Here is a 71,355-nt window from a genome sequence, read left to right as displayed (position 1 = left end):
CACTGGTGAGTAAGTTTTTTCTTCTTCTTTCGACATTTATAGATGCCACACAGAGTTGTTTCTGCCTAACTGCCTAACATGGGTGTGTGGGGACATAACCATAAATGTAGAAGTGAGTCTGTCAGAAAATCTCTCACTCAGACATTCAGTTTAATAGCAATGAGGTGATGATACTGTGTGATAAAGGGCAAAGGGCGTTTAGTACTAACTAAACCAAAAGTATTTGGACTCCTGACCATTAGCTTGTTGGATCTATGTGATCTATTCATCTATAACAGCAGTCACTCTATGAAGCATTCTATGAATGCTTCTCACAAGATTTTAAAGTATGTCTGTGGGAATTTGTGCTCATTCAGTCAAAAGAACATTTGTATGACTGGGCACTAATGTTGGTCAAGAAAGCTTGCATTGATGTTCCAGCTCTGTGCAGACCACTTTTCTTTAAGTCTTTATATAGACCTTGTTTTGTGCACAAGGGCGCAAGAGCACAGTCATGCTGGAACAAAAAAAAGGCCTTCCCTAAACTGTTGCTGCAAAGTTGGAAGCACATGCAATTGATGTATTACGCCTGTTAATTGTGGCTGAAACGCATGAACTAAATAATTAGAAGGGGCCTCCCAATACTTTTGTCCATATAGTGTAGCTTATTGTTTCATTGTTGGATTCACTTTATAGCAACATTCAAACAAGCTAAACTGCTCAAGTTAGTTCTCAACAGGTATTCCCAATTAAGTGGCTTTGTAGTGCTTCTTTTATAGCTACTTTCTCACATAGTGGGTTTGTATTTGTATCAGTGCTGTCATAAATATATATTTTTTTTTTTACCGTAAATGACAATTTTGTATAATATATTAAGTTTTTTATTTGTATTTGGAATTTTTCTGGTGCTTATGTGAATGATTAGGAAAGAAGTCATGAAATAATTGTCTCTTATCTCTGCTGTTCTGATTACAGTACGACACACTTGCTTCTTGACCCATCATGGCTAGTACTGAAGCCCCCGGTGTCTCCCCTACACCCACCGCTGGGGAATCAACGCAGAAAAGTACCTTGCATGCTGCTGATATTGTGGTGCTGGTTGTGTATTTTATTTTAATTATGGCAGTAGGATTATGGGTATGTTTCTACATTTATTATGCTATACTTTATACTATATACAGTGGAGGCCAAAAGTAAGAATTACTTGTGAATTCTTCTGTTTATGTACTGCAAATTTTCTTGAATATACCACTGATTTATGTGATTCATATTTACATTTACATTTTCAGCATTTAGCAGACGCTTTTATCCAAAGCGACTTACAGTACTGTGACAGTATATTATCTAAGCAATTGAGGGTTAAGGGCCTTGCTCAAGGGCTCAACAGTGGCAACCTGGCAGTGGTGGGGCTTGAACCAGCGACCTTTGGATTACTAGTCCTGTACCTTAACCGCTAGGCTACAACTGCCCATATTATATGATATATGTTGGAAAACATTGTTATAAATGTAAGAAAAGTCTCCAACTTATGTCCCCCACTGTTTATTTGAGTTCTGTACATAATCTGTGTTATTAAAACTGTTGCTCTGTAGCTGACTGCACTTGCTCTGTAATGCATTTTGGAACCAATAATTTCCATCCTGATTTCCATCCTGAACACTATATGTATCTTTTATATTTCAAGTCCATGTGCAAAACCAAAAGGAGCACAGTGAATGGATACTTCTTAGCAGGCAAAAACATGACTTGGTGGCCGGTGAGTTTTTACATCTAACATAATCTAATTTAAAAAGCTTAACATGTGAACCTTGTATTGGTTTGTTTCTTTATTGGTTTAGTCATGATCTGTTGTTATTTCTCTAGGTCGGCGCTTCTCTTTTTGCCAGTAACGTGGGCAGTGGCCACTTTATTGGACTGGCTGGATCAGGAGCCGCAGCTGGAATCGGCCCTACTGCATATGAGTGGAATGTGAGTGACTTGTTTACTGATATAGAAATGGGGACCAAGTGAGTGTATGTGTAATTAAAATCCTGTGTTTTTTCTCTCTGGTAGGGTATGCTTGTGGTTTTACTCCTCGGTTGGCTCTTCCTACCTATCTATATTGCTTCGGGGGTAAGAGGGCTATTTACAGTACACACTAAAACTTTACACACACTATATGGCCAAATGTATAGTATGTAATAATATAAAGTAAACCATTTTGCAAAGGCTCTATTCTGTTCAAGCACAAACTGAGGCCCATAAAGACATATATAAGAATACCTATACATATGCATATCTGAATACAATGGTATATATAATGTTATATCTATCAAACAAGGCTCTTATAGATGCAGCTTTAACAAGCTCATGGTCAGGTGTCAGCATACTTCTGACCATACAATGCATACACCATGCCTTATTTCAAACATAAATGTACTATTTATTAATTTCAAATGATTGTAATGTTCTTCTAGGTGACAACTATGCCAGAATATCTTCAGAAAAGATTTGGGGGTAAAAGGATACAGATATTTATTGCTGTCTTGTATTTATTTATATATATCTTCACCAAAATATCGGTAAGTGTATTTACATTTTAATTTTGTAGTTTTATAATGAACAATGACTATTTATTATTCTTGTGTAATGAAACAGCAACAAGCAGAAACTTTATTTTACTGTCGGTGGTATTTGGTCAAATTTTTTAAAGCTTACAATCCTAAACTAGATTTCTCATACTTTTCTTCTAAAGATTCTGCTTAGTCAAAAATATCTTGCTCACGTAATATTTGGGTATACTGTTTGTCCTGTAACTGTTTTATATACTTGACAGGAACTTTTATAGCAATTAAAAAGCTTCTGGGAATGTTCTGGTTGTACCTTTAAAGTTTTTGCACATTTTTGTCGTGGTTGAGGTCAGAATGTTAGCATGTCAGTTTAAAGTCCAGTTTTAGTCAGATTTAGCCAAACTCTACCCAGGAATTTACATTCCCATTTTCCATTCCAAAACAAAACAGCCTTAGAGCAAATGTTACATTGATCAGACTCTTTTACCCAAAGTGACTTACAGTTGAGACAAGATACAGTCTAAGCAACTGAGTATTAGAAGCCAATCAGACAGATTAGCATTAGTGGGGTTTAAACCCTCAATTTTCCCATCAATAGTCCAGTATCTTTACCACTAAACCACCACTGCTACCTACATGCATGTCAGTAGATACAATGTGGTTGGCTTTGAATTCTCACCTCTCTTCCTTCAAACATAATTCAGTTCACTGTGGCCAAATAACTCAATGTTTGACCTCTTCTCATGGGCACAGAGAAGTCACCAGCAATAATTATGACCACTAACAGAGAATTGACAGGCCATTATGAAATGTCATGCCATATTTTCATAAAACTGACTATATAAAAAAAACATTAAAATCCCAAGACTGCCTTGAAAAAATGTATGTTGGATTCAAATGAATGTAAATTTTAAAAGTGAACTGTTTGCTTAATGCTTTTCTGATCTTTACTCAAGCACTAGATGTTTGAATGTTTGTTTTTGTACTACATTAGTTGAATTCGTTGAGTGAATAAAGAGTATAAGAATAATGCGCTGACATTGTTTCTGCAGGTGGATATGTACGCCGGTGCTGTCTTCATTCAACAGGCTCTGGGCTGGAATATTTATCTAGCTGTAATCCTTCTCCTTGTTATTACAGCTGTCTACACAGTAGCAGGTGAAAATACAAGCATTTCTAATGTGCAGACGTGAAATCATTTACAAAAAGAAATAAAAATAGGTTAAACTGAGTACTTATATTTTTAAGCGTGCCATTCTAGGTGGCCTTGCGGCAGTCATCTACACTGATGCGGCTCAGACTGTTGTCATGCTGGCCGGGGCCCTGACCCTCATGGGCTTTAGTATGTTCAGCTTGTTTTGTTTTCCAAGCCATTATCTTTTTCAATAAAACAATTATTATTTTCTTACATTTTCCTCTTGTTATTGCTTCTTTTGAGGTTTTGCGGAGGTCGGAGGTTGGCAGGCCATCTTTAATGAGTATCCTAATGCCATTCCCTCTGTTAGAGTCCCAAACACTACGTGTGGGATCCCACGCGAGGATGCCTTTCACATTTTCCGTGACCCCGTGACGTCAGATTTGCCCTGGCCGGGTGTGTTGCTGGGCATGTCCATTCCTTCTATATGGTACTGGTGTTCGGATCAGGTGAGAGGGAGAAATGAGTTATAACTTGTATTCTTTTGGTACTCATCAGGTAGTAGATGCAATTATGATGGTTTTCAGAGCAGTCATTAATCGATTAAATCACTAATCCTTGTGCACTAAACAGTTTACAATTTAAACACTTTCTTATCATTGTACTTACAGGTTATAGTGCAGCGTTCTCTGGCTGCTAAAAACCTTCTCCATGCTAAAGGAGGCTCTCTGCTGGCTTCGTACCTCAAAGTCTTACCTTTTTTCATGATGGTGCTGCCTGGCATGATCAGTCGAATCTTATTTCCAGGTACTCCTGTCATAAACCTGCATGTTTTATTTACCAGAACAATGTATTTGGCTATTTGACAGTGTATTTGTTGGTGTTGCACATTGTTTTAGGTTAATGTAGCTAATTAGTAACAGAGGTGCATTCTCTTATATATTTTTTTTTATTGATTCATCTTTTATAACCACTTCATTTTGATTGGTGTCTAAGTCTGGTGCTACTCAGAAACTCAGGAGTAGAAAACATCTGGAACATAAGGAAGTCGATCTATTTAGGACACAGCATGTTTTCGGGAGTCCCTAAAAGAAACCAGTTCAAATATAGGGAGAACATAATCAATAAGGTTAGGTAAGTAAGGTTTGAACAGTAAGGTTTAAACCCAGTATTCCCAGGATCCTGGTGCAGTGCAGAACCCACAATACTTGCTGATCTATTTATATGAAAATGAAAAAAGACTCTACATTTGCTCTCGATACATCGACACGTGATCATAAACTTGTTGGACATCCCGATCCAAAACCATGGGCATCTATATGGGGATTGTGCCCTATTTTGTCACTGTAACAGTAATCACTCCTCTGTTAAAGCTTTCAACAAGATTTTGGATCGTGAGTTTCATTAGGGTGCTCTGGTTTCCTCCCACAAGTCCAAAATCATGCAGTCAGGCTAACTGGAGCTGCTAAAACACACGATGAATGAATGAATGAACTGTTCTTGATTGTGAGATCATATGTATGTAGATGAAGTGGGCTGTGCAGATCCTGAGGTGTGTGAGCAGGTGTGTGGGAACACTGTGGGCTGTTCGGATATTGCCTATGCCAAACTGGTCATGGAACTCCTTCCTTCAGGTGCCTTAGCTTTCCATTACTCTAAAATTATTTTCCTTGTTGAGGTTCTGACTATTAAAAAATTGGTGTGTTTGTGTGTGTGTGTGTGTGTGTGTGTGTAGGACTTCGAGGTCTGATGATGGCTGTAATGCTAGCTGCTCTTATGTCCTCCCTGACCTCCATATTTAACAGTTCCAGCACTCTCTTTACCATGGACCTGTGGAGACATTTTCGCCATGCTGCCTCTGAGTGGGAGCTCATGATAGTTGGCAGGTGGGATACCTGTTAATCTGTATTACTCATTTATAACATAACCAACTCCTACCATCCCTTCCTTGCGTTCTTGCGACTATAACAGTTTCCTTGCCTGAAAGAGGCTTTCCACAATATATAGGAGTATTTATAAGATTTTTCAAGAAAGTAAAAATAAATAAATAAGAGTTATTTATTGGATTTTTATTTTAAAATATAATTTTGTGAGTGCAGGCCACACCTTGAGACAGTAACAATAGCAAAAAGAAGGGGGAGACTCTGATAATGTTGGGCTGAAGTACAGGGAGGCTCCCTATTTGTGCCAGGCATGCAAACCCCCTTTTCCAACCCCTTGCTTATTTAGGAAAACAAGATCATATTAAGCTGTGGGAGGAATGGGGGAGGAAGAGGGTTGCGAAGATCAATCATGGAGGGAAGAAGGGGATGATGGGTAATATATATGGGCCATCAGTTAGGAGCTGGGAGAAGTTTTAGCCATGTCCTTTCTCCCAAACCTTAAATATTCCTTAATTCAATTTAAAAGAGGAGTGCTCAAGTGGCACAGTGGTCTGGGTTCAAATCTCAGATCTGGGTTCAAATCTCAGCCAGCCGGGTGTCTACACAGACATGATTGGCTACATCTGGGGGGTTTGGGGAACCCTGTGATGGACTGGCACCCTGTCCAGGGTATTTTCTGTCAATTGTTTCCCCGTAAAATTAGACCTGTTACGATTCTGAACAGGATAAAATGGTTGAAGAAAATACATTAAAAAAAATAAAAGTATTTCTTAGTATTTAAAAAAATTTTTTTAAATCACTTCAGTTTTTCAAGATTGTTGTTTGGGTTGTTGTTCAGTTTAATAACCCTGAGCATTGTGTATTCAGAGTGTTTGTCCTGGTGTTGGTGGTGGTCTCTGTGTTATGGATTCCCCTGGTTCAGGCTAGTCAGGGTGGCCAGCTCTTCATCTACATCCAGTCTATCAGCATGTACCTGCAGCCACCGGTTACTATAGTCTTCATGGCCGGCTGCTTCTGGAGGAGAGCAAACGAGAAGGTGCAGAGAAGACACAGTGTAAAGTGAAACCAAGACCTCACAGGTGGATTTTTCTTTCATTTAATAAGCTCTTTTTTTTTTAACTGTGTGTGATCCAGGGAGCATTCTGGGGTTTGGTTCTGGGCTTGCTGATCGGACTGGTGAGGATGATCCTGGATTTTGTTTTTCCCGTACCACAATGTTACGAGACAGACAGCAGACCTGTTATTGTTAAATACGTGCACTACCTGTATTTTTCAATCATCCTTTCCCTGATCACACTGGCTGTGGTGGTTTGTGTCAGCCTGGCTACAGAGAAACCCACAGAAGAGCAGGTAAGACACAACATTAAGCAAGTAGATCTCGCAATATGACATAGTCGTTGTAGGAACATTAAATCCAATTTTAAAATACCATTATGTATGTGTCCCTGTATAACCAGAATCATTCACTGGACAGTGGTAGTTTAACATGTAATATTCTTGAAATTGAGTAATTAATAATATATTTTATGTGTGTTCTTATCACAGATAAGTCGACTGACTTGGTTCACGAGGTTTAATCCTGTGCAGAATAATGAGGTGGACAAAGAAGCTGGAATCTTTACAGTCGACAACGGACAACAATATGAAAAACAAAAGTGCGGTGGAAATGATGAAGAGAAAACATCCGGTGTGTTTTATTCCTATTATTAAATTCAAAACTATTTAAAACAATTGTTTTCAATTGTTTAAATGTATTGGGAGGCAGGGCTTATATGTGAGTGTGCATCATACAGAACAAGCTAATACCCAGTTTACTGAGTACAGTGTTATTAGTGTTATACTGATAAACATACATGTACAGTACACACAATATTTAGGGTGGGGGGGGGCAAAAACTTATACACACTTTATTGAATGTTATCTATAAGTTTTTTTGCATTCTTGAATTCTTTTAAAGGTGTCAAAATGTCTTACCAGATCCTTCCTTTGTCAACATCATTTTTGGAGAATTTATTATAATTGTGTTAATGACAGTCGCACCAGCAGGAAAGGAAAACCCTCCAAAATAATGAGCATAATGATTTCATATAATTTATGTATAATAATTTATTTATGTATCCTTTTCTATTATGATCATTATATGAACTATTTCTTTTGTCAGACTGGAGTACAGCCCATACTGAAAGGACTCCAACTCCATCTAAACTAAAGTCCATTCTGCTCTGGTTGTGCGGGATGGAGCAGAACTCTGGTGACGAGCGACCACCTCCACCCCTGCCTGAAGCAGTAGGATGTTCCCTGGAAGAAGATCCGTGTATGAGGCATGTGGTAAATGCCAACCTCATTGTTTGCCTGTCTATGGCAGTGTTTCTGTTTGCCTACTGGGCATAAAGCCCTGATATATCTACATGTTATTGATTTTAAAATACTCTTTTAATTTAATTTAATTTAACTTATGTATACAGTCACAATACCCCAAATTCATTGTTCGTCTGATCTGATTTCAACTGTCACACTTCCATTGAAATGAATTTCAATCAATGACTGAGTTTTTTCAGTTTGCAGTGCATAACACTGGAGTACAGGGGTTACTTTTGTTTATTTTATTTATTTTTAATGAATTTGTACATATTTTACAAGCAACTAGGACCTTGTTGGAAATTTCATACATGTTCAGATTCTGTTCAGATAAGTTATTAATTTTTAATTATTATTTTTTATTTTCAATGTAATTAGGTGTTTATTTTCCTGACAGTGTGACTAGCAAATCCATTCTGAACGGTTAAATGTGTTACTTGTTAGTATTTATCATAATTCTTGCTTATTATAAGTTATTAACATAAAATTACATGAGTTAATGTTTTCATGACTTTCAGGTGTTAAAAAGTAGCCCAAATTATTTTTCATGCTTGTATATTAAAGCAGATTTTTATGTAAACAAATCTCTTGATTCTGCTGAACATTTCCCTTCTTTCCATTGAGTAGTTTGCACAATTTTATGGAGCACATTTAATTCTGTGAAATCTACTGTCAATTAAGATCTAATACAAACAAACTCTCTCCCAGTTTCTGCATCCAGAGAGGTGCAGTCAGGCCAATTGAAGCTACTGAAATTGCCCCAAGTGTGTGGATGTCTACCCTGTACTGGACTGGCGACCTGTCCTTTCTCCCAGTTAATCGACCAGAATAAAGCGGTGGTAAATCAGACAATGAATAATTTATTTGTGCCATCTAGTGGCGTAGCAGCGTAATTACATAACATAGGTCATAATCTGAAGACTCCTGATCTGCGGTTTAAAAAGACATAATTCCGAGACATTTATGAAACAGATAAAACATTTCAATTTACACGAAGTATTATTGATACTTAGAACGTGTAGATATATTTAGGGCATGATTGCCAGTAATCATGTTCCAATATTCCAAGAATACTGCTACAATGGAATTACTGGAGAGTGGTGTACGGGAAAAGAAGTGCGTCAATTGCATTATATGATGTCCAAAACCCAGTTCTAGTTGGTTTTGACCAGTTTCTATGTTCTACCTAAGAAATCTCTGTTAATGGTGGAATCTTCCACTGTCCTACAAGGTCACTGATGGGAGTATAAAGGGTGATTATGTTCTTTAGGTCTTATTGCATTCACAGAGTTTCTATGCGAGACTTGTGACGGTGTGATCCTTATCAGCAGACAAGAATAAAACTTTTTTTTACTCATAATCCATCTCTGAGGTATTTCATTTGTGGCTTTTTTAAGGATTTTTTTTGGCTAAATAATATTTATTAAAATAATTTTCATCATTTAAGTCTGACACCAGCATTAGATTTTAAACTCATTTTTATTTCATATTGCCAGTCATTTTATCATCTCATTGAACTTGCTGTGTACAAAACAGCAGCCATAAGTACAACACACTGAAATATTTCTGTTCATGTAAAAGAAAAGCAGGTGAGACTGTATAAAAGAACAAAGAAGCTTTAAGAAAAATAAATCAACATTTACAACCATGTAAAAGTAATTAAAAAATAACTGAACTGTCATTAGGAAAGTGGATGATTAAGTCTTGGTTTTGGATCTATTTCCTGAGTTGAACAGATACATTTAAATATTCATCCACTTTTTTGGTTGGATTTTGATTCAAGCTCTGAGCAAAAACAACATTCTCCAACAAAAGTACATTACAGCATGAACAAAATATTGTATAGCTTATACAGCATGATATGTTTAAGCAAAGTTCACTTTTCTAAGTGTCTGTTTTGGAAGACAAATGTGTGCAGGTTTATTCCCTCAAACATCCGGCCTGGATCAATAAAAGATATACAGCATATGTAAAAGAATATGAATAGTTTTACTGTTACATATCAGTTTAAACTGAGGTCATTTAAAAATGAGCTAACACACAAGTGGAACGTGATCGTTTAAACATATTGATTTTAGGTCTATAAGATATTTAACTGGCTACTAGGGGTGTAGAAATATGCAAATTAATTTACTTTAATTTTACTTTGTTTTTGATACAGGGTTATGATACAATATGTATTGTGTTTGGATAAACACCAGGTACTTTTATTTAATTAAAAAAATATATATATTTTTAACTTGAGGACAGCAACAACACTACATCCACCTAGGTGGATAATATAATGGTTTTACTATTTTTATGATTAATTAGACAAACTTGGTGGATTGTCTAGAATCATTAGGTTACAGGGAATGATTAAAGATCTCAGACCACTGCAAGAGTCTCTTCCAGGCAAATCTCCTAGGCACCAAAGCAACACTAACCATTCAGAAATAAGCAAGTGTAGTCCTTGTAAATCCCCCCTTTTTGCACACTGGATGTTTGGCATTATTTATAGATCTACTGAGCCATAAGACTTATTTTGAATGGTGTTCTTTTGTCATACCAAATGCATTAAGACACATCAATTCTGTTATATTAACACTCCAGATCAACTGACAATTGGTCTTATGCACAACCTATTGGCACAACCATTTGGGGCTAATATTGGTGCATTGGTGACAATCTGGGGAGCTTTTGCTCACTTTTATATCGCAAATGTTTCATATCATGAAATTTGTATATTGTTACACCCCTATTAAATATGCAATATTTTTACTGCAGTATTATTTGGTCCATTAAATGTTACCCTGTGCAAAATCATTTTATTTATTAAAAAAATATCAATTTGAATTGATTGTCTTGCTTCTAAGACTGATATTCATTTTCAACCATATAAAATCAAGTCATGATAATGAATGTATTGTAATTTGTGTGTATATATATATATATATATATATATACACAGTATATATATTGTTTCCTATAATAATTTTTGGTCTTTTAATAATCACTCCAGCATAATCGATGGTGGCTAAGAGTTGGATTATGAAACACTACAATATTATTACAATGTCAAAAATTACACAACACATTAAAAAATAGCAGAATTAAAAAAAAAAAAACATTCAAAGATACAAAATGAAAGTGCTTTCTTACAACAGAGCCATTCCTAGTGAATAATGACTGGAATTTATTGGCTGATCAAAGCATCCCCACTAGACAGATGCAAAAATTTGGTTCTGTTGAGTTACACCCCTGATCAAACACACATATAACCTGTCTATTAATTACCAGGTTTAATGCTAAACTTGTAGCCACGAATCTATGTTACTGGCAGACAGAATAAAACCTGATCCTCTGCTGTTGTAACCCGTTTGGCTCAACGTTTGACATGTGCATTTTGTGCATACAAAAATAGTACCACAGCCATCCTGTCAGGCCAATTTTTCTCACAATTTTTCCTCTGGGTTCTCTAATCAACAAGGTGTTTCTGCCTGCAGAACCAACATTTATTGCTGTGTGTTTAAAATCATTCTAAGATGGTGTGAAGATTCCAGATCAGCTGCAGTTTCTGACTCGCTTAAACCAGCGTATCTGGGACCAACAGACATACCATTGATTTTTTCACCCATTCTGATGTTTAAAGGAACATAACAAAACACACATGACTTGCTGACTAGAAAACTGTATAAATGAGCAGGTGTATAATAAAATGAACCACTTAAGCAATCAATTCTTGATCCTATTTCTTTCATCTCTGCCATCAAAAACAGGGATGCCAGATTATAGACACTCTAATACATCAGTAATAACTGTTAGGGAATTTTTCTGCTGTAAAAAGGCACTTCTGTGTTTATTTACCTACACTGTGTGTGGGGTGTGTGTTTTTCAATTTGGTTTTTATGTAAAAAAAAAAAAACGCAACCGTAAAAATCTCTCAAGTACTGAATACAACACATATACTGGAGCTTACACATGAGTAAGTGTGTGTGTGTGTGTGTGTGGACCCCATTTTACCAAAATCCTGGTTTGCATTTCCCCTTCCCTTACAGTTCTGTGCAATAAAACGCTCAAAAGGCACAATAATACAAACACGTGTGCGCATCGCGGTAATAAAACCCAATAACATTTCAAGCACAGACAACTAAAAGCATTCTGGCACAGATCAGTGGATCAGCTGATGTGGTTCTAGTTCAGTATACAGCATGTCTTCTGCTTACCTAAAGTCAGCAATGTTAAAACAGTAAAAGCCTCTAAGAAGCTTCATCTGCGCCCAGAAGGACCCAGAATGCCAGGCTGATTGTCTAACGCAAAATTGCATTAAAGAAAGTGAATGGCTAAGGAGATACGACTCCACTTTACAAGTGGGTGCTCTCTAATTGGTTTTCGGCATCAGGAGGCGTAGCTTCGAGCTGCTCCACGTCTATCTGAGGTACAAGAAGCCGAGCTGGTGCCTTCAACGTCACGCCCACATCTGTGCAATCAGAATCAGAAAATTTACAATCAGTATCAGGGGAAACCTGCAAGATTTAATAACCTGTCTATACCTTTGTCCATTCTTGTTTGATACAACACCTGCTTAACAGTCTGTGGACACCATTAGCTGATTCGTGTCTTAATGATGCATAAATATACACATTATATCTGTATTTTAGTATTTTCGATTAAACAATGAACTCTGTGGTAACAACATACACCGATCAGTCACAACATTAAAACCACCTCCTGGTTTCTACACTCAATGTCCATTTTATCAGCTCCACTTACCATATAGAAGCACTTTGTAGTTCTACAATTACTGACTGTAGGCCATCTATTTCTCTACATATTTTTTTTGCCTGCTTTCACCCTGTTCTTCAATTGTCAGGACCATCACAGGACCACTACAGAGCAGGTATTATTTAGGTGGTGGATCATTCTCAGCACTGCAGTGACACTGACATGGTGGTGGTGTGTTAGTGTGTGTTGTGCTGGTATGAGTGGATAAGACACAGCAGCGCTGCTGGAGATTTTAAATACCTCACTGTCACTGCTGGACTGAAAATAGTCCACCAACCAAAAATATCCAGCCAACAGCTCCCCGTAAGCAGCGTCCTATGACCACTGATGAAGGTCTAGAAAATGACCAACTCAAACAGCAGCAATAGATGAGCGACAGTCTCTGACTTTACATCTACAAGGTGGACCAACTAGGTAGGAGTGTCTAAAAGAGTGGACAGTGAGTGGACACAGTATTTAAAAACTCCAGCAACACTGCTGAGTCTTATCCACTCATACCAGCACACACTAACACACCACCACCATGTCATTGTCACTGCATTGCTGGGAATGATCCACCACCTAAATAATACCTGCTCTGTGATGGTCCTGACAATTGAAGAACAGGGTGAAAGCAGGCTAAAAAAAGTATGTAGAGAAATAGATGGACTACAGGCAGTAATTGTAGAACTACAAAGGGCTTCTATATGGTAAGTGGAGCTGATAAAATGGACAGTGAGTATAGAAACATGGTTTTAACATTATGGGTGATCAGTGTGTATACTACAAATGATTAGAGTAGACATTATATAATCAAGGGCAGCATCACAAACCTTCTTAATAGGTTATAAAAATAAGCAAGTGCATATTTACCGCACCAAGAATCTGTCATTTTATTCAATAAATATGGACACAATGGTTAAATTCTTGATATTCTTGATAATTGATATACTCATTAGACATAACAGACATAATCCGTGGTGCAGAATTTTCTTATTTCCATTTATTCCATGTTGTACATTTAAGCAGCATTCAGGACTGGTTAGTGCAATAAAGCATCAGTAAGCTAAACCAGCTTTATTCCACATGCAGGTTAGCTAATGATTAGTCTGCAATTTTAGACAAGCAGCGTTAGTACCAAAAAAAGCATTCGCACATGCACATCCACCAACAACGCTATGCATTAGCATTTAGCTCCGGCATTCTTACCATATCCTGCCATTCAACTCTTAGTTCACAGGCAGGCGCTCACACATCTGTAACAATTTAACAATGCCACATCATGCTCAGCTCAAGACACCTCATCAATTAGTTATAAATTATTCATGAATTAGTTCTTAAGCAAGACATTCCGAAGGCTTCAGTTCATCAGAAAATGAACTGCAGTGCTGTAAGATTATTTGTATAATTACAACCAACTGTAAAACAGAGATTTTACCAGTGAGAGACCAGAGGAGTCATTTTAGTGATGGAAAGATGAAGTGATGTGTGTAAATGTGGCCTGCAGCTTGATTATAGTGCTCATGCAGATGGATAGTGAAAGGACTGTGTGGTGAAACCACAGATGTTCAGGCCATAATTGAGAAATAATGGGAAGAACCGATGGGCAACAACAGAACTGTTGGTAACTACTGAAGGGCTTTGAATCCTAAGCCACATGCCGTTTTTCTATGATTGTCCCCATTAATATTTTACAACCAGTGTAAAGAGAAGTTTGTACTATGGCACCAGCATAGAAGATGTCTATATTATTTATTTGTGTACACAGACATATTCCAAGCAAAAATGTCAGTCTGTATTATGGTACGAGTACAAGATGTCTATACTACTGCATCAGCATAATCAAATAGATGCTTAAACTGATGTTTGTTTAATGTCACCAGCATGCAGATGCAGTACCTTTAGTTTAAGAACAGAAATAGCATGCACTCTAACAAAAATGTTATAGCAGTTTGTTTAGAGCATGACATTATGGAATAGATGACCAGTTAAAAGCACAATGAAGTATGAGATGAATCGTGTACATTAAACATGTTTAATATGTTACGATGCCAAAGTTTTTGTAGGTATTGTAGTTACCATCTTACCCAGATTAGATCCTTAACCTATGGAAGTATGGAAAGAATTAAGAGCCACAGCTGGATTAGGTTCAGCTTCCAGTAACGGAACAAAAAGGAACGTAATTGTTATACAGGTCTTATTAACAGTCATCCAGATGTAAAATTTCTACATTGGATCATTGTTGTGCTGAACAACCCAATTTTGCCAGGATTCAGTGGTCAGATAGAACTTTTCTTTCTCAACATAATGAGAACCTTGTTGTCCCAAAAAATTATATTGTCCATAGGATTGATCTGTCCATAGACCATTATCCCTAAAAGGTTTTCTTAAATGCCATGAGATCCCTTATTTCTACCATTTCATAAAGCTTATTTTATCTTGTACCTAACACAATAACTGCATTTGATTGAATAAAAATGACAGAAAATAATCTTACACTCAAAGTAATTTCTGGTCCTAATAGTTTAGACCTAAATGCTAAATCAGTCTATTCACATTAATCCCAATTTGTATATAGTAAAAAAAAAAAAAACACCCTTTATTTTTTAGAAGCACGTACCTGTGATGATCTTGGAGGCGGAGCTGCACACTCCGTTGGCACCGTCGTTAACGGGCTGCGGTGGTGGCGGTACGCTAGGTCTTGGCCGTGGTCTAGGCACCGGCCGGGGGCGGGTCAGAGAAGCAGAGTTTGGGTTGTCGTCATGTGGTGGCGTGCCCGGGGGGGTTGGGCTGTTGGGAGGGGACGGCTCTGTGTCTAACCCAGCTTGTGGGGGTTGTGGAGGAGGGTGACTTGGGACCTGGATAAACGCCTGGTTATAAGTGTGACGACGTGGTAGGGTTGCAGGCTGGGAGGGAGTCACAGATGCAATTTGAACCTGTGCAGGGAAGGCTAGTGTGGTTTTTTGGGGTGCAGCTGCAGGAGAAGAGGGGCTGGGAGCCACTTTGGGTGGCGCAGGGGCTGGCTTTTTCGTACCTGGAAGCAAAAGACGACCTGTTAATACATGCAAACACACAATGACGAGCACAATACAAAACCTATGAAGTCTTACTCTTACCTCTGCGTACTATATGTGGACTGGGTCCTTTGGTAGAAGACGTTGTGGTTCCTACAGTCAGTTGCCCAGCTGTTCCTCCAGGGCCTCCTGGTCCATTTCTCAGTGGTGGAGGGGTGGCAGTTGGCTCTCGAACAGCACTACGGATGTACAAAAATATTCTTGATTAAAAACACAGTAGTTTTCATTTCTCAAACAATAAAAATGTATTATTTTATTGTTGATGCTTCTTTTACAGGTACATTATTGTTACAAACAGGCAAGTAAATCAAGGGGGGAGGGGGGGTCAAGCTGAAAATTTTTACACTGTGAGAACATTTTTACATAGCATGCCATGCATTCATTTTTCAGTATCATAATTAAAGGCAATTAATCGGTTAAGAATCCAGCCAGAGGACAGTGAGTCAAGAGTGACAAGGACAACAGATACAGACACCATGACAAAAGAAAGACAAAGACGAAAGGAAGAAGCACATGAATCATCGTGGTAGAAGCATGATCAGTCTGAGCAGCCTGCTGACTAAGAAGCATCTGGACTGAAACTGGCACCTGACAACCACTCAATTTGACCAGCGCCGTTTCTCCCAGAAGGTAAAACTTCTTAATTATTATTTTTTTAATTATTATTTTATTAGACTTACTTCATCAGGATTAAATCAGTGCTGATTTGGGGGATTTACTAAAAGAAACCAGACGGCCGGCAGAGGATCATGTGACAAATAAAAGTGATTTTCTGATCAGCAGCACAGCGAGTTGCGCTCTCGACCGGTCCTTACCTGCTCTCTTCAGCTGATTGTAGTGGGCCTAAGGTCTGGTGGATCTGAGCCATCACAGCTCCAGCCTCCGAGACCCCTGCAGCTGACTGAGAGAGGGCCTCGGACGCCGGGACCCCTCCTGCCTCCACTGGAGGAAGAGGGGGCTGGAAGGCAGGAGAGGAGTGCTGCTGCTGCTGCTTTCTATATAGAGTGCCAGTTCTACGAGGCGTGTGCTCCGGCTGTTTGCTAGTGACACTACAGGGGAAAGGGGAAAGAGGGTGAAACTTTGAAACCTGACAAAGCTGGACCTGTGGTTACAGAGAGATCATACGTGGCTTTTTCACCAGAAGGTTTGCTACAGCACAGTATTGAGTTATTCATAACATTATAGTTTTGCTACTTATGTTTAGATACATTTTTACTGTTTGCAAGCCACAACCAAATGTACAGAATCCTGATCGGCTTCTTATTGACCAGATATTATTTTGAAAAGCGTCCTTTATACCCTGTTAGAAAGTCTTAGTAGATGTGGCACGAAAATCTACAGGAAAATTTTAATGCTTACTTGTATATACTATTATGTGAACCAACCAATAATGGGTGGCCCAGGGTGCAGATAGTTTGGTGAGTGGATTTGGATTAGTAAGCATTCTGTTCACTGTTTTCATTTTAAATTTATTTATTCATTTTAAATCAGTAAAAAAGCAGATGTGTAGCTAAAGAGTCACACCAGTAAGAACAGAGGCCACCCATCAGGCCACCAGTAAATAAATGCGACTTTTACATAATAGGAACTAATTTAAAACTTTTTTTAAAGTCCATACATGTGCATCACTTTTATCCTCAACATCAAAACAACAAGCTTTAAAACAAACGTTTTTACGTTACGAGTCCATGTTATACGAGCCTTAATCAGCACTGTCAGTCTACCCAGCTATTCAAATCAACTACATCACACAGCCGTGTACCAAAATACTGCAGAAAACCTACACTGATTTAAAAGTAGTACATTCTGGAATAACAGATGCGCCAATACAAACCCCCAATCTTAAAAAAAAAAAACAAATCTAAAAATCTGCGTACAAATATCTATTTTATTGTTTCGTATATCAATTGCATTAATAAACAAAGAACAGAGAACAGTACCATAAGTCTGTACCATAAGAAGAGCACACAGGATAGAAAAGCACACAGTGGTCAGGTTAAAAAGCTGACAGTGAAAAACCTTAATATAAAATATGCATGTAAACCGCAGAATGATGGGTAATACAAAGATAGATAGACAGACAGATAGATAGATAGATAGATAGATAGATAGATAGATAGATAGATAGATAGATACTTTATATATCCCAAAGAAAGTTACTGTATATATAATAAAGAGCACATTTCTTCAGGGTAATATGGGACAGCGTAGACTGAAGACATTCACGATGGCCTCTATGTTTTAATGGAAAATTTGATTTTAGTCCCATGATACATGGACACATTTGACCCACATACACGTATTCATCTGGAAACCATACAAGCACGGCAATACGGATTACAGTAAAGCATTTCTTTTTGCTACGGTTGCCAGATAACACCACACTATATATTTAGGCACATGGCTGTAAGGTCTATAAGCTTTTGAACTTTGGACATACATTTAGTCAACAGACCAAGGATAAGGTGTGGTGCTACGCTTATTATATTATCAAAAGATAAGATACAGTGACAGAAATCAAGCCAAATGTGCATATGTCATGCAATCATATGACTGAGACCCAGCTTACTAAAGGTCCAAGCTGATGTGAGTCACCTCGGAACATCTGTAGTCCTGTGAACTCAAATCAAACGTGACAAACCCTGTAAGGGGATCTAAGGAAAGAAATATGGGTGGAAACAAAGTACTGTCCAACAACAGGCCTAGAATTAGTATGAATAAAGGCATCTACAAACGGACATAAGTGGCTATGTCTGGGAAGGCCCTGCAATAGGTTGGCATCCTGTCCAGGGTGTTACTGCATTGCGCCCAGTGACTCCAAATAAACCGGACCCACCATGATCCTCACCAAGAAAAAGTGATGGTTAAATAATAAAATGAAATTTAAAAGAGAAAACAAAGATTGCTAGGTGAATAAATGAATAAATGCTAATGGTAATTACTGTCAAGGTTGTCAAGACATTATCCAGCTGGTACATAATCAAATAATCACTTGAATTTAATGGTGTTAAACCAAAAAGATACCAAATGCTTTATTGATTTGATTAAGCATATACAAAATGTTTTAAAAAGACAGAACCGCCCGGAAACACCGCCTGATGCACACGTGAGTAACTACACGGCCTCTGAAGACGGACTGTCGGCTTTGACGGTGATAGACTCATCGGCCACTACATACAAAGCAGACACGGTTGTGGATCTGGAGTCTTGTCTGTGAAGGCGAGGGTGCGTTGGGTACCTGTCTTTACGAGAGGTCTCGGCTTCCGGCACCCCCTGGCTACCCGGGCGTGTCCTGCTGATTGTGGAATATTCGGGCTCGGGTGTGCTGAAGTGCCCGGGTTGGTTCGTGGGGCCTGTGGGCATGGCGAACATGCCCGACACGTTGAAGTCCACATCTGAATAAAAAACCCACAAATTAAGCTGTTTTAGTGACTATCTGTTAGGTCTGTTCCTGTTCTCAACAATCTGTATACACCTACAGACATTTTCCTGTTAAGGTATACACTGATGAGCCAAAACATAAGGACCACCTATAAAAAACCATGCATGCCAATACTCTGCTAGGCAGCCACTGTTGGCACTCTGACCCCAGCTTCCAAACAAGCTGAGATATATGAAGAAATAAGAATTTGATTATACTTAAAGCACTACATAATTCACCGCCCTCAAAATCGCATCGCGGACTGTGAGTCTTTTCCTGTGTAATATGCAATTAGCAATTTAAGGTTTGAGTTTAGCGTTTTAACTTTTTTTAACCATGTAGCGTTTAAGTGCAACACGTTTACTGGTTAATTTGCACTATGAGGCGTCCTAGCAATCCTACGGCAATTCAGTTAGCAATAAAAAGAAGATAAAAACACGACTCGGGTAACTGAGTATGGAAAACTCCCAACCAATTCTGTAGGTGCAGAGGGGGGTTTGTCAAAACATGGATGAGAATGTTCGTACCTGAGACAGATAGTAGCTGTGCTGTGTACTGTAGCTTCCACTTATTCTATTATTCAATCTATGAGTGTTATTTAATGACTGTCGTGAAATGTGGCTCTTTTCTTTAAAAATCTGTGAAATCTGTGATATTTGAGAAACGAGGTCCGTGAATTTAGTAGGGCCCTAATTCTACTGTGCACGTGTCTATGTATAATGACAAATAAAGGTATTCCATTTCACTAAAAGAACTTTGTTTAACAAGACAGGCACATGTGTATCATTTATCCACTAAAAAGAGGGCATCCAAAGCTGAAGGACCTGCTGGTAATGTCTTGGTATTTGCGTTGACAGCATATTGGGCTTGTGGTCCGAATGCTTTGGCTTATCGATGTAGTGCTTCCAATATACAATATATTAAGGCATTACCATCTGGGAAGAACCAGTCTGCATGCAGGATGATGAGCTCAATAATAGCCACCACATGGACTGAGGTAGCAGCTGCCATTTCAGCAAGGGACCTAGAGATGAAAAAGGGAGGAGGGAATATTTAATGTTTCAGAGAACAGAATCTAAGACTTTTCTCAGAGCTAAAGTTGAATTACAGCAATAGTATTCCAAAAATGTTCTTACATCTTAGTCAGAATTAATTATAAGCAAAACTAATCATAGCAAATAGTGACGTCAAAAATAATTTATAGTTATATGCATAAGTTTTGGTACCTCTGTTCAAATGACATGTTGATTTTTTATCTGAATGTGTGTGGTTCTCAGTTTTAAAAACTTTGTCATGTAAAGTTGGTTTATTACTTCAGCAAAACAAAAAAAAAAGTCTGTTTTTACGTGTGTGTGGGGTCTCAGTTTTAAAATGAATATGACTTACCCCTCAGCTTTAGCCCACAGTAGGTTGGGTCCCAGTACAATGCTAATGTTGGTTGAAGTCATCTTGTTGACCTCGCTCTCCTGAGCCAACTTGGCAAGAAACTTTACCAAATATCTTAAAAACAACAGCAATTAGATGCATTATGTAAAGCAAACAAATGCAAAAGCCAATAAAGTGACTTGACCTACCTCATATTGGCCTTGTTGGCCTTTGGCAATCTATCACATGTCACCCAGAGGGCCTGCAGTTTCTTATCAGGGTCAGAAACACTGAAATGTAATTGTTGTTACATGTTTTATTAATGAAAGTCACCTATGAGAGTGCAAACCATTGTGACGAGCCAAAACATTAAGAGATATGTGAACTGCAGTGCCAATTTTGTAACAGTTGTTTACATGAGAGTCCACAAGATGAATGTGGCAGATATAAAGAATTGAGACCTGAACATAAAGACCTGAGCAACTCTAATAAGGGTCAAATCATTACTTCCAGACAATTGGGTTGAAGAATCACTAAAACATACTGGTCCTAATGTTTTGGCTCATGTGTGTATATACATATAAGTGATATATGCACAGCATATGTATTATGTTAGCATAATTTACTTTGAGGCTTGAATCCACTCATCATACAGCTGGAAGGTCATGAGAGGTTCAGGCAGATCCCTCAGGTATGACTTCAGAGCACCTAATCGTGAGAAAATGAAGAAAAACAAATGAATCAGTCAGTGTCAGTTATAAAACACAAGCAGCAGACAAGCTATGAAAACTGTAAAAACAGGTCAGACAGGCTGAGTATAAAGATGAATTTATAAATCTTAGTGTTTAAGAGCTCAGGACCCACCATAACTCTAATCAGGATAAAGCGGGAAGTGAAAATAAATGAACGCTTTCATGTTTACTCACACCTGCAACTTTGACCATGCAATGGTTCCTGTGCCTACCCAGACTCTCACATCCTTTTTAATTCTTTCGCTTTTTGTTTATGCAATTTCTTGCCAGTCCCAGATCCAGTTTCAGCATTTATTTTGTGACTAGACAGGCTCATCGTTGCACTGTACACGGGTGTTGTTTAAGCAATGTAGCTGAAATTATAACTCACCTGCTACAGCATGGGGGTCTGAGTAGAACTCCTCCAGCTGAGACGTGGAACAATCTAGCGCAGCCTTGAGCTTCTTTAGCTTAGACGCTCCTGCTGCTATACGGAACAGTCCCTGCCGAATAAAAGAATAGATAAATCCCACACAGAAGAAAATCCGTCTTTTTGACATCAATTCTAACTATACTACTCCCTTTTCAGACCACTGACTCTCAAAGTGGGACCCTGGGGGTCTGTGACTGGGTGTTAGGGGGTCATTTTTTCCCCCAGCACCAGAATGAATGTTGAAATAAGCCAAAAGACCCTTGACATGACACTCGGCACATATGTACACATGTTAAGTTTTTTGTTCCTGGCTTCTGATGGTTTGTTTGCTGTCTTGTCAACCATATATCGCTTTCCTATTATTATCAAGAGCCTTGTTGACCGTGCTGGGCAATTGTAGCGTAGTGGTACAGGTAATGGACTAGTAATCAGAAGGTTGCTGGTACAAGCCCCACCACTGCTAGGTGGCAACTGTTGGGCCCTAGAGCAAGACCCTTAATCCTTAATTGCTTAGATTGCACACTGTCACAACTGTAAGTCGCTCTGGATAAAAGCGTCTGCTAAATGCAGTAAATGTAAATATAAATGGTTCATTTAATTTTACTGGGAAAAAAATCTCCTCCCAGCCTTTTTTTACCCTTTGTATAAGGGACGTGATCACTACTTACTTAGTGGATTTAATAATAGATTATTTAAAATCTGGCAGCCCTTTTACGACCATGTGGAAAAAAGGACATTCAGATCGATCTCATTGAGGTTGTCTGGCCTCCTGCTCTACTAAAGTACCTGAAATGAATTGCTTTATTTTTTATAGCTGTTTGTTAGTTGTAAATTGATTAAAAAACAGAAACTACAGGACAAACATTAAATATTCAGTGAAATAATTTCACAGTAAAGACAGTTGGTTTGAAAAGGAAACGGCTGTCTTGTTTCAGTACTATTTTAAGAGCCAGTAGTCTGGTACGAAATGGAGGGGAGAGGTACATTTATACAGTAACATCAATACATCAACCAAGAAACAGAAGTAAAGTTGATCCTTGTTATTCTGTCACTATCACAGAAATGAGTGGGACACAATATAATGTGGGACATTTTAAAACTGAGTTGCAAAATTAAATACTGATTAAACCTGCATTAACCTAATTAGGAAGCAGCTATAGCATGTACCGGTTTAATTGAATATAATCATTATCTACGACAATATGGGGCGGTGAGGTGTCTCGGTGGGTAGCACTGTCGCCCCACAGCAAGAAGGTCCTGGGTTCGATCCTCAGGTGGAGCAGTCCGAGTCCTTTCTGTGTGTAGTTTTGCATGTTCTCCTCATGTCTGTGTGGGTTTCCTCCAGGAGCTCTGGTTTCCTCCCACAGTCCAAAAACATGCAAGTGAGGAGAATTAAAGATACAAAATTGTCTGTGACAGTTTTTGATATTAAAACTTGAACTACTGAACCTTGTGTAACCAGTAACTAACGACCTGTCCTGTCATGAATGTAACCAAAGTGTGTAAAACATGACATTAAAATCCTAATAAATAAATAAATAAATCTATGACAATATTGTGATTTATTTGAGATGATGTACTAGATTGTATTTATTCACTCGTGTTGGTATAGTGTAGCGATGGTCAGTACCTCCTCTTTCATGCCAGTCTCCAAGAGCATCATCACACAAGCCTCCATGGGCAGAGCGATCTCTCTGTTACTGCGCTTCAGATGCTCCTCGAGTGCTGTGCCGAACGCCGGTTTTTCCATCCATGTTTCTGAAAGGGGGGAAAGAGTAACAAAATAAAATCACAGTCAGATTTCTATATATGTAAATATAACAATATACTAGGCTTTACAATAGGAGCCTCTTTAAAAGGGCCTAAACTGGCAAACGTGTTTGATTTCTACTTCAACCAATGAGTACTACCATACCAATACCATAACTCACTGCAGACATTCCAGTCATACCAAAAAAAGGAAAATGGAAGAAAACATTCCCGGTTTTACAAAAGAATTTACCTCTACACGGTTCTGTTTGCTCTAAGTACAACAGCCTCTTACGTAAAAGCTGGAATGAATTCCTGATACTCATTTTTGACATACCTTGCTGCAATCTGATGGTGGGAAGAACTTTTTCAATATAAGCTAGAGATCTTCTGTGGTACTCAGCTTGGGCCTCTAATAACTAAAGAGAAAAGAAAGATTTCCTTTTATGAATCTGTTGTATGATTTAGACAGCCAAAATGTCTCAATTAGGGAAAATATAAAAAAGCATATCAAAGCAAAGGTGGCAGTAAGATGAGCAAACGCATGTGAGCAGAACTAGTTTGTTATTCTGAATGTGTGTCACAAGGGCTAAATTTCCTGCTTATCAAACAAGAGATGCAGGCTTCAATAGACAATTGTAATAGCATCAATGTTTGTTATTGGATGGATGGATGGATGGATGGATGGATGGATGGATGGATGGATGGATGGATGGATGGATGGATGGATGGATGGATGGATGGATGGATGGATGGATGGATGGATGGATGGATGGATGGATAGATAGATAGATAGATAGATAGATAGATAGATAGATAGATAGATAGGCAGGTATATCTTAGAAAAGTCAATAAAGTTGATCAGGTGAATCTCTTAAATCCTGTCAATGCCAGTTGTATTTGCATTTTACCTTGAGCCTAAAACGCTATTAAAACTCTAGCTTTAGTAAATAAATACTAGGATCTGTTTTAATATGATATATTTTATTAAACGTGCACTTTTAAATGGGAAACAGTCAGAAAATGTTGGTGTAGAATGTGAATTAGTAGACAGCAGAGAGACTCACAATTACGTAATATTGGGCATAATCTCCCTCCTTCGAGGAGAAGTTGTACATGTCAGCAGCCAGCTGATCCTAAAAGAGAACAAACAGGATTACACTTACTTCATGATTATCAAATATAAACCAAACCATTTTGTCTACTTTTCTTTTTATTCCAGATTTTATCCAGTAGCATGAAAAGGACTTGCTTCCATAAGTTCTCCACAAGGTCTTCAGGAGGAAAAACAGACCTGACCAAGACTGCTCACCAACCCCCACCCGCCCTTCCAGATAAACGCAGGCCCCGCAACCATACCTTACATATCTCTACTTTGTTATGAGCTTCATCCATCTCCTCCTTAGCAGAGTCAGCTTTAGCAGCCATAGCCTGGTTATTTGTGGCTGACATGATTGCTTTGGAAGCCTGAAAATGTCTGGATCGGACAAAAGAACAAATGTCTTAACAATGTTTATTGTAATGCAAGGCAAAATTAAATGCCATTAAATGTATATTAAATGCCATTAAATGTATATAAAATGGCATTAAATAAGTGTTGGTTGATGTGCCCACCTTGCTCGTGCAGAATCATAATCCAGGACAAGCTTAGCCAGCTGTTTCCTCTGCTTCACGATATTGGGAATGTCAACCTATTGGCAGAATTAAAAGCATACAATGGTAAACCCAAGAGTCTAGGTCAAGAGTAGGTCTTGTTATATGGCTTCTTTAAGAATGTTTAAAACTGTTGGTTGTGGCCACCTCAGCTAGCTGGTTGAGTGGGTCCAATACGTCCCTCTCAAGATGGACCTCAAGCTGGCTTTGCTCATAGGCGAGCTTGTTTTCAGCGTCACCACACACCTCCATCATCTTCCTGTACACATGCAGTGATGTACAAAACACACAGCAGTAGTGGAATGAGATGCAGAAAGAAGAAATGAGCATCAGAGTACACCACATTACATTCACAGTTTATATTATGAGATGTCGTTCTGAAGAAAAAGCAGCTGTGAAAACACGAGGGCTTTTATTTAATATGGTTTTGCATCAGAACTCTGATTGACTGGGTTAAGCTAACCTGCTGCCTGCTTAGGAGAAATGACCAATCGGTGTACCAATTAATGTGTACTTGATAAAGAAATGCCATCCATATGAGCTTTGTTGTTGTAGTTAATGCTTACTGAGGTTTGCCCATGTACAAATCTAAAAAAAAACTGTGAAAACACACTTGTGCTCTGAGCCCGATTAGACTGTCATACATTATTCTGCAAAAACAAATGAGCTATGCAGAATGGATCACTCTAAGCCCACAGGTTGCAGAAATGTAAAGTGATAAGTGCCTGTTTTTCATTTTGACCGCACTTTTATTCAAAGCAACTTACAGTTGGGAAAAGTATGATTTAAATAGTTGCGGTTCAGGGTAGCCAGACGGATGTAGGACACATCATTTATATACAACATCTAGTCAAAAGTATGGACAGTTCCCCTAATTATTGAGTTCAGACACTACAGGCGTATAACCTAAATTATTAAAAACACATTTTATGCATCCAAATTTCTAACAACTAGGTCCAAGGTCTATAAAGATACAGTTTGAAACATTTGCTATGAAGGCAAAGCCCCACTGGACACCTTTAGGATGAATTGAGATGTTAAATGTAAGCCAGGCCTTTTTGGCTGAATGGGCACAAATTTCCACAAACACTCCTTCAAGTCTTTCCAAAAGAGTGGAGGCTGTTATAGCCACCAAGTGAAGGCCACTTCATGTCAATGCAAATGTTTTTTAAATAGGTTGTCAAACATGTGTTGTCTGTTTTAGCATATATGCACATTTGGTTGTATTCTTAACTGTTTTTATTCACTTATTACTTGGACCAAAGTAGATGGAATACAGGGGAACTCACCCAATCATCAAGTCTTCCAACTGGCCCGATCCATCCAGCATGGCCTGAGAAAGTCCCATCAGAGGCAGTTTTTTCTAAAAAAAAAATAAATAAATAAATAAATAAGCTGACTCAAACATGAGTGTAAAGGTGTTAAAGTGCAGAAGTAAAAACCACAGAGGTAATTAACTCACATGTCTCTTGTCTACCTCTGTGCCAATGTGCCCCTGAAGACATGTGACCAGCTTCTTGTGAGTGTTGTGCGAGACCAGTCGCACCACCTCCATGCGACGCTCAATCTGCAAAATGCAAATTTGCCAGAATTATCAAAAAATATATTTGCTTAAAACCATTTTATGTTCATCAGCACATTTAACATCTACAACTGCAACCAAAAATATTCCACCCTTCCAGCTCATCGAGGTTTGATATATTAAATTCATGTGTTTCAGCCATAACAAATGCTAACAGGTCTACTTGCACCCTTTCCTGTTTGTTTATTTATTTATTAGGATTTTACTGTCATGTTTAACACACTTTGGTTACATTCATGACAGAAACAGAAGTTACTGGTTACACAAGATTAATCAGTTCACAAGTTTAAAGTCAGACACAGTTTTGTATCTTCAATTCACCTCACTTGCATGTCTTTGGACTGTGGGAGGAAAGCGGACCTCCTGGACGAAACCCACACAGACACGGGGAAAACAGGCGACAGGTGAATGAGGCAACAGTGCTACCCTATTCCTGTTTAAGCTTGACTGTGCCCCTGTGTAAACTCTAGTGACTGCACAGAGCCCTGACCTCAGCACCACTGCACAGCTTTAGGGGGAGAACATAAGTGGTTTTTTAGGGTTACAGCGCGAACAAAAGGCCAGAAGCTCGCCCGGACCGCACAGGGGGCTCTCCTTTACGAGACGCACCGTACGGCACCAAGGACGGATTAAGGATAGTCTGGGTCCCTGGCTCTGCACAATCATCAGACATAATTTTGCGCTTCTTTGTACGCTGGAGGTCATGCCTGTACTCTTGGGAGACAGCAGTGGTGACATTTAAAGCTGCCCCTTTAAACACCTCAAAGTTATCTCTCTGTGCTGCCACAAAGTCTCGTAAAGACAAGAGAAGTTGTGTAGCTGTACATATGTCAATATCATGCTTCTGCAGCTGCAGGCTCGTGGCTTGGAACCTCTGTAGTATTGTGTCCCAGAAGTATGCCATGAAGGCCATCTCCAACGTGTCCAATTTGTCACAGAGTGCAGAGGCTTCACTTCGAGTTACACATTTCTCCTCCATATCTTTAGACATATCATTCAATGCCTCTCTCAGTTGTGCATAATATTTCCAAAGAGCCTTAGTTGACTCAGCTCGTGCGCTCCATCGAGTACCTGACAGTGATTTCAGTGTGAGTTTGATATCAGTATCACGGAAAACCTTTCCCCACCTGTGTGTAGATGATGCACAAAATGTGTACATTGCCTGTACAAAGTCAAAAAAACGTCCAGCTTCTGGGCTACTGTCAACAGCATTGACACCAACTAAATTCAGTGAATGTGCTGCACAGGGGACATAACCAATCAAAGGGTTTCTTTGTTTAAGATGAGCTTGGACTCCATTGTACTTTCCCGACATGTTACTTGCATTATCATATGACTGGCCCCTACAGTTGGATAAGTCTAGGCCCAGATTCTCCACCATAGCAACGACACACTCTGCCAAACTGTCCCCACTATGGTTTTCAATAGGCTCAAAAGCTAGAAAAGGCTCAACTACATGTCCGTCATTATTAACAAACCTGAAAATAAAAGTAAGTTGGTCCACATGAGCAAGGTCTGGAGTGGAGTCAACTATAACAGAGAAGTATTTTGGCTAGGGCCCAAAAGCATGGCTAAGGGCCCCAAAAGCATGGCTAGGGGCCCCAAAAGCATGGCTAGGGGCCCCAAAAGCATGGCTAGGGGCCCCAAAAGCATGGCTAGAGCCTCCAAAAGGCCCTGGGGACAAAGTCCCTAATAGTCAGAGGATCCTTAAAATAAAGGGCCCTCGGAAATAAAAATATATTGTATCATAAATGTTGATAGGCATCGGTCAGTAATCCAGCCATGTATGGCACTGTCCCCGTCCTCCTAGCTCGAAGTAAAAAAAAAAGATTACTGTTAGGGGTCAATATTTTCAAAGTGACCCGGACAACATAAGTGGTTTTTTAGGGTTACAGGGAGAACAAAAGGCCAGAAGCTCGCCCGGACCGCACAGGGGGCTCTCCTCTACGAGACGCACCGTATGGCACTGTCCCCGTCCTCCTAGCTCCAAGTAAAAAAAAAGATTACTGTTAGGGGTCAATATTTTCAAAGTGACCCGGAGAACATAAGTGGTTTTTTAGGGTTACAGGGAAAACAAAAGCCCAGAAGCTCGCCCGGACCGCACAGGGGAATCTGCTCTACGAGACGCACCGTATGGCACTGTCCCCGTCCTCCTAGCTCCAAGTAAAAAAAAAGATTACTGTTAGGGGTCAATATTTTCAAAGTGACCCGGAGAACATAAGTGGTTTTTTAGGGTTACAGCGCGAACAAAAGGCCAAAAGCTCGCCCGGACCGCACAGGGGACTCTCCTCTACGAGACGCACCGTATGGCACTGTCCCCGTCCTCCTAGCTCCAAGTAAAAAAAAAGATTACTGTTAGGGGTCAATATTTTCAAAGTGACCCAGAGAACATAAGTGGTTTTTTAGGGTTACAGGGAGAACAAAAGGCCAGAAGCTCGCCCGGACCGCACAGCATATGGCACTGTCCCCGTCCTCCTAGCTCCAAGTAAAAAAAAAGATTACTGTTAGGGGTCAATATTTTCAAAGTGACCCGGAGTACATAAGTGGTTTTTTAGGGTTACAGGGAGAACAAAAGGCCAGAAGCTCGCCCGGACCGCACAGGGGACTCTCCTCTACGAGACGCACCGTATGGCACTGTCCCCGTCCTCCTAGCTCCAAGTAAAAAAAAAGATTACTGTTAGGGGTCAATTTTTTCAAAGTGACCCAGAGAACATAAGTGGTTTTTTAGGGTTACAGTGAGAACAAAAGGCCAGAAGCTCGCCCGGACCGCACAGGGGGCTCTCCTCTACGAGACGCACCGTATGGCACTGTCCCCGTCCTCCTAGCTCCAAGTAAAAAAAAAAGATTACTGTTAGGGGTCAATATTTTCAAAGTGACCCGGAGAACATAAGTGGTTTTTTAGGGTTACAGGGAGAACAAAAGGCCAGAAGCTCGCCCGGACCGCACAGGGGGCTCTCCTCTACGAGACACACCGTATGGCACTGTCCCCGTCCTCCTAGCTCCAAGTAAAAAAAAAGATTACTGTTAGGGGTCAATATTTTCAAAGTGACCCGGAGAACATAAGTGGTTTTTTAGGGTTACAGGGAGAACAAAAGGCCAGAAGCTCGCCCGGACCGCACAGGGGGCCTGACCTGATCAATTGAAGCTTTCTTGGCCAACATCAATGCCCAGTCATACAAATGCTCTTTTGACTTAATGGGCACAAATTCCTACAGACATACTTCAAATCTTTCTTGCCTTCTCAGTTATAGTTGAAAAGATCACACAGAGGTCACTTTGTTTTAATACCATTTGGTTTTGAAATGGAATGTCCAACAAGCTCATAGTTAGGTGTCTGAATACTTTGGCCATATAGTGGATATATACGAGGGATCTTCAAAAAGTTTCCGCACTTTTATATTTTAGTTGGAAACTGTGAGGGTGGGAGGAGTAGTAATTGGTCATGTCTGAGAGACTGAGAGATGCTTATAGTCCGGATTTGGCTTCATCTGATTTCCACCTTTTTGGAAGCTCAAAGAAGCTTTACAGGGAAGAAGATTTTCATGTGATGATGATGTGAAAGCAGCGCTGCATCAGTGGATGCGCGCTCAGCCAAAAGCATTAAAATGGTATGGCAAAGGAAGGTGATGTCATTTGGTTTTCTAAATTCTTAATAAATAGAGGTTTAAAAAGTGCAGAAACTTTTTGAAGAACCCTCGTATATGGCAATTGCAGTGCTGAATGTGAAAGTGTAATTAGCCATGACTGGTGCTTTATTTTCACTTCATCTCATTTCTTCCTTTTTAAGCTCTCTACACCGCACAGCATGAAGTATTTGCAGAGTAAAGTCTGAGCATCTCTTCCCTCTGATTCTGAGTGACAGCGTACTGTTCCTCAAACTGGCCTAACTGTTTACATCAAGCCGACAAAAAAACATGAACCATGAATACTAACAGCTTGAGACTAACCTAGACAAACTCAGATTGGTTCCAGACCTATCCTTCGATTAGTCAGACTGATGCAGTTTAACTGAATTTTTTTCTTTGCAGTCATGCTCGTCATACTCATGCTAGTTTTCTCATGTATTTATCTCATGTGTAAGGAGTTATTATTTGTATACAGTTATATACAGCTTGTATGAAATGAAGTCTTGATGAAATGAAATGAAACTGCTCAGTAATTTAGGCAACAGTTTCAGACAAGCTGGGTGGAACTGAAACTGAAGGATCAAGTTCTGCTTTTTTCTTAGATGCAAGTCATGCAAGGGAAGACAAGTTTTCAAAAAGTGTGAGTAGCAGGGAGGGAAAATATAATATATATAATATATATACATTTTTTACACACATATATATATATACATATACAGCGGTTCCTTGAAACTCGACGTTAATTGGTTCTGGGACTGGCGTTGAGTTTCAAGGTATTTTTTCCTATAAGGATGTCTGGGAAACCTGTTAATGCATTCCATGGTCCCATGGAACTGCATACATTTTGGGCTAACGTAAAATAATGTGGTTGTTTTATACACAAGGAACACAACTATAATATAAAAACACTGAAATACAATTGAAAAAAGTAATCCAAACGAGGTCAGATGTGATTGGATGAGTTGGTTTCTCTTTAATATATAACAGTAACATTCTCCGTCATAAGTACTTAACTGAGTGACTATATAAAACACTCCGCCCTACTACAAGCACAGATGTAAAATGTAATGGATGTAATGAGGACAGTTGGTGCTAAATGAATTAGGTCATAAATAACAGATACAGACTGCTTCTGTGAAGTGTACAGATTAATATAACTGTAATTTTAGATATCCAAGGTTGAAAGAAATTGTGCTGATAATATTTCTCCACACCTAAAACAGACAGATAGTGCAGTCAGATTACAGATTCCCATGGAATGAAACATTCCTAATGTGTTATTAAAGGTTACAATGCACTGTGAGAAAGACGGCAGGCTTTGAGTCCTCTGTGCAGGAAAAGCCCTGACTGTGCTCATTGTTCTGTCCTGTTTCAGTCTTTTTAGACACGCCAGAGTTTACTTGAAACGATGAATAAGCAGGTTGTTAAACTTTGACCCTTGAACATGGAAAGTGTGTGTTGAGTTGGAATGCTGGCTGCGTTCTTGGGCCTGACGAGAACCGTTAGTTTCTCCTTCAGTGAGGGTTAGATAGCTATATAATCATGTTTTTGTCCAGCTAACATGATCTGCTTGTTTGAACATATACTCCATTAATAAATTAATGATTGTTTTTTTTGTTTTTTGTGAAAGGCAGTCTTGCTGCCAACGGTTTGTGGCCATTTAAAAAATGTGTTGACCAAACTTGAAGGCAGATTATTAGACTGGGTTATAACACATTTGGCAAAACTAGGCTTGGGTTGCTAAATGGCACAAAAAAAAGTTTAATGCCTTTTGCCAACAAGTGTGAAAAACAGTCTAAATCTTATGAATGTATCTTCACTGTATAATTTAAACTTTGTGACAACAGTTTGGGGAAGGCCTTTTTCTGTTCCAGCATTACTGTGTCTCTATGCACTAATCCCAATCCATACAGGCATGGTTTGATGAATTTGGTGGGAAAGAACTACAGTAGCTTCCACAGATCCCTGAACTCAACTCTGTCAGTCAGTTTAGGAATGAGCTGAATGTGGATTGTACCTCATGAACGTTACAATCAATCTTTGGACTAAAAGCTATAGCCCAGAGAGGGTTAGGGCTGCAAGTGGGTGGTTTCGGTTTTGAAAGGTAAATCTAAAAGCTAACAGCCGGGTGATTTATTTTTTACTTTTGGCCATATTGCATAAAGATATATGGCTGTGTGTTAGATAGTAATATAGGAGTCATACAGAACATTCCTGATACATGTAGGTGGAGGAACGCTGAGAGGAATGATTGACGGGCAAAGGTTAACTGCAGTCAATGGAGATGAACGTAATACGTTTATTGGTTTCATTGAGTAAAGCAGTTTAGACAGAGATCATTACACCAACAGTGATATTCACAAGGATTTCTTTCTGTTCTATGTTTTTCCCCAAACTGCAAAAAAGGCCAATTAAACCAGACTGTATTCAAGCAATCTGGAACTGCAGAGCAAACGTTAAAGCCCTGTTGACTAGAGATTTAAATTACCAATTTCATTTGTAAATAACTTTTTAAGTATTGAAAACAATAAAGGAAGACATAGAGTGGCAAAATGCAATAAGAAGGAAAAACAAAGTTACCTGTAGAAGATCTTCGCTAAAAACTTCTGTTTTCTCCGCTCTGCAAAAAAAAGAGATATATAAAGTGAGCATACAAGGACTTTTTAAAATATTTTAGCTATACTTTTCTTTTTGATAAAAATAACGTTTCCTCAGTTGTAGCCAGGCTTCAGTCTTGACATGTTGTCAGGTGTGACAGAACAAATCATTTGAAAAACATCAACAAAAAAGTGAATTTACCACTGCAGTACCGTAAAACCTACCCAAAGTGAGATGTGTTGGTAGTTACCTTAAAAAATTAAGGGTTATTAAATAAAATGAGATTGCATCAGTAGAATAGAATGAGGTCACATCAGTACTTCTGCTTTGATATTTAAAGATCAATTATTCTTGTCACCTTAATTTAAAGTGGCTTTAAATTGCTATACAAAACACATCATTTTCAGGTTAAGAAATCTCACTAGTGGATTACTGGATCTCATACTGTTTGTTATGGTAACAGAAGTGAAGGAGTGGACGTCCTTCACCCACGACACCAGCATAAGAGTAGACATTGGATAGGGTGGGGACTATCACCACAAAAACTACAGAGGGGCAAATGGGTTATTTTAAAGACATTTCATTTTCATGTTGTACCACTGCTTTATTCTTGACAGGGTTGCTCTGGGTTCCGTCTTCCTCAAAATCAATGAGCGCAATGCATTAACACCAATCAATCACAAGAAGTCTTTGTTCATAAAGACAATCCCCCCCCCCCCCCCCCCCCAAAAAGAGCAAAGTGAAGCTGCTTGAAACAATATGTAAAGCTAGCAAAGTCTGCACTGTTTTAGCTGTATTGCTTGTGTGTGTGTGTGTGTGTGTGTGTGTGTGTGTGTGTGTGTGTGTGTGTGTTTATTCTATCGATACTCAATAGGCAAAAATATTTTGTGCTACATATTGTGCATCATGAAAATGTCCCCAAGTACTCGGATGGATGATTGACGGTGTTTGGTGGCAAAGAGATACACACACACACACACACACACACACACACACACACACACACACACACACACACACACACACACACAAACAGATAGACAGACAGACACACATACGTAATAACATTATATTTTATTACTACTTACTTATTGTATTGAGACATATGCATAAGAGTGACACACACCATTATTCTTTACCATTATTCTGTTGTGTTCCCTCCCAAATGAAAGAACTTGTAAATGTGGCCAAAGTATAAGAACAACCAGAAGATGATCTGTGTTCTGACATCAAGACTAAAATACAAATCATTACATTGGTAGTGACAGGCTGAGAATCAATCAGTACGTATCCCATTACACAGGCAGAGATCAAAATCACTTCAGGATGAAGAATGTATTTTGAATTCCATTAATATTATATCAGCATTGATTTGGAGGGCAGCAAATAGATGCCAGGCTTTGCTTTGGCCTCCAGAAAGAAACATACATTAAGCCTGAAGTGCTCCTGGTAATTCAGAAAGGTTTATTCAGTATAAAAGCAACAATAAATGATCAATAACAGGCTGGTGTTTGCTCTTTTACAAGCTTTATATTAAACCCAGATCCACAGTGTATTAGATTTGGGGTTTTTTAGGTTTATGATCATTTTAGTGCTGATGTTTGCTGAATCCAAATGTTATTAGCAGGCTGGTGTAAGAGTAGACAGAAATACTGATACACTTTTCCCTTTTTGCTTTTTATATTTTGAGTTCTCTACAGTCTTTCTGTTCCCTATTTGTTAAAATGCGATGCTTTATTTTAAACCATTGCCAGGAAATGCTCGGCTTACTTACTAGCGTGTTCAGAACGGCATGTCGCTGCTAGCCAACCACCAGTGTGTTTCGATGTAAAATCCCAACACTTTTACAGTACTGATACTACAGAATATTCAAGATATGCCATTTTGAAGCATTCCACAATAAGCAGGTGGGTAGGTAACCGCTGAGAGGATCATGATTGGGCATTGGACTGCAAACAGACTAAAAAAAAAACAAGCTCTTTCACCATCTACTGTACAAAATATTGTGAAAAGATTCAGGTAATCTAAAGACATATTAGCTTAAGATAAGGCCAGACTTCAAACCCTCATGGCATTGAGGCATTGCATGAGAACCTGTCATGACCAAAATATGACTATAACTAGATCCACAGATATAAATATGAACCTGCCTCGTGTCGGAGGGGGCGTGTGTTGGTCACGACTTTCCTTAGTCAGATGTGGAGGTCAGCATCAGTAAATGGGAAACATAATGCAATCAGGTAATTGGATATGACTAGATTGAGAGGACAATTGGGGAAATAATGCAAAAAATTTTTTTACAAATATGTGGTTATGAGGGTAGAGTGTATCTGTAGTAGCCAAAATGATTTTGGGAAGGAAGGGGAAGTATATGAACTTCTGCATGAAATAATGGTGCAAAATCATATAATTAAATAAAAACTAGGCCTAGGATTTACAGAGAACTATGCAACCTTGTATAAATCAAACCAGCCTCTTCATTAAGGCATAAAAATAAAAAAATAATAGATATCCTATCCTAGGAGACATTTTCGTTCATTCATCATTCATTCATGTATTCTTTTATTTAGATTAGCCAAAAAAGCTCAGCCACATAATAAAGGCAGACAGATGTGATTCAAAATGGGATTCATTAGACCAGGCCACCTTCTGGTTCAGTTCTGGTGCTCACATGTCTATTTCAGGCACTTTCAGCAGTGAACAAAAGGGTCAGCATGGGCACTTTGCCCATTTCGCAGCTACACAGCAAGCTACACCTTTCTATCACAGCCAGCATTCGCTTTGTCAGCAATTTGTACTATAGTAGCTCTTCTGTGGAATCGAACCAGACAGGCTAGCCATCGCTCACCACAAACATCAATAAGCCTAATAAGGCACTCACCCATGGTCGCCAGTTCACAGATTATTCCCTGGACCACTTTAGGAAGGTACAAATCACTGCATGCCTGGAGTACCCCACAGGACAGCTAAATTAAAACCAAACTCGTTTTAACCAAGCATTAAAATAGAGCCGAAAGGGTAGAACGTTGAACACGCACACACCATCCATTCATTTATAGCCTGTTTTACCACCGCTTTATCCCATTTAGGGTTGCGGTGGGTAAAGTTTAATGGGCGAAAGGCAGGAAACACCCTGAACAGGTTGCCAGTCCATCACAGGGCAAATACACTTACACACATTCATACCTAGAGGGACTTTTATTGTCTCCAGTAAACCTGACTGCGTGTCTTTGGATTGTGGGAGGAAACCGGAGCTCCCGGAGGAAACCCACACAGACACGGGGTGCATGCAAATCCCACACAGAAAGGACCCGGGCCGAGAATCAAACCCAATACCTACTTGCTGGGAGGCGACAGTGCGACCCACCGAGTCACAGATGCAAAACAAATGAATGGGACTTGATTCTGTCTGTGTCTTGCTGCTCTGTGAAGGAAGGGTTGGAGTGCTTATTTTAACACCAACTGTCACACTAAGTTGCAGAATCCAGGGGCGGCAACATTCAAGAATCAACAGTCAAGGTGCAATGCCAAAACAGCCGAAACTATGCAAGAAAGACCCTACAAAAATATTGCTTGAAAAATCTAACATGGAATCATCAATCTTGAGAGGCCCAGACCTGTCAAAGTTCTTAGTTCTTTGAAGAGGAGTGGACCTAACCTACAACTGAATGGAATGTCCAGTAAGCTGGTATGATAAAAATGTTCCACAAACACCCCTAACATCCTTCTTCCTTCCTTACATTCCAGGTACTTGTGTGTTTATATGTCAGCCCTGTTTAAAAAGCCACAAAGAAGATGTCAGCGGTGTTAACTGGAGTTCCTACAGGTTATTTATGAAAGCCTGGTTTAGCGATTTCCTTATTGCACCCTAACAAATCTCACCCTGCGGTCTCTGCACTCAATGACCCTCACCTCACTTTCCTGTTTATAAGGGTCTGTGGCAGAAATGATGCCGACGTTCAGGTTTTTGTTTTATGCTAGAAGGTCTTAAGCAGTGAGCATGCTCAATTTTTTTTAAAACAGACATTACAATACCATGGAGCGATGTTACTACCGGGGCGAAAATACTTCAATTTAATTGCTATACCGACGTTATAGCAACAACACCGAAGCAAGCTGGAAGTGTAGATATATAAAGTCGTCCACTTTTCTACCTGTGATCAGCTTGTACAATCAGTGGAGTCATACCTCAGTATAACGGTATAACTCTGCACTTCATCATTGGTGACTAGGAGACTGCAAACGTCATTTTATTTGTTAAAGGGAGAGCTAACGGTAATTGTATAATACTTCAATATTATATTAATAATAAACATTATATATATTGCACCTGTGTTTCGGGATCTTGGGCTGCATTATCTTTATAGCCATTGTTGCAGACTTTACAGCTGACTACCTAGAAACACTCCTTGCAAGTCGAATCAAACTCCACTATAGTAACAAACAGTAAGTGATAGTAACTGATCAGCACATGCGCAGCACAGTGAATACTGGAATAGGCACAGGACAAGTAGGTGCATGTAAAATTTACATCAGCAGTGTAAAAGGGCTAAGAATGCACTAAAACACTGTGTGCTCAAATCCCAGGAAGCAAAGTATGGCCGTTAAGCAAGCCTATTATTTGTTTCCTGGCTTCTTTCTAGCCAGTTTAAATTGGCTGGGACTCAATGGCAATGCTACAAGATCATCCTATGAATAAATAAGCAATAAAATAGCCTTAAGATACCTCACAACAGTGACTGCAGTGTAGGTGGTGGTATCTCCGTGGTTAACGTCCTGGACTAGTAATCAGAAGGTCGCAGGTTCAAGCCCCACCACCACCAAGTTGCCAGTGTTGGGTCACTGCAAGGCGTTTAACCCTCAGTCACTAAAATTGTATAACTTGGTAATGGCAATAGTAAGTCGCTTTGGATAAAAGTGTAGCTTTTTAAATCAGTTTTGATCAGGTAATAAGTGCACATTTTGAAGTAAATACCTGTGAATAATGGCGCTCAAGAGGCGCAGCTGTAAATTACACTAGCCCACTACCACAGTGATCCAGGGTTCAAATACCCAACATTGCCATCTGCCAGTCGGGCGTCTAACCGGCTTTTCATAAAACTGTTAATAAATTAATCAATAATGCTTGATATTCCAGCTTTCTTCAAAAAAACAAAAAAAAAAACAAAGGTAAACAATGTAGTATGTATTCCAGAAAGAGCTACAGAGAATAAAAAAAGAACAATGCCTCAACCATCTGCCACAATGCAAAGCAGTTTGTGTGCTATGGTCTGGGTAGGACTGGGGTGGGGGGGCATTCATGTGGCAAATCAGTTCTCTCCACACTACACACAATTCATTTTCCCTTTTAATCCAGACCAGATTTAACATCTATGCTGCAAAACAATACATACCTGTTACATAATGCTACCACCAGCACCTTTTACAGCTGGGCTGCTGTGGCCTGGTCAATGTGGCTTGTTAGATGTATGCCAATCATGTCTGCATGTAGACCCAACCAGACGATAGCACCACCGGGGATTGGAACACTGTATTCCAACTCCTGTGGGTTAGTGTAATTTACAGTTTTTAATAGTCTATGCAAATTATGCCTTTCTACCACTTTGAAGGATAAGTTTTCCATGTGACATTCTGTTGAGTACATTAAGTCTGGAATAGACCACATTAGGGCTACACTGGGCACAGTCCTACCATCATTGGACAGCCAAATAAAAATGGCAAAACAATGTCTGGTCTGAGGAATCTTCATTACTGATGCGACATGGACATGGAGGAATCAGAATGTGCCAAAACCAGCATGAATTAATGGTGCAAATCTGCCCTGTGTTATCCTTTTTGGTTTAATAATGTTTTAATTACATGTTGAGCATGTAACACCAATCAAGCATCACATGCCACGCCTTATCAAAGGACATCTTATAACTACTTCTTCCATCCTAATAATACGCAATGTGAGATGTCATCTCAAAGTGATTCCATAAACATTACAGAGAGAGTTCAGTGAACTTCAATGGCCTTTCCAGTCAACAGATTAGACTCTGACTGAGAACCTTGATGGCTCTGAAGCATGGATGTGCAGCTGACCATTCCGAAGCAATGACGTAAAACAACAACAAAATATTTCCAGAATATTACCATGAGAAAAACAGGGTCCTTACTAGTATTAGCGTGGTAAAAGTGGGAAGTCGGTGTATATCAGTGCTTTGTCTGTCATACAGGAAAATGCTGAGTTGGTGAACATGCAAATATCACTTAAGTCAACTGACCACTAAATCACTGTCAAATAACACAAGCCAGGCGCTTGAGTGGTGCAGCAGTCTATTACACTTGGGCACCCACCAAAGTCCACCAATCCACACCAACTGCCAAAATCCAGGTTCGAATCTCAGTGGAAATATTGGTTGCTGTGTTTTGGGGGTTGGCTGTAGCCCTGCAATGGTGTGAAGCCCTGTAAAGGGTATTCCTGTCTTACACACAGTGTTTCCTAGTGGAACCAGACCCACGCTGCAATGCGACCCTGACCAGGATAAATTAGTTGATGAAAATGAAAATGGAAATGGGGAAAAAAAAAAAAAGGATTTCTAGCCTCCTGGAGGACACTTGAATCACAGTACAAAAAATAAAAAAATAAAGAAGTACATTTACAAACTTTTTTAGACCAAGTTTACCTTATTATTATTATGTATTTATAAATATTTGTAATTTGGTTTTGTGAAGGAACCATAAAACACCTACCATGGCTTCCAGATTATAAAATGACACTCCCATCAAACCTGTGCTCCAAACGTTGAGAAGAAAAAAAACGAATAAATCGTTTTATAAACCACTAACCTGCCAACTGTCTGGTTGGCGAGCTGCTTCATGCGGTTGAACTGCTTCTTCATGGTCGCGGTCGGTATTCCAGCACTACTTGATCAGTTTGAGAAGTTTCCAGGCCCGGACTGAGTGGCCTGCTCATGCAGCTGCGCTCCACACACACTCCGCCACCCGAGCCGGCCCGCAACCGCTGCTGTTCTCCTGCTCGCTCATTACCCGAACAACCTTCCTCAAACAGAAACGAAAGGACGTGAATGAGAACTACGACAGCGTCCGTGTCGCTTTAGAGAACCCCATTGTTTCCTCGTCTGAGCGAGAGCTTCTGGACGGCGGGGTGTGAGGAAGTAGGAAGTGCTGCTCACTTCCCTACAACCGACGCCTCGGCACAGTGAACCGAGCAGCACTGACTGACACACGACACCTTTACCGAGGGCCTCCTCCTCCTCCTACTCCTCCCTCACCTCCTCCCTCACCTCCTCCTACTCCTCCTCCCTCACCTCCTCCTTCTCCTCCTCCTCCACCTCCGTTACTACATAGTGTGTAAGACTAGTACACTTACACTATCCCACCAAACGTATTTCAAAACGTGACCAGCTTGTCGGACATCCATTTAAAACACAAACGTTACTCAAATCGACTGACCCCTGTGTGATCATTTCAGCTATAGCAACAGCCTTCTTCCGAGAAAGCTTTTCACAAGTTTTAAGTGTGTCTGTGGGAATTTGTACCCATTCAGTCATAAGAGCATTTGTATGGCTAGACACTAATGTCACTCCAGAAAGCCTCAACTGATGTTCCAGTTCATTCCAAAGCTGTTCAGTCCGGCTGAGGTCAGTTTGGAAAGTTTGATTTTTAAATAGTGGCTCAGTGGGTAGCACTAGCACTGTCGTCTGGGGGGGGGGGGGGGGGGGTCCAGCTTTTCAATGGGTGCAAGGCACACAGTCCATCACAGGCCACACACACACACACACATACACACACCCATTCACCTATAGGGCAATTCAATGTCTCCAATTAACCTGACTGCATGTTTTTGGACTGTGGGAGAAAACCCACACAGACACAAGGAGAACATGCGAACTCTGCCCTGCCTGGGGATCAAACCCAGGACCATCTTGCTTTGAGGCGACAGTGCTACCCACCAAGCCACCGTGCCACCTTGAGGTGAATTGGAGATACTAAAAAAAGTCCATGACTGTGTTTGACATTAAAGACTTGAATTGATGAATCTTGTGTAACCAGTAATTACTGTAAAACATGGTGTTAAAATCCTAATAAATTAATAACTTTGTACACAGGGGCACAGTCATGCTGGAACAGGAAAATGCCTTCCCTAAACTGTTTCTGCAAAGTTGGAAGTATATTATTTACTTTATATAACTGATTTATTTATTATACAGTACATTAGCTATAGATGTGGCTGAAACGCATTAATTCAAAAAAATAGAAGAAGCGCCCCAATACTTTTGTCCATATATATTTTTTATATATAATTAGTATTTAGTTATATACAGAAAAACACAGCCTGACAGTATTTACTAGTACTCTTTGTATTTTACAAAACATGTCCTCTACAACAATTGCTAACAGGTGTAATAAATCAGTTATATAAAGGTAATTATATGCTTTCAACTTTGCAGCAACAGTTTAGTGATGATCCTTTCCTGTTCCAGCATGAGTGTACCAGTGTACACAAAGCAAGATCTATAAAGACATGAAGAAAAGCTTGGTTTAAAGAAACCCTGACCTCAGCCCCACTGAACAGCTTTGGAATGAACTGAAACATCAGATCATTTCTTGGCCAACATCAGTGCCCACGAATACAAATAAAAGTCTGTAGGGTGCTTCCACCTGCTGGTCATTGTCGTTCAAACAGACTCCTAAAATGACCTGTAAACGGGATCATGCAGGACACCAACAAAAAACCTGTTACCTGCTCAAAAAGATTTAAAGAATGTTTATTTTTTTCTTGAACATCATCACACTTTCAAACATGATCACTACGTTCCATCTAATTATTACTTTTTTATTATAGTAAAGTATCGTTATCAATATACACCACAGTATGTCAGCCATATTTATTGTGATTATGGTTGACAATAGGAAACAGTGTTCTCATTGGCAAAATCAGGAGCAAAAACCAAACTGTCACCTTGAGAAGCCTCAAGATTTTTGGCTTGTTCTGTATACTAAGTCTAAAGTGAAACTAGGTCTTTATAATTGGCAATACAGTAGTCAACTATTGCGTTCTTCAAACTGACTTGATTCCTCAGATGGGGTGTCAGTCCAACAGGTTCTCTCCCTTGTTTCCTGACCATTGGGTTATTTCTTACGTCAATAGAGAACACCCTTCTTGCTCAGAAGCCCATTTTGTCCAGCCAACACTAGAAACGTTGTTATGTCAAGGTTCTTTAATGTTCAAGATTATTGATGCCATTGTGGCCCTGGGAATATTCAAATCCTTAGATATTGTTTTATCTTCTTGTCCCTATCTATGCCTTACCATAGTTCGATTGTGGAAAAACTATTAAATACAACTAGACTCTGATAAACCAACCACTGGAAAGACAAACAGACCAAAAAGTGAGGCAAAAGCCTGAATTTTTTTGTTTATTTATGATTAACACATCAGTAGTGTAAAAAATACTTATCAGCATAGCAGAGTTTCAAATATAGCACATAATTTTATCTGAAGTCTAATGATAACAAAGATCAGTGACCCCAAAACTACATTCAAGCGTGTTTTAAAAGTACACACAGTAAAGATTCTGTTATTTGAGAAATAAAGATTTTATTTAGAGTAAAATGTGAGTCGTGCAGTCTGAAAGGAATACAGGATTAGGAACCGAGTTCAGTCAATAACACTTGCAAAACTTCAAATCCAGAAATTCTTTATCCTAAATTATTTCACTATCTGTTGTTCACTTGTTCTTATCCATCTTTGACAGTAGTCTCTGATCAGGTCCCAAAAGTTCAAGTGCAAACTAATCAGCATGCATGACCACATTGCTTCAAAAGATCCTACTGGTCCAAGCTTCCATCTCTCCTCCTTCTTTCCAACCTTTATCAGACCCAAATCGCCACGCTTATCCATTCTGTAACCTTAATGCATCTGAACCACCATGGTGGACACACCTCAGTCAAACACCAAGCTGAACACTGAGCTGTGGAACACAGCTAGTGTGAACATTGTACAACTGGCTGAGGAGGAGGAGGAGGCCAATTTTAACCCTGTGGTCAGTGCATTTAAGTTCTATGTTCAGCCTTGTATGGCTGAGCTATTGGGTTCAACTCTTTTTATCTTTATTGGCTGCACGTCGGTCATAGAAAATTCACCAGATACTGGGAGTCTGCAGCCAGCTTTGGCACATGGCCTGGCACTAGGCATTGTGATTGCACTGTTTGGAGAAATCAGGTAGGATTTTTTTTAAACTCAACATGTAAACCTGAATTTTTATTTGAAAAATCGAAATACGGTTTCAGAACTTTATGTACTTATGCGGCGTTGAAATAAATATTTTTTTTAGCGGTGGTCACTTCAATCCTGCTGTCTCTGTGTCTGTCTGCCTGGTTGGGGGTCTCAATGTTCTCCTGCTGGTACCATATATAGTGGCTCAACTGTGTGGAGGACTCATTGGTGCCAGTCTGGCAAAAGTAAGTGGCACCAATATGTCAACTGTTTATCTCCCTGTAATCTTCTGTAGATTTGAGATTTAATGTTTTCCATTTTAAAATGATTGAGGCCACTGTGGTTCTTGGGACACTTGAAGCCTTAAATATTGTCATAGATCAAGCCTTACTGGTCTTGATCTATGACAAGTTAGTCACAAAGATCCAAAGACAGTTCCTTAGACTTCATGCCTTGGTTTTTGTCCTGACAGTCTAAATTGTGGGCTCTTATGGACCTGGGTGTGTGTCTTTCTAAACTTTATTTAACCACAAATGGGATCCAACTGACCACAGAACAGACTGAATACTTTTGTAAATGTATAGACAGACATAAGACATAAAAACAGGCCCACGTTCATGGTTAATGTTCTCTGCTCTTCTTAGGCAATCTCTCTACCACACAATTACTACAATGCATCCGGTGGTGCATTTAACATTGTCCAAACCCAATCTCAGATTGAGGCTGCTGTCATAGCCGAGGTGGTAATGACGCTGTTCCTGACCATGTCTGTGTGTATGTCAGCGGTGAATGGCAAGACTCGTACCCTACTTGGTCCATTCTGTATTGGACTGACAGTAACGGCTAGCGCCCTAGGAGGGTGAGTATAACATCATAAAATACACACAGGCATGTTTTTGCAGTTATAATATTCCACCAGTTACCTACTGTTAACCATGTGCCATCTTTATTTATTTAACCAAGACACAAACAATTAGTAAATTGACTAATTTCCCATTCATGCATCATATTTCTGTCACTGAGACAATACTTGACTCTATTCACAGGTAAGATTGCCTCATTAAACTAATGACTTAATTGTTTCTCCAGTTTATTACACTATAAGAGTTGGGATCGTTTCCTCATTAAATCTTTCACTGACACAAGCTGTGTTTGGATTCTTTGAATGAGCTAATAAATACCTGGAACAGACGTACCAGAAGATCAGAGCAAACAAAAAAGTTAAAACTAAGCAAATTGAACCTCGTTGAAATCTGATGGGGTTAAACTTCATTTATAATTTTTAATATATGTGTTTAAAACAGTAATTACTTACTGATGTGTTACTTACCATCTTTATTTATTCAGTAATTATCTCCATGCTGTTTTAGCTTCACAGCATGCATCATTAAGCAATCAACCTACAATATTATTCTTTGGACAGTGACGTTTGTGTTTTAGTAGATTTTAATTCATGCTGAAATGTTGTACATTAGGTACTTACACAGAACTCCACTTATGTAGCATACCCAACACAACCAGCACTGAAAATGTAGGACTTATGCCACAGGTACAAGATATAACTATATTAATTACAAATGATCAGTTTCCTTACATGTACAGTCAAAACCTAACTAGAAACATTTGATTATTTTGTCAATACTGTATTACAAATTTTATTTACGCAGTTTTAATCAATTTATGGCTTTTTACATCTATATTACACTAATTAAATTTCTCCAAACCCATGTCACCTTTGTATAGCTTGGGAGTACATCTATTTTTAATAGCACTTACACTAATTACACTGATTGGTATTCAATTGTGCTTTGGAGAACAAGAAGGCACACTTGTGACAAAAAAATCACACAAACACACCTGTGTCTTATGTTCTAATCACATCCATTGTTATTTGATTGTTTAACAATGTTGCATAAGAGAAATTCACCACCACCAAGAGTTGTTCCTCCTGATATCAGTGAAACAATCTGTACTAAACGCTTTTCTTTTTTGTTGTTGCTTTATCTACTTGATATGTTGATAAATCATACTAGCACGCTACATACTAGGCCACCTCTTTTAGGAAGAACAGCATTATGTAAGATGCTAAATTAATGATAATAAATGATGCAGGGAAAATACAAAATAAATTTTTATAATTTACATGTAATTCTTAAAAAACTCTTTACTCCTTCCCAGGTTTGCTGTTATTATTATTATATGTTTAGAAATCATAGAAGTTCATTTGTATTGTCAGCTATTAAAAAAAGAGAATTACTTGTGGTAGCAGCTATTGCCAATTACTCTACAAAGCTGCTCCAGAGCATTCATATGAGGATGTTGAACAGTATAGTACATTTTCTCACTTAATATTTATCAAAAGTCACCATCTCCCAGCATCAATTCTGTCAGAATAAAATAGACGTATACAATGTAAACAATCTGATGGTTTGAGGAGGACCTGGATGACTTCAGTCCACCTTTGAGCTCAGTCCACCTTTGAGTGGCTAAGAAAAAAAACCTAAATAAAGGTTTTGGAGCAGCCGAGTCAAAATCCCAACATGAATCCCATTGAGGTGCTGTGGTAACAGTTTGTACTCAAAAACTGGCTATGGTTTATTAAATGTTAATAGTTATTAAAGCTAAAGAACATTGATAATTATTTAATTAAAAAGAGTATATATTATAAAAATAGCATTTACAGAATCAAGCAAACCAATGTAATAATACATCATTGATTATATACTTTTGTAGATTATACTGTAAGTGATAAGCATTGCTCATTAAATATAAACTTATCTGCTGTTTAAAAGAAGCTTGTAATCCAATTGTTGATTCTTTTGTTGACGCCCGTACTGTATTCATTTAAAGTACAGCCCGTACATTCATTTAATACATTACACACCCATGATGCAGACACACATGCACCAGTTGACCACTGTGCATTTGAACTAGTACTGTTAATAAAGTCACACTGGTCATTTTCTTTTTGAAAAACTTAAATTATTTTCGCAAATGAAGAAAAGTGAAAACACATGAGGCATGGGAGAGATTCTGAAGGGTTGCGGATGAAATAAAGGATATTAAAAACAGTCATTTGGAACGCACTTCCAATGTCATTTTAAAAGCCAAAAATATGTGACTAGTTTAATACTTGACTTTTGTTGGCTTTTATTCATAAACCACTGCCTGCTGCCTTTTTAAAAAGAAAATCACAGTAAAACACATTTAAAGGGCAGCTCAGAACAGGCCTACACATGGCTTCTGTCAGTAGTACTACTTTATGCTGAAATGATCACAAGTTGGTCTGAATTTCCACACTATGAACTTACATATAAGTTATAAAGTATAATATAAGCTGGTAGCCTCACTTATTTTGACCATTTTGTCTTACAGCGGTGCAGCGTCTGGAGGGTGCATGAACCCAGCGCGTGCATTCGGACCAGCAGCAGTGGCTTTTTACTGGACATATCAGTGGATCTACTGGGTCGGGCCTATGACTGGTGCATTGCTCACGGCTACTTTTGTTAGGTACACATGTTGCCATTGAATAAAGTCAAATTTACACTTATCATCAACATTGTGATATATTAATGCAAGCTTTACATCTAGCTCATCTCATGAGTTTTTGCTTTAACACTGTTTGATCTTTAGGTTGTTTCTTGGTGATGAGAAGATCAGACTGCTGCTGAAGTGACCTCTGAATGACTGGCCTGGCTTTCCAGAGTAACAGTAACCACAAAGGTTGGCATGTCTTTTTGAAGTTACACTAGTTATAGAGGTTGGCCTGTTTTTTGCAGTTACACTACTCATACTGGTTAACCTGTCATTTTGAAAATTCTGACTGCAGCATGACCCTGCCAGTAAAACATGGATTGGAACACAAACAACATTTACTGATCCATAATTTACATATTTGTCTGTTTAATATATTTACTTCCACTTTCAAGCTTTCTATTTCGATTGTGAAGTAGACTTGTCTGATTAGTAGGTCATTCTGTAATGTGTAATGCCTGTTTGTAGTTTTCTACTAAATAAAAAAAAAACTAACTAAGCTACTAAATGTCTTAAATGGTGTGCCAAAATGTAAAATATTCCTTACATTTGAATATTGTATTATTAATATTAATGTTTTTTTTTTACATTTGTAAATTTTTTAATTTTGCTTCAGCCTTTTAAAAATTCTATATATTTTTTTATTGTTTAATCAAAGTTCAGAATAGAGTAGTGTTATGGTCTTGACAAATGTTAAATATTTTTTTCATTTAAAGATTAAAATTTAAAAATTTAAAAAATACATTTGAAAATGCTAAATGTATAACCATACAGTATTTAGAAAAGTTTGATGTTAGAGAGTCTTTAATTGGTCTTATGTAATCCATGTTTAATTATCATCTGAATTCTACAAAAGAAAACTGTACATACTTCATAATTCTTCAAAATTAAGTTAACTGATGGTATTTTTAATGCAAACTTTCAGGTTTTCGGATGGCCTTAAATAATTCCGATGTGTATGAATTTCTTAATTTTTTTTTTAATGTTTATTGTTCTTCTTAGACTGTAACTTGTTTGATGTTTAAAAAAATATACATGTCTAATGGACTTTTTAAATTTCTTAACTGTTTAAATAAAATGTTTTATATACAAAAACACTTGTCATGTAACATCCTGATCATTGATAGCCTGCTACAATTTTAAATTGTTTAATGGTCCTGGCCATAAAAGATATATAAATATACAGTACATTGCCTTTCTGTTTTAATTAGTATTTTTTCTATTTTACTGACATTTTTTAAATTGGGTTTAGACATTAACACAGTGACTCCCAGTAAGGGTGGTTCTTTGTGTTGGTCATTTATTGATGAATTAGAATGAATGAATGAATGCCTTTATTGTCATTGCATTAAAAAATACAACGAAATTTTCTGTGCAACTCCAAGAAACAAAAAAAAAAATGTGTTGTATTTTTTAATACATTGACAATAAATAAATTAAATAAATGAAAATAAATAAATAAATAAATACTTAACTTCAACCTTTAGCAGTATGAACTAGTGGTGTGCAATACTGCAAAATTTGGTATTGATCCTATATCAAGTTTTTTTTTTATTTCATTTTATTTTATTTCAGCTGTGTGTCATGATTTATGAGGTAAATGTATCATCGATATGCTATGACCACTAAATGATTTTGTGATTTTTTATTTTTACTTTCTATTGATAATTAGTTAATCATGTGCAAGTTAAAACCCAGGACAGCAAAGTGTTTAGGCAAATAAAAAGTACTTTTATTATTACAATGAACGCAGTCTAAGGTTTGTTCAGAACCAATTATATAATAACAAAACATAATTTACTGCACATTTCTGACTTTTTGTAAATTAAACAAAATACACAAAATTATTAAAGAACTTAAATTCATTTTCAGTTAGAGATTTTTATACAATCATATACAATAATATAACAACAAAACACAGCAGAGCAGGTGGGGAAAGCAAGGTGTTCATAAACCATATATTATTATGAAATAAATATACAGTAAAGACTTGAGCTCTGTGTGCAGTACACTAACTATACGAAAGACATTACAGCTGTGAGTTAATATCCGAGGTAAACAACACTGGTACTTGTTAGCTTAGTCGCTAGTGTTAGCTGCTAAGCTAATTGCACTGATTTCTGTTTCTATACGCACTCTGTATTTATAACTCTATCATATTAATATTGTAATACATACATTTTTGTAAGTAGCTGCTCTCAGTAGGGGTGTAGATACATTCAGATGTTTAAAGCGGTCAGATTTCTTGTTTCTAGGTGCTTTACTTTCTCGTCATTTCTGAGGTTAAACGTTCCCATCATGGCGTATCACCAAGCGGCTAACTCATACCACGTAGTTGTGTTTGCTGGGTGAATAAATATGAACATTTTTAATAGAGACCGAATATATGTGTCCTTGTTACTTTAAATTAAATAACAGATGCTATTCTGTTTACATTTATAAGCACAAAGTCAAAAGAGGAGAACTTATTCGTCAAAACACAAACGCGGAATGAGAGCCTCACTACGCATGCTCCGATTCACGAAACTCACTTACGTTTTTAGCGTAGTTTCGTGAATTGCGTAAGTTGCGCCAAGTACGTACTTTACATACGTATAATTTACACTCTAATTTCCATAAAATTGTCCCTATTTCTGTATGTGCAAAGCAAAGTGTTCATAAACTTACACTCTTCTGTCAGAAATGAAAGAAAAAATATATTAAATAGATCCAAGAGAAACATTACATTACATTTACATTTTCAGCATTTAGCAGACGCTCTTATCCAGAGCGACTTACAGAAGTGCTTCCATAGTGAACATTTCATTTCTCAAGTTTAGGTAAACAACAGTCGAAGAACACAAATCTGCTAAAACCTGTTAGAACCAAAGTGCTTTTTTTTTTGGAAATGGAAAAGGATGGAACAAGTGGCTTTAAGTGGCATCTAGGGCACAAAACTAAACCATGGACTAACATTAAATGTGGTTTGCATTATTTGTTTTTCTGACAATAATTACGGCTACATATTGTATGTATTTACAGGCTTATATGCCAGCGTAAATAGCTGTAAATGTCGGTGTGATTTCTGCCCGATTGGCATGATGCACTTTTCTAGTACTGCAATACCCTTCACTTAATCAAACAATAAAACGGACTAACACACTTCGTGGCAACAGTTTCCCTGCAACTACTTACTTTTTTATTTCTCAGTCACAGATTGGACATATTTTCGCATTCAAGACCCATTTCATAAAGCAAAGAAGCATTTAAGCCTGCAAATGAACCATCGTCTCGACTACAGAACCATTGTTCATAAGTGTGAGTGCAAATCAGGACAGTAATCAAGTACAGTTCAGTAGAATTTCAATATATGTGCTTTATTTGTACTTGTAAACAGACACAGACACAGACAAAAACTAAACACTCTCTGTGCTAAATAAGCAGCATAAACAATTCAAACACCCGCTAGCAAACAACTTAGCTTATCAATGCTGCTAACAGATGATCATTTATCCAAACAACGATCCCTGGCATCCTAGCTGAGTTTGTCTCGGTTTAGTTTCCTCTTATTTCGCGTCTGTTTCTCCAGCTTTTACTGCTTCAAAAGAATAAAAAAGTAAAATAATACAAGCGTTGTTGTTGCTGCTACTTTCACTGTATCGGTGACTGAAACAATAACAGCTAGAATGGCGCATCGGTGACGTCACAGTTCGAGTGGTAGCGTCCGATTTCGAAGTGAATCACTTGTGAACTCTGGAATCGAATCCACTGCTCACAACCGACTCTGTATTCTCTATTACAGGAATAGGTGAATCGAATCTTTTAGACATATGGTTCGATTCACACATGAACCAAAGTGAAGATGCATTATGCCCAAAAGAATATGGACACTCGTTCTAATCATTTGCATCAAACCGCTTTATCCTGGGCAGTGTTGCAGCGTTTTAAGCATTTTAAACAGTGTTACTTCATAGTAATGTACTTATTTAACTAAAGTAAATTCCTACAAACATTTTGTTTGTTTGTTTATTAGGATTTTAACGTCATGTTTTACACTTTGGTTACATTCATGACAGGAACGGTAGTTACTCATTACACAAGATTCATCAGTTTACAAGGTTATATCGAACACAGTCATGTACAATTTAGTGTCTCCAGTTCACCTCATTTGCATGTTTTTGGACTGTGGGAAGAAACCGAAGCACCCGGAGGAAACCCACGCGGACACGGGGAGAACATGCAAACTCCACACAGAAATTACCCGGACTGCCCCACCTGGGGATCGAACCCAGGACCTTTTTTGCTGTGAGGCGACAGTGCTACCCACTTAGCCACCGTGCCGCCCACAAACATTTTGTGTTGGTATGATGGTGCTTCCCATCTAACAAGGACACAGACCATTCCAACACACCCGGCACACCATGTACTAGTACCATGTACTCCCTCTTTCTTTGTGAAAATCGAAACTAAGATAAACAAAATTAACATTGGTGTTATCCCGTGTGTGAATACAGCAGCTACACCTTTCATCTGTAGCTTCACTGATAAGGAATGCTTGCTTAGCCTATTAAACATGATAACACCATGTCTGGTGGTCAAGGCCGCAAATATTTTAACTTTTAGATTTGTTAGTCCAGGCTTTTTGGTCTAACAAATCCACATACCAGACAAAAAGGGCAGAAAAAATTAATGCTTCTGGGTTTATTATCATACTACTGCCCACAGCAGCACAGCTACAAATTTATTTAGTATAATTTAGTATAATTATAGTTGATCTGTGTGAAGCATTTAATAAAAAGTGTAACATTTTTGCTGCTTTTAAAATAAAATACCTTGTGTGTTTGTGCCCATAAAACTATTATGAAAAGATGAAAAACTGGATATTAAATTTGTTAATTTGTCACTAAAGAGAAATGACCATTTGGAGGCTCAGTCTTTCTCTTAAGTCATTTTGTGTATGTATATTGTACAAAATTTGTTTAAAATGTATTGGACTGTTTTGCCAGCTGAAATATGTTTTGTAAAAGAGCATGTGAGCAGGTGTCTTGCACTAACAACAGAGCCATTTGTGATCAATCAAGCTGACAACCAGATTGGACATGTTGATATTGACATTACTCTTCATTACCTTATGAATTAAAGAAATAAAAAAGCTGCCAATAAAGTTGCACCAAAAACTCAATTATAAACCCAAAGACAGAAGAGAAAGAAGTCGTTTTAATTCTAGGAGTGGAAAGGATATATCAGATTTGGCTTTTGTGAGTGGTTCTGCCTCATCAGTGAAGATGGAGCAGTGAAAGGCTCGGCTGAGCGGTAGGGTATCACGCTGTTCCACATTGTGCATCAGCACAGCAGTGGCCCACATGGGAAAGCTTGGCAGGCGGTGCTCTAAACCAATTAGCTGGCCTGTGGGGAGAACTCCTGCCGGCCTTCCGGGCCAGGGGCACAGCGCTCCCCTGAGATCCCTGGCCTGTTCTCCCACAAAACTGGCTTCCCTGTGGAAAGTCTGGCAGATGGGGCTCTGGCTGGAACTAAATGCCTCAGGCTGGCTTTGACAATTGTGGAAGGACAAAAACTGAATAAAGCCATAATTTACAGAGCAGTGCATCAGATGTGTGCAGATGTGCATCTGGGATTTTTGCGGGGTCATTGACAGTGCTCTTCCCAAAATGTTGGGGAAGTAAGAAAAATGTTAAAAACAAGACAGCAATGCTTTGCAAATCCTATTCGACGTACAATTTTATGAAAACTATATATTTCATATTCCAAATGGCATATGTACCCCTCAGAATTATTAGTGCCTTTTATATTACGACCCATCCTTATTTGTAAACAACCAAGACTTTTAGAAGTGTGTTGTTGTTGCTCCTTTATACCAAATCATGATAAAATCACCTGTTACCTATTCACCTGCTGACCTTCGGAAAGTTCTAAACAGGTGTTTTGATCATTCCACAAACCTTTCAGTTCTACACGCCCCTGTTCCCTGACAAAAAGCAGGAACCTATTTTAGACAGAGCACCAATTCATCACAGAGTAATATGCACACACTCACTTACACACTACTACTGAGCAATTTAGTCAAATTTAACTTCTGAATGTTTTACAGTCTGAGGTGTGAGGTAACTGAAGTACCCAGAGGATACCCATGTGACATGGAGAGACTAAACCACACCTAATATATCTATAATTAGTTATTGAAATAAAACAGTAAAGTCCATTCACTAAAAAGAACATTTGTCTGGAACTATGGACAATTGATTAAGATTAAAATGATCTTCCTAACTTTAACTTCCTATAACTTTAAGACCCCGTTTCAATAAAACATTTATTCAGTTTGTAAATGTAGAAAAAGGTCATAAAACATTTAAATGATTAAGTACAAAAATTTTAAATGCTCAGCTCTCTTTGCTCTATACAGAAGACAGGGCCCATAATTGGATTAACTGTCGAATTGAATAATCTCCACTGCAAATAGCAACCACAAGGGAAAAAAAGAGTGGCTGGTCTGTTTTGCTTCTCTGAACTCCCCCAGTCCACATTCACAGGCCCTGGAGCCTCATGGATGACAGTCATAATGACAATGATCATTATGTTGGTCAGAGACTTGTCGTGGTAGAGCTATTGTGAGAGCTGCATTCAATCCAAAGTCATTTACACTTTCATTGGCAACTATTTAGTCGCAAAAAGAGGGTAAGACAGCAATTTGTGAATCCTGTTCAGTCAAGTAGAAGTGTGAGGCAGGAAGAAAAGAAATGGTTTTAAAAGTCAATTAATTGTTCCTTTTCTGGGAGGGGCCCACTGACGGGATCTATAGTCTTGAATCCAGAGTCGCTCACATCTGTTTAGCCAGCTTCCCAAACCGTGGCTTCAGGCTACCAAGCTCAAAGAATAGACCAATTCAGCCTTGTCAGAGCTTTCTTTCTTCCAGACACATTTGTATATCATTTTCTGCTAGGCCTAATCCATTCACAGATGATCCTGGATATAAAGAGTTTTGGTTAAAATGGGATGTGGGTCACAACAGAAAAGCCATAGTGTGCAGTGAGGACAACGCTGTCTGAATCTTACTTTTTTGGGGGCCAGGACAACAAAAGACACACTTAGATTTACAGAAAGAGAAAGAGTTTTGGAAGCACATCTATTAACTGTTTAAAACATAGTTTGTTACATAACTGTTTCATTTAAGTCCAAGAGTATTAGACAAACGCATTCTGTTGTTTTATGAAATATTACAGGAGATTGTACAGGTAGGTTCACCTGAAGTCTAACACCAGAAATGTTAGATGGTGTACTAAGATAGTGAGCCAAAAAAGAAAATGCCAGAATCTAAAGTAAACACAAGAAAATGTGTCATTTGGAATAGTCAAGTCAAGTCTGGAGCCTTTACCAGCTTTTCAATGGGTGAAAGGCACACAGTAACACGCCAGTCCATCGCAGGGCAGACACATACACACACCCACTCACCTATAGGGCAATTCAGTGTCTCCAATTAACTTGACTGCATGTTTTTGGACTGTGGGAGGAAACCAGAGCTCCCGGAGGAAACCCACGCAGACACGGGGAGAACATACAAACTCCTCAGAGAAAGGACCGCCCCGCCTGGGGATCGAACCCAGGACCTTCTTGCTGTGAGGTGACATTGCTACCCACTGAGCCACCGTGCCGTGAAGGGCTTTATTAAAAGGCAATACAATTTGCTAAAAAATCTAAACAATTCTAAAAGTGGTTTCATTACAAATCATGGTTTTATTAAATAATGGTAAATAATACAACAATTATATTTTACAATAGAATTAATTAATGTTTAATAGAATTATTTTTTGTTTCACAATCATTAAAAACCATTACAAATCCAAACCATCAGTCCAACAATCCATAATCAATCCGTAATCAATATACATTCAGATTTGTGCACAGATGCTTTCATACCCTGTATATATCCGTGATGGTTAAATACATAATAAATACATTTTCATAACTATATTACTGCAGTTAGCAACCCTAAATATTCAGATATTATACACACACAAACTCATAAACATCCATGCACATATACCAATCCCATCTGGCATCCTTTTTTTAAATTACGCTTTACAATCGGTCAGAAAATGGTTTTCTGTATTGAAATTAAATCAAAATATCAAACTGAGCTACATAAACACACTAACAAAGCTTTTACTTGTTAAAACTTGAATAAGAAAGCTCATAAAAAGTAATGAAATTATGCATTACCTTTGGTCTGCTTTGAATGTCCAATTTTATAACCTAAAGAAAAGGTCAAAAGCTACCTACACTTATAATGGAAACTTATTTTATGGCAGTCTTGGGATTTTAATAATTTGGTCAACCTTACAAATTACAGAGGATTTGTTGTGTCCTCCTTGCTGAATTATACATCCTCTCAAAGACTTTGAATCGTGGAGCACAGCCGAGCCAAGCCTCCCCAAAAAGCTCAACTCCGGTGAAGAGAAACTGACCAGCTCCTGCTTTAACACCACACTGCATGTGGGTGTAGATGATGCCATGCCAGAGACTCGACAGTTCTGGGTCTCTTTCAAACACGCCACTTCGTTGTCGATACACTTGACTGTCTTCAACTTCTATGACTGAGATCTGCCGTACGGAATCATGGGATATGTTCCGTATGGAGCCACGGACCACTGGTGAAACAAACAAATGTCCAATTATTTTTAATTGTATTTTGTGTGATGACACTAGGAATGGTAGAAAAATAAATATCTGACAATGTGGCATGTACATGGTGATCTACTTTTTTAGGGCATCAAGAATATATTTTAGGCTTTTTATTTATCTTAATTAGCAAATATGTCAGGCAATATGGTATATACATACCATTTAAACGTTAGAATTTTTAAAAACTGGCTTGGCAGCACTAAAATAATGAAATGATGCAAAATAGTACAGCCTTTAAAACATTACAATCATTGCAAACTTATCTTAAAATCTTTAAATTAGGAGTCATGGTTGGGCTAATTCAGTCTACTCGTGTCTTATGACCTCAAAGTAATAATAAAAATGTGGTCCAGGTTGAAGATTCCAAAACCTGTTCAGACTTAAACTGACAACCTTGAACCTTAACCTTGAAAAAGAGCTATTTGTGCATTTTTATGAACAAAGAAGTATGTGCTCCAGTTATTCAGTCATTAAACACTTATAAACAGAACGTGTAGTTCCAGTAAAAAACTTCATAAGCAAAGGTCTTACAAGGGTCACAAAAGGGTTACAAGTATACATTTAATTTTGGCTGATTTATTCCTTTTAGAATTCATTCAAAATCTCAATCCCTCTTTACCTCCAAACCTTCTCCTCAGTCCCCACACAGCAGGGCAGGTAAAACCCCTTTCACTGCACATTTACACTTTCATTAGTCAGCTATTTGCTTTCATTAGAGAGTCCCTGATGGTGATTTGTGAGATTAAGGTGCAAAGGTCAGGCTATAAATAGAGCAAATTAAAAGAAGCTGCTGCTTTTGCTCAGTTGCAGGCCTTAAAGCCATGTGCCTCCTGTAGGGAATTCCAGACCCCTCATATCCCACGAGCCCCTCTTACTGAGAGCAGATCACGTCACCCTGCATGCAGCCATTCATGAAATAAATTTCATTCTGCGATCCAAGCTAGTGACTAAGTACTCTGATAAATAAAAAAGATTCTAAATAAATATTCTAATAAAAATTAATATGAGCTTTTAATCAGCTGGGCTTTAAAAGCAAGTCTTGTGAGACCCTGACCAAAATGTCAAAGGAAATGTTTCCAACAGACTGTGGTATCCATGGTACAAATAACTGAGGTTATTCTAAAATCAAATGCTTTTAAATTGTAATATTGAGTTTTTAACATTGACATTATTACTACACCTTACCTTGGGTGGGTCACAAGCCAAAACAAATTGGTCGCACGCAAAAATAATAACAGATAAATAAACGAATTGTAACTTGTACACAGTTTCCCCTGTCAAAGCTTACTCCTCGTAAACCACAGTAGGACCAGATTGCCACCAATTTCATTAATTATGTATATTTTGTTTTGTGTTTTGTTTTAATGAATTTGGTGTTTTGATGAATTTGCTGTAAAAATCATGGACAAAATGTGGGTTGCCTGAAAAAAAGTTTGAAAAACCCTGACCTACAGAAAAAGACAAATCTATACTCACACAAAAATGCAAGCTCAAACTTACATCAACAAACGCTAGATCCACATTTAAAAGCTAAATATAACATAAAATTTACATTAGAAAATGTGTTTGATAATATTAAAACACAAAACACAGACACTAGATTAGCTGGAACATTTCACTCACCGAAGTCACTGGTGCAGACAGCTTTTAGTATCTCCAAGTCACTGCACGGTCGACAGGCGTCTGTGAATGTAAACAGAAATCGTTGCTTATTTGAGACAAAGCATGAATGACAGTTTTGATTAGCACCCCAAAGAACATTTTTGTTTGGAGCAGCAATCTAATTAACTTGTGTAATGTTAGCACATCTTACTGAAGAAGTGTCAGGATCTATGAGAAAAAAATCCAAGGAGCCTTCAGTGGAATGTGAAGAATTGGTATATAATGCCGAATGTCAACACAGGTCCTATGTGTGAAGAAAGCAATTTGACTTCAGTCTGATCTTTGTATTGTGTTTTACTGAAATGTGAATTCCATTGCAGATGCTGGGAGAGCAGAAGTCAGTCAACCACCGACTTCTGTCTCAGTGTTTGTCATCAATAGTAGACCCTTATATAAGGACAATGGGTTGGTATTTGTGGAATTTAGTCCTGATAATTCATGCTGAAGATGGCAGTAATAATAATAATACAGAATATAATAATACAAAGTATATTTTATAAATATATTACCATTTATAAAAAATGATATAATATATAAAATATATATAAATATATTAATATAATATATTATAAATGTAGACTATCATTATTATTGTTATTATCAATAGATCACTCTGATTTGTCTTCTCCTCATTTTTAATAAATAATCTGTAAGCAAATTATATATTAAATACATTATATAATAAACATATATTATTAAGAATATAATAATAAATATAGAATATTATTAGTATTATTACGATTATCAATAAATCACTGATTTGTCCTCTCCTCATTTTTAATAAATAATGCGTAAACAAATTACAGTACATACTGTTTGAATTTATTTTAATAAAAAAACATGATATACATATGAATAAATTAATGAATGAATGAATGGTCATTTACCAAATAAGACAGATTATATACATAGAAATGAATGAATGAATGGATAGATGGTTGTTAATCATTAATAAAATAATAAACACATAAATCCCTTTGTTCCTATTATGAATGAATTTTAATAGACATCAAAAATGTATGGTGAACTGCCTTCCCTCAATAACACATATAAGAATATGAGTGTGTGTGTGTGTGTGTGTGTGTGTGTGTGTGTGTGTGTGTTCTTTACCATGCATTGTGTTTAAAGGTATATTTGTCACGCTGCTTTTTTGCTGAAGCAGCTCATAACGAAGAGCCACAATGCTCGGCCCCTCCAGGCTCAGCGGGTTGGCTTGAAGAAAAATGGCAACACTGTGCACTTCTACACGGAAACAGCGAACCTGCTCTGGAGACTGATCATCCTGCAGCAGCAGGTCGAGCCTCTCTGAGCGCTCCACATACACAGTAGCACTCCGGAACCCCCGCAAAGCTTTAATGCACACAGTGGTATTAGAAGCGCTCCACACGTTGGGCTGCAGGACGACCCGCAAAGCATGGCGAGGAGAGAACCAAGTCACAGAGCCGGCAGAACAGCGCAGGCGCACCTGCTGTACTGAGCCGGACAGAGAGGAGCCTGCCAGACCACTGAGGATAAATACACAAACACATCCAGATCAGTGCAATGTAAAGGAAGTGTAAATAGCAAAGCCATTATTCATTGTTTTATTGGTTTTCTAGTTTCACAGCAAACATTTAAACATAATAGGAAATCTGCAAATATGGGACACTAGATAACAAGAGGCTCACTGATTCATTCATTTATTCATTCATTCAGCTGTAGTAACATAAATGACTTAAAAAAGGTTAGGTACATCTATGGATGGTGTTATAAAATCATGAGGAACATGTAAAGAGAAAGGCATATTTTAGTTAATTTCCTACTTAACAATACATTTTAAAGATGCTACTGGTGAGCCACGTGTGATTAATAAAGCCATTATTTTATTACAATTTGGATAACTATATAAATCAAAAGAAACCAGGCTGGTTTAGGTTTTATTAAGTTAATTCACAGAATTTCTGAAGCTCCTGAACAAATAAATCTGTAAACAAACATAATGAATAGGATATTTAAGCATTTAGGAAGACCTGATAATATAATAGCAAACACACAATTTGTATTTTGACTGGGGTGTTTAAAGTAGCCCTATGTTTAGTAATGGTACTTTTCTACACTCTTCTTTACAGTTCTAAAATAGAAGGCATGTATGTATCAGATACGTAGTAAAACGTCTGTACTCTATATGACAAGCAAAAGTGTATTTTATTATTTGTATTACAAACAGCATGCATACTATTGGACTGTTTTAGTCCTGATAAATGTAATAGGAACTAATATTGTTATTTGGGTTTGCCTATAATTATCTTGTAGGAACCTTCCTGAAATAAGCATCTAAGTTTTACGAACAATTAAGCACATAAACACTTACTGCCAATGCAACGTTCAAAAAGCACAGAGCAACTGTTCGATACCCACCTTCCACTCCAGCTGCACAGGTCCGCCTTACAGGACCAAAGAAAACATAAAGATTGTAGAAAGTGAAGCAAGCCGTTTCCTCTCGGTGACATAGCAAATTAATACAAATAGATGTCCCTGAAGTATAAATTATAGTGCAGCATTATTCTGTTCAATATCAGTAGGTAACTGAGCTCCGGGATGGGAGGTGTTGCTTTTTGTGTTGAGCTCTTCTTATAATGCAGACAGAAGCTGCTTTGCGGCTATTTACTGCTAAAAGGGGTGATGAGGTCGACTCCACCCTCAGGCAGTGACATTTATTAGGTTAACATACTGCCTCCCTGTGCCAGTCCCACATGAATGTAGGGCTCAGTTGTTATCGTGAGACAGGCAGACAGACAGACAGACAGACGTTTGAAAGAAAGACTTAAGTATGGATTAATGAATGGACTGATTGACAGACAGACAGACGTACACTAATGAGCCAAAATATTAAGACACCCCCATCCAAATGTGCATGGTAATGCTTATTTGCAACAATACAAAGACAGAAATAGTTACGAAGACCTACAAATAAACACACACAACGAGACAGATACAAAGATATTTAAACAGATACTGATAAGCCAAATACTAGGACCCCCCCCCCCCCCCATGTGCATGGCAATACCTATATATAAACACTAAGTCCTGGTGAGGCAGGTTTTAGATGTTTTGGATGTTGGCCAGGTTTTGAGACCAAACGAAGAAGGATTTTAAAAAGGAATTACTTGATAAACATTCATTGTATTAGCCTACTGTAGGAAAGGGGTGCACAGCTGAGAGCCTGATGATTTATGATTTCACATATCAACATATCTACTACCAAGTTAAACCTGATGTGTTAAATTAGAAAACAGCCAATGTGTATTAACTGTAAACTCGTTTGAAGCAAAGCCATGGCGACATCTTGTGGATTTGTGTGGTTTATAAAAACCCATCTGGGAATGAGAATGAAGTCATGATTAGACATAATTACATTTCGATTGATCAAGTATGAAGGGTTTTCATTGTTTAATTTTAAAATGAATTTAAGACAAACCATATTAGCAACCTGAGGACTACTAAGCATGGGGAATAGAAGAAGCATCAGATGTCTGTAAATTGGTTGCAAAATTCATTCCAATATGTAAAGAGTATAAAAAGGAGACTACCAAATGTAGGATACATGGGCACTTTTATTTGTTTACGTTTGTAAAGACCAAATATGCTTTGTTACACAATTATTAGTTTGATTGACAAAAAGTGCACCAGTCACACCAATAACTACACAAAAACCTTAAATATTTGCCCAGTATTTACAACAACTATAAATCTGCATTCGTTTGTTAAAAGGATTTTGTGTAGATCCGTAAATTCACTCAATGTAATCTGGACTTGCTTGCACTGTACTGTTAAGACAAAAGAGCACTCATGATGCAAATAAAACACATATTTGTCTTAAAAATCTGAGCACAGCCACTGATATGTAACATAACACGCTGGTTGCATTGTGTTGAGTTTTGTTGCACATTTTACTAATAATCTTTCTAAAATGTTTATAAGAATAACACAATGACACTTGCATGAAAGCAAATCGTTTATAAAATAGCATCTAACTGACGCAAACAGCTGCATTTTCGCACATTCTTTCTTTCTTTTTTTTTTTAACTTCAGAGATTAAACTATAAGCATTGAACAATTAAAGCAGAATTAAAGAAGCATTTGCCATGTATTTGTGCTGACAGTATAATTCAAAAACACTATAGTGATGTTTCTGTTTTGGCGTGTATGAACTGGCGTATTCACTACCAGTGTTCAACTAATGCCTACGGGGAACCATATCAATAAGAGAAGTTATTTCAGATATTTTAACAGAACTGTTTTGAAGAAATATTCACTTGAGAGACATATAGTATTGTATGCATATGAGTATTACTTTCACTTCTATAATCCACATATTTTCACTTGATTAAATCAATGGGCCTTAAATAAAATTTGAAAGGGAAATCCATGCAAGGGAAGCATGGGCTTTTAATAATAATAATAATAATAATAATAATAATAATAATTTATTATTTAATTTCCCTGCTAAGACAAACATTAGAAATTAAAACACAGTTGTCTTGTTTTGGTTTCTGTTGCGACGCATTAACATTTATTACAACGAAATGTTCCAGCAAACACAACTATGTGCTCACGACGTTGTTACAACCGCTGTTTTGACATGTTAATTGTAGTATAGAAAGTTCAAATGAAACCATTTCAGTTGTGACAACGTGTACCAATTTCCTTCTTTAGCACATTGTAAAAAATATATTATGAATTTTGTAATTAAATGAAATAAGATATATATATATATATATATATATATATATATATATATATATAATTAAAATCATTAAAAAGAAAGTCTAAAGTTGTGATCAAAAGTAAAGCAGGAAAAATTGCCAAAATTATGTTGGTTCACAACATAATTACAGCGTTGCGTGGTGGTTGTGTGTTTGCCTGGGTTACATTTACCCTGTTACCCAGGACTTCCACACAAATATATCATTTACACAGTAATTATTCGTGTAGGACTTACAACTGTATTAACGAAAATGACATTGACTTATTAAATCAATATAGGCTAATTAGACTATATTATAGATATATATTGTTCAAAATTAATTGACGTTGAAAGTGACTTGATGGTGAAATATTGATTCACGTCTTGTGTGGGTTTTAAATGGTGATCAATGTACTTAATTTACTTAAATATTTTAAACTGCTTAACGTGGCATTTTCGTTCATGTGAATTTCGCGTTTTATTGTGTGCTTGAGATTAGAAATACTGTTGTGAATCATTCGATTATAAATGAAATAATAGAGTAAGGGTTTTTGGCTTACAATATCTGACCCCAAAACAATCGCACTGCCCGCCACAACAATATTCCACAACATGAGCTAATTATTGTTTTTTTCAATCATTTAAAAAATCACAAATCTATTTTATTACTGTTGTTTGCATTTAAAAAGTGCGGCAGCTTCATGGTTTAGCCAATTGTGTGTGGGGCTTAAAATAACCAAGGCCAATATACGGTTTGAGGAAATGCAAGTGTAAAATGAATTGGATGGATTTCACGCAACTGAGTTTATTTTATTTTATCTTTTAGAAGGGTTAGTTTTGAGTTAGTTTTTTTTTCTGTTTATGAAATGGTTTAAATTCTATTATTTTTTGAAAAATTTAAAGGCCATAACAAATATACATACAATATATATACATATTTGGGATTTAGTAGACGTCTTTATCCAAAGCGACTTACATTACAGTTTACAGTCTGAGCTGAATTGAGGGTTAAAGGCTTTGCTTAAGCGCCCAACAGGAGCACCCTGGTAGAGGTGGAGCTTGAACCAGCGACCTTCTGATTACTAGTCCAGTATCTTAACCACCAGGCTACGACTTGCCCTTAAATGAAGAATTAAATATAAACGATTTGGTAAAATCTCCCAAGACTAAATGTGTTTCAGTGACCAGTGTGACCAAGGGTCAGCAGGCACGAACATCTCGACTATATTAATGAACGTCAGTCGTTTTAGTAGAATAAAGCAAGACAATTATTTATTATTAATAATTTCACCTGCTAATAAGCGACCTACAAAGCAGTCTATACAGCAAGCATTTAAATCTATTCTTGTTATGCCGCAAAAAGCAAAATAAATCCAGAAAGTTTCCGCCTTATACAGTAACAAACACTCAACAAAAAAATAACACAGTCCATGTAACGTCCTGAACACTGGTTGTTTTTGGCAGTGTACTCATGAGTCACTGTCTGGTCTGTATTTATACTGACGTTGTGCTTTCACACAGACTGACATGTTATTATACACAAACTCTGATCACACAATACAATGAAGAACATAAATGAGATAATACAAGAGGAACTCATCCCTCACTCCGAGTTAAAGGTGCTTAAACCACTTGACATTGATTTTTATTGACAAACTATTTACTAGGCTTTTACTGTATGTGGTTTCCAGCCAACGGTGTTACAGGCTTACTGTGGCCACGGCTATTGCAGCTGACAAAGACAATTTAATTCTGGACACAAATCTTAGGAAGTAGAAAAATAAACTTCATTTTCATAGAAAATATGACTGAAAATGTATATATTTAGACTATTGATTTTTTTTTTTTTTTTTTTACATATTTACGTGACTGCAAAAAATACTGAAGTATTACAGACTAGAATGAATAATGCGTAAATAATATTTTATGTGTGTGTATATCAACTGATCAAGACAAAAAAACAAGTCATCTTTTCTCTTTAAAAAATCCTTGGTCTGTTGAACTCTCCTTAATTGTTACAGTCAAAGAGTTACTGGTTACATCTGTAACAGTAACCTTTTCAATATTATTCAGACATGGGATCCAGGATTCCTCACCTTTACCTTCAAGGTTGTGTGATGCTGGAAATTTCTGAGACAAATAATGATCAGACTGAAATAAACTGTTCTTGGAAAGATGTTTCCTTTTGGCGTGTGGATCCGATGGACTACTTGAGAACTGATTTGTCCTGTGCCTTAAAATTCCATGTCCTGTTGTACGCAAAGTGCTGCTGGAAGGACCACAGCTACTCGAACCACTTCCGATTTGTTTTGAAGCCCTAATAGCTTCTGCTTGAAACTTTTGCGTTGACTGGAAAACACTGCAGCCTGATGTTTCTCCTGGAAAATGCCTTCTCATTTTCGAAGGACTAAAATAAAAGTGTTCGTTGGCTTTTCTTTTTAATATTTCAGCTGACGGACGAGTACCTGAAGCATTAACTGAAAACCGCAACTTTGGTTTTGGTCCTCTCTTTTTTGGAGCATTACCAGAGTCTATAACTCTCTGTGCTGCCGAGACGTGAGGTCGTGGTTTTCTCTCTGGTTCAGGAGGTCGTACACAAACGCTTTCTCCTCTGTTGACAGTGCTCGGAGGGTAAATTGTGGGCACAACTGTTCTGAGCCCTTCTCGAGCTCGTGGTGTGACAACTGGCTCCGCAATGGGAAAAGAAACTTGAATCTCTCGTGACATCTCTCTTCTGAATTCATTATTTTTGGCTTTGGCCTTAGCTTTTGCCTGAGATATAAAAAAAAAGAAAATTGTAGGTGTCCAGTTTATACTGCACACATTTTAAATAAACAACACAAAATGCTTTTAGTAAAAACTGCAGAAATATGGGCCAGTGGAGCTTGTAACAATTATATGACTGAGGCCTCATTTGTGCAAAATAAACTTGATATGTTTTACAGACTTCAACAAACTACATTTATTGAATTACTTAAGGACAACTAAATATTGAAATAATGTCAACAATGGAAATAACCCTGGGTGATATTAAATTAAACTGCTATTAGCGGTACAGTATAAAAATATTTTCTTGTTATTTTTTTCGTGTTACACAGCCTGTAGACAATAGGCCTAGTGCAATAACACATTTTATATTTTAAGCTTTAAGTATATTTAGGTATAGGCAGTATGTTCTTAAACTTTTAGTTATAGTATAGACATGTTAATATTAATATTTTTAGTAATACAGTTTACAGCAAATATGTAAAAAGTTAGAGACAAAGGGTGGCATAAAGGTCCTAAAAGAAATCAAAAAGGGGATAAAAACTAAGAACTGGTGGAGTAACTTTGTTACTTGGAACAATGACAGAACATTAACATGAAGAAAGTAAACATATCATACGCAAAATGCATTGTTCTAAATCACACTTCTTGTTTTTTTTTCTCTTTTTATTATATTTAAAGTGGAAGCAAACTGCATACACAATTAATAACAAGAGCAATTCATTTATTTTGCTCACCAAAAAAGTCTCAGGTTTGGGTCCTCTTTTTTTTGGCCCATATAATTCCCTTTCACGTTCCCTATAAAAGAAAGCAGTCAATGCTGTTAGAAAACTACTTGTATTTGTAAAAGCATTTAAATTTAGACCATAAACATTTGCTAAAGTGTACTAACCTTTCCTCAAAAGCTGCAAATAGTCGTTCGTCAAGGATATTTTCCTCTGGTTCCCAGGTGCTGTATCTGTAGTGAAAATTGACTTAATTAGGATTGAAGACTGCTTTATAAAAACAGCATAATTAAAGCAATCCGTTTCTAGTGGCACAGTCTGAGCTGACTATTTGTAAAAGCATAATGATTGTGTAAAACCAGATTTTTTAAAGAAAACACAGGTAAAAAAAAAAAATACTTTTGAGGAATCTATTTCTTTGACAGGTCGTGCAGATTGTCACTTTTGCACATTGATTCTTTAAAGTTAGTTAATTCATTTTCTCTGTATTTTTATTAACAGTTAATCAGTTGTTAGTTTAAAATGAATATATATATATATATTTTTTATTTTTTTTACAAATTTGGCATTACACTGGTTTCTGAATTTAAAAAAAATACAAATGTGATAATTCGACTATTTAAAAACTAACATAAAAATTTTATTTATTTTATTAGGATTTTAACATTAACTTTGGTTACATTCATGACATGACCGGTAATTATAATTAGTATACTGGTTACACAAGATTTATCAGTGTACAAGTTTAATGTCAAACACAATCATGGACAATTTTCTATCTCCAATTCACGTCACTTGCATGTTTTTGGACTGTGGGAGGAAATCGAAGCCCGGAGGAAAACATGGATGGAGAACATGCAAAACTCCACACAGAAAGGACCCGAACCGCCCCACCTGGGGATCGAACCCAGGACCTTCTTGCTGTGAGCCCAACAGAAAAAAAATGAATCGAATGATGAGTTTGCACGGACTGACAGTTCATGTACAAACTGTGGTTGCTCTTATAAGGTCAGGGATGGTTCCAGCACCGATGACCGAATCCCGTTATGCTGCTGCGGGCGCTGAACAGTTAGCATTCAGCTCTGTAGCAGCGCCCACCGTTAGCGTTAGCCTGCCACACGCATCACAGCAGCCGATCGGCTCGATCACACCGGGTTTCGTTCCACTTACTTCAGTGACCAGTCTTTCCATTTCACCAGATACTCCATCCGGCCCTGCGGGAGAGCACATGACAGCTTAATACCACCAATCAATTAGCATGCTAGGTTAGCTAGCAACCGCTAGCGTTTCAGCGTTTAACTTGCCAAACCAAGAAGACATCAACAATCAGTAACGCGAGAGAGCAGAATGATCCACGTACTCTGCGTATGCGTCGCTTGATGATGGATTCGGCCGCGAAGACCCGCTCCCCGACAGCGGACAGCTCCATGTTTACTTCTCCTGCCCCGCCGCGACTCCTCTCTCCGCCTCAAGCCTCACCAGCGCAATCACGCACGCACAGCCCATAATACTCCCTCCAACACACGTCACTGCGTGCTAAACAGTCGCCATGGGAACGGAGTCGGTGGGCCCGTATCTGCTCGAGTCCATTGGTCGAACTGTTGCTACGTGAATGTAGTTGCTAAGGGAAGGGAGGAGTCACGTTGTCCTTTCGCGGAAGTGACGGACACCGTGCAGTGAAGAGCGCTGAGCTCGTAATGACTCCATAATGCTCGAGTTTAATCAAACTAGAATCAGCTTCTGCAAACATCATTTACATTTAAAGTTCTTCTATTAATCCAAACCCAACTTTAAATACATCAAAGAGCTGCTAACATTAGTTTCCCTGCGAGATATATATATATATATATATATATACACACATATATATAATATATTTGTGTTAATTATAAAAGTATTGCTTGTTTACATATATATATATATATATATATATATATACACACACAAACACATATATAATGTGTGATTATTAAAGTATTGCTTGTTTACATATATATATACAGTATATATACACACACATATATAATGTATTTGTGTTAATTATAAAAGTATTGCTTGTTTAGTAGCTTACATGTTTACCAGTGAACCGATTTTTTTTACCAGTGACTCAAAACCATTAATTACTTAAGTAAATCACTTTTTTAAAAGTTGCCTATTAAAGCACCAAGTTAAAACACAATTATGTTGTTTAATTTTTTTAAGTATTGCTTGTTTAGTAGCTTAGATGTTTACCAGTAAAAATTGTAATGTATTTGTGTTAAATTTAAAAGTATTGCTTGTTTAGTTGCTTAGATGTTTACCAGTGAACCGACATTTATACCAGTGACTTAAAACTATTGTTTATTAAATCACTTTTTTTAGGAGTTGTTTATTAAAGCACCAAGTTAAAACACAACTATGTTTTTTGATTTTTTTTTATCAGTATAGGCCTACAGTTACTGTTACAAATAAAGTTAGTATTTTCTAAATTCTTTTCCTTTCAATGTTATAATATTAATATTTTTCCACGTATGTCACAGACAGAATGCACTTCTGTAACGTAAATTCTTCTTATGGTTTCTCACTGCATCTAGGCTAAAACAAACGTCGTGTAAACCATGTTGCCTTTAAATGCTTTCGTTATTAATACTTATTTGTGGTCAGAATTTCGCATTTCCCCTACTGGCTGCCTGTAACTGGTAAAAGTATTTGGAAAATAATTGTTACCTGCCATTAACAAGCGCAGCTTGATGAAAGTCTAAAAGTCAACAAATTCAAACTCTCTAAAGCTCCTTATTGTAGGCTATTTACAGGGTAAATTGTTAGCTCGGTAATTTGTATGCATATTTTCGATCATTTTGACAGATAACATGATCACAGTCCCGTGTGATTCATTTAAAAGACAAATATTTATTTTATAAATAACCTGACCATAATTTTCGGTACGTTTTCATAGCTTGTATATACGTATGATTTTGTAGGGCGAAAATATATGTAATTTGAGAGAAATAAGCCTTTCTGTTCAGCTAGAAACACTCTAATACTTGTTAATTAAAAGCTTTTATTAAAATAAAATTGTGGACCTAAATATAAGTTTCACACAACCTACATATTTACACATTATGCTGCTCATTTTCTTACTTTTATATATATATATATATATATATGAAATCCTGCTGGTCTAAATTGTGGTTTTGCTGCTGCGTGTAAAACGCAAAAATGCTTTAATAAATGATGTGAAATGTGTCTACATCAAAGTCAATTTGGTTTTGTTTTAGTAAAACTGTCAAACAAAATTGATGTATAAATGATCACAATATTTCAAGAATAATTACTTACTAACCCAGAAAGAAATTACTGAGACATAAGGTTATTCTATTAAATACATTATTGATTTGATAAAATAATAATAATAAATGATTTTTTTAATTGTAATTTTTATAATAAAAATAAAAGTGTAATTATTATAGTTGTTATAATAATAAGAATTATTATTAGTAGTAGTATTATCATTAATATATTTGTTAGAATTGTGGTTTTATTAGTAAAAATAAAAATAATTATAATATTATAATAATAATAAAAAAACAATTTTACAGTCTATTCGGTTCGGTATTACGATAAATGATCTAAAGATCCGTCAAAGATCTTTTTCAAAAGATATTCGTTAACGCAACGTCTGAAATGTAACTTAACAATTTTATAAATATTAACATTAGTAATTAATAAAACCAGGTATAAAATATTTTGGAATAATCGATATGATTTACTTAAAAAAGATTTGAAACAAAACATTGAGGGGATAATATTTATTTATATTTTCCGTTTTGTAAAACATCATGCATCGTTTTATTAATATTAATTACCGTATTAAAATTTGTGTTGCTAATTTCTTCGATATTAAATAATTATATAAAATTACTCTGATATTGCGAATTAAAACAGGAATAAAAACGTAATGGCCTGAATCGTATTTAAATGGGTGAATGACAAAGATTTCTGAATTATAATTCATATCAGTGTTTAGGCAATACCTAAAATCAATCTATTTATTCATCCGAAAATAAAACGATAATTAATATGAGCTCAAATCATAATTAAATCCAAATATTTATTACTAAAATTTAAAGGTCAGTCATTCGTGAAAATGGCGCAATAAAGGCCATTTTATAGCCTATAAATAAATAAATAATTACATAAAGATCTAAGAATTTTTTTCAGGTTTATTGTGAGGAAAAAAATCGAACGGTTATTGAAGCACTCAGAACGGGTTTTTGCGTGACTAATCGGTGTGGATTTTTCCCCACAGCACTTTAAATTACCTTTGTGGCATCATTTATATTTATAGTCTATATATATATATTTTGTGAACAGAAGAAAAAGGCGTACAGAACAACCACGCATGAAATGCTGCATTATGTAACAAAACGAACTGAATAAATGAGAAAACTAGATGCTAGTTCTGGTGGGGTTTTTTTTAACCCTCTACTGCACACATTATTATCCCATCATGAAAAAAAATGTTAGAGTGTTTTTATCATTTACATACTTATTTATTTTTTTAAGGGGTTCTTTGGTACGTTGCCATATGGTAACATTGTGCAACAATGGAAATGGTATATTCATATGTTTTTATGTGCAATATAACATTTTATAGATCATACAACTTACTTTCATGGATTTAAATATTTTTGTTCACTGGAAAAACGTTAAAACCATCAGAAACTGTCTGTGTACAGTATGCATAAGTGTAAAAATTACAATTTTACTGAAAAATGAACTGAATGATTGTCCTTATTGAAAATATACCAAATAAGGTATACATGTGCATGCATCTCAGTGTGGAAGCTCTTGAAGCAGTTTTTCCTCCTTGGTAAGGCAGAGATACACTTTACAGCTAGTCACCATGTGACACTTTTCCTTTAGACAGAACTCAACACTAAGATGGTTTCCCTTTTCGTTTGCTGTACCTCTTATTTTGCCGTGTAAGACGATCTGCCACACTTATCTTGAAGGCAGTAAGCTAGACTCACTTTCATCAGGTGAAACAGCCACATGCGCCATGTTTCCAGCCCTACTGTCAGCCCTCTTTAGTCTTGTCATAAAACGTTGATGGGTTCATGTTCTAAACAAAAAAATACATTTATAATTTCAAACACACAAGTGTAATCATTCGATTCATAAAAAATCAATCGAAAATATTCAGGTGTCAGTAACTAGAGAATGCACTGGCTCCATTCCATTGTTGCACAGTGTTCCTGTTTTGCAACATACCTAATTTATTAAATAAAAAGACAATAATTTTATATAAACCAGATGTGCATGATAAAAATAGATCATAACTTACCACAGATTATTATAATTATATGCATAATTGGTAGAAATCTTTGCAGATTGAGGAGCCCTGACTCTGGAAATGAGTAAGATTCTGGGGTGTATAAATGTCAAATGATGCCATCCAAGTACATAACTGGTTAAAACAATGCCCCACTTTCCATGTAAGGGCAAATCAAGGTTTAGGTTTATTTTAAATATCCGAAAGTTGTAAGGAAATGGTATTTTGCCATTGCAACACCGTGCAGTAGAAGGTTACTGGTGAATAGACGGATCGGGTCTGAATTCTCCTCATTCGGCTGAGGCTGATCGGACAGTCGCGTCTCTTCTATCCAGCACGCAGCTGTGAGCTGTAAAATATCATTAAGGTTCAACCTTATTTGAAAGGTTTAGTTCATAAAGATCCCGAACGACATGAATTAACGTTAGATTAATTTGTGTTTCCAGATCTACCTAAATGACCCCAAAAAGCTGTATTATAAGCTCTTAATTAAGAAATCCACTCTGAGCTGACATGTGTAACAGCTGACTGGCTGCGTGGTATTAAACCAGGACTCACCTGACAGAAATGATGCTATCCGTGCTTTGTTTTTATACCTGGTGATTTTAAAACAACAGTAAATTCGTCTTGTTTCGTTCATAATTTGGTGTAGTTGTAAGGTAGCCTATTATTTTTAAAATAAAACGCACGTGTGGAAAAGCACAAACACGTAGGCTGATATTATGCTCACCAGATGTCAATACACGCCACATACACGAAGCATAAAATACAAATGTTATGAATTATTCAGTCCTGAAAGCTCATTTCACTTTTTTGGGCTTAATTTGACTAAATACACCGAATACGGG

At 37.5% G+C, this 71,355-nt stretch overlaps 5 protein-coding genes across 10 annotated transcripts; 2 read left to right on the top strand and 3 right to left on the bottom strand.

Moving 5' to 3' along the window:
* The first annotated feature begins 1,705 nt into the window (after positions 1 to 1,705).
* On the top strand, positions 1,706 to 7,937 carry slc5a11 (solute carrier family 5 member 11). 2 transcript variants are annotated; one of them, XM_062984789.1, is made up of 14 exons: positions 1,706 to 1,735; positions 1,843 to 1,947; positions 2,032 to 2,091; positions 2,436 to 2,540; positions 3,581 to 3,686; positions 3,790 to 3,870; positions 3,967 to 4,172; positions 4,335 to 4,470; positions 5,190 to 5,297; positions 5,399 to 5,549; positions 6,414 to 6,582; positions 6,681 to 6,896; positions 7,092 to 7,233; positions 7,708 to 7,937. In XM_062984789.1, exons 1-14 carry the CDS (start codon positions 1,721 to 1,723, stop codon positions 7,935 to 7,937), a joined length of 1,830 nt encoding a protein of 609 aa, XP_062840859.1. In that variant the 5' UTR covers positions 1,706 to 1,720. The 2 variants fall into 2 exon arrangements, with proteins under 2 accessions (XP_062840859.1, XP_062840860.1); XM_062984790.1 differs by having other exon boundaries at positions 7,092 to 7,237; positions 7,733 to 7,937.
* A 2,953-nt stretch (positions 7,938 to 10,890) lies between these two features.
* arhgap17b (Rho GTPase activating protein 17b) lies at positions 10,891 to 40,059 on the bottom strand. Of its 3 annotated transcripts, none has more exons than XM_062984785.1 (20): positions 39,711 to 40,059; positions 32,862 to 32,901; positions 26,536 to 26,640; positions 26,363 to 26,436; positions 25,221 to 25,332; positions 25,035 to 25,111; positions 24,780 to 24,897; positions 24,488 to 24,556; positions 23,758 to 23,839; positions 23,302 to 23,429; positions 21,630 to 21,741; positions 21,134 to 21,215; positions 20,717 to 20,797; positions 20,529 to 20,642; positions 20,075 to 20,166; positions 18,960 to 19,116; positions 16,537 to 16,770; positions 15,764 to 15,900; positions 15,268 to 15,681; positions 10,891 to 12,363 (listed from the first exon to the last, which is right to left on the bottom strand). In XM_062984785.1, exons 1-20 carry the CDS (start codon positions 39,761 to 39,763, stop codon positions 12,248 to 12,250), a joined length of 2,397 nt encoding a protein of 798 aa, XP_062840855.1. In that variant the 5' UTR covers positions 39,764 to 40,059; the 3' UTR covers positions 10,891 to 12,247. The 3 variants fall into 3 exon arrangements, with proteins under 3 accessions (XP_062840855.1, XP_062840857.1, XP_062840856.1); XM_062984786.1 differs by lacking the exon at positions 10,891 to 12,363 and adding an exon at positions 13,857 to 13,903; XM_062984787.1 differs by lacking the exon at positions 16,537 to 16,770.
* A 2,758-nt stretch (positions 40,060 to 42,817) lies between these two features.
* LOC134300334 (aquaporin-8-like) lies at positions 42,818 to 46,780 on the top strand. The gene is made up of 5 exons (XM_062985056.1): positions 42,818 to 43,110; positions 43,223 to 43,349; positions 43,749 to 43,963; positions 46,480 to 46,614; positions 46,738 to 46,780. Exons 1-5 carry the CDS (start codon positions 42,818 to 42,820, stop codon positions 46,778 to 46,780), a joined length of 813 nt encoding a protein of 270 aa, XP_062841126.1.
* Positions 46,781 to 54,862: 8,082 nt separating this feature from the next.
* On the bottom strand, positions 54,863 to 59,465 carry LOC134300154 (meteorin-like protein). Its single transcript, XM_062984820.1, has 4 exons — positions 59,374 to 59,465; positions 58,087 to 58,481; positions 56,938 to 56,997; positions 54,863 to 55,280 (listed from the first exon to the last, which is right to left on the bottom strand). The coding sequence occupies exons 1-4, from the start codon at positions 59,463 to 59,465 to the stop codon at positions 54,970 to 54,972; spliced, it is 858 nt and encodes a 285-aa protein (XP_062840890.1). The 3' UTR covers positions 54,863 to 54,969.
* A 3,481-nt stretch (positions 59,466 to 62,946) lies between these two features.
* Positions 62,947 to 71,099, bottom strand: cbx8a (chromobox homolog 8a (Pc class homolog, Drosophila)). 3 transcript variants are annotated; one of them, XM_063018947.1, is made up of 7 exons: positions 71,066 to 71,099; positions 70,206 to 70,297; positions 66,554 to 66,933; positions 66,364 to 66,407; positions 65,361 to 65,426; positions 65,206 to 65,266; positions 62,947 to 64,474 (listed from the first exon to the last, which is right to left on the bottom strand). In XM_063018947.1, exons 3-7 carry the CDS (start codon positions 66,620 to 66,622, stop codon positions 63,668 to 63,670), a joined length of 1,047 nt encoding a protein of 348 aa, XP_062875017.1. In that variant the 5' UTR covers positions 66,623 to 66,933; positions 70,206 to 70,297; positions 71,066 to 71,099; the 3' UTR covers positions 62,947 to 63,667. The 3 variants fall into 3 exon arrangements, with proteins under 3 accessions (XP_062875017.1, XP_062875016.1, XP_062875018.1); XM_063018946.1 differs by lacking the exon at positions 71,066 to 71,099 and adding an exon at positions 70,520 to 70,585; XM_063018948.1 differs by lacking the exon at positions 71,066 to 71,099 and adding an exon at positions 70,520 to 70,585 and having other exon boundaries at positions 66,554 to 66,814.
* Between the last annotated feature and the right edge of the window lie 256 nt (positions 71,100 to 71,355).

Source organism: Trichomycterus rosablanca, chromosome 22 (assembly GCF_030014385.1).
Source record: "Trichomycterus rosablanca isolate fTriRos1 chromosome 22, fTriRos1.hap1, whole genome shotgun sequence".
Lineage (NCBI taxonomy): Eukaryota > Metazoa > Chordata > Actinopteri > Siluriformes > Trichomycteridae > Trichomycterus > Trichomycterus rosablanca.
Note: the sequence above shows the minus strand (reverse complement) of the source record. Positions and strands in the feature narration are given on the sequence as shown.

Coding starts and splice junctions, on each gene's coding strand:
- slc5a11 (XM_062984789.1), top strand. Junction 2,541..3,580: donor ATATCTTCACCAAAATATCG/GTAAGTGTATTT, acceptor TTGTTTCTGCAG/GTGGATATGTACGCCGGTGC. Junction 5,550..6,413: donor GAGCTCATGATAGTTGGCAG/GTGGGATACCTG, acceptor TTGTGTATTCAG/AGTGTTTGTCCTGGTGTTGG.
- arhgap17b (XM_062984785.1), bottom strand. CDS start 39,763: ATGAAGAAGCAGTTCAACCGCATGAAGCAGCTCGCCAACCAGACAGTT. Junction 26,437..26,535: donor CAGAGGTAGACAAGAGACAT/GTGAGTTAATTA, acceptor TTTTTTTTTTAG/AAAAAACTGCCTCTGATGGG. Junction 25,112..25,220: donor CACTCAACCAGCTAGCTGAG/GTGGCCACAACC, acceptor TTCTGCCAATAG/GTTGACATTCCCAATATCGT.
- LOC134300334 (XM_062985056.1), top strand. CDS start 42,818: ATGGTGGACACACCTCAGTCAAACACCAAGCTGAACACTGAGCTGTGG. Junction 43,350..43,748: donor TTGGTGCCAGTCTGGCAAAA/GTAAGTGGCACC, acceptor TGCTCTTCTTAG/GCAATCTCTCTACCACACAA. Junction 43,964..46,479: donor ACGGCTAGCGCCCTAGGAGG/GTGAGTATAACA, acceptor TTTGTCTTACAG/CGGTGCAGCGTCTGGAGGGT.
- LOC134300154 (XM_062984820.1), bottom strand. CDS start 59,465: ATGTCACCGAGAGGAAACGGCTTGCTTCACTTTCTACAATCTTTATGT. Junction 58,482..59,373: donor CTGTGCAGCTGGAGTGGAAG/GTGGGTATCGAA, acceptor ATTTATCCTCAG/TGGTCTGGCAGGCTCCTCTC. Junction 56,998..58,086: donor ACCTTTAAACACAATGCATG/GTAAAGAACACA, acceptor TTACATTCACAG/ACGCCTGTCGACCGTGCAGT.
- cbx8a (XM_063018947.1), bottom strand. CDS start 66,622: ATGGAGCTGTCCGCTGTCGGGGAGCGGGTCTTCGCGGCCGAATCCATC. Junction 66,408..66,553: donor TCAAGCGACGCATACGCAGA/GTACGTGGATCA, acceptor GCTCTCCCGCAG/GGCCGGATGGAGTATCTGGT. Junction 65,267..65,360: donor TTTGCAGCTTTTGAGGAAAG/GTTAGTACACTT, acceptor TTTCTTTTATAG/GGAACGTGAAAGGGAATTAT.